General features: G+C 42.7%; 3 protein-coding genes across 3 annotated transcripts; 2 read left to right on the top strand and 1 right to left on the bottom strand.

The window, feature by feature from the left end:
• Nucleotides 1–36998: 36998 nt before the first annotated feature.
• Nucleotides 36999–46174, top strand: T265_03289 (hypothetical protein; the record flags this gene model as incomplete). The annotated part of the gene is made up of 5 exons (XM_009167735.1): nt 36999–37406; nt 43606–43707; nt 43783–43893; nt 45230–45324; nt 45937–46174. The coding sequence occupies 5 exons, from the start codon at nt 36999–37001 to the stop codon at nt 46172–46174; spliced, it is 954 nt and encodes a 317-aa protein (XP_009165999.1).
• A 1686-nt stretch (nt 46175–47860) lies between these two features.
• Nucleotides 47861–53478, top strand: T265_03288 (hypothetical protein; the record flags this gene model as incomplete). The annotated part of the gene is made up of 2 exons (XM_009167734.1): nt 47861–47930; nt 53225–53478. 2 exons carry the CDS (start codon nt 47861–47863, stop codon nt 53476–53478), a joined length of 324 nt encoding a protein of 107 aa, XP_009165998.1.
• Nucleotides 47994–67767, bottom strand: T265_13210 (hypothetical protein; the record flags this gene model as incomplete). The annotated part of the gene is made up of 8 exons (XM_009167767.1): nt 47994–49176; nt 51660–51953; nt 57768–57931; nt 60692–61000; nt 64395–64559; nt 66887–67287; nt 67371–67417; nt 67567–67767. The coding sequence occupies 8 exons, from the start codon at nt 67750–67752 to the stop codon at nt 48961–48963; spliced, it is 1782 nt and encodes a 593-aa protein (XP_009166031.1).
• Between the last annotated feature and the right edge of the window lie 1965 nt (nt 67768–69732).

Raw genomic sequence — 69732 nt, 5'->3', positions numbered from 1 at the left:
CGGGACGACTGTTTAGTTAGGTTTCAGTGGGAACCTTGGAGCGTACTTGCGTAAGCATTCCCTGCGACTGCTTAATTCCTCTATATGTTGATCAACCGTTCTTATCCGCACCCCGTAGTCTTGAATAACAATCCGGGAGATTGTGCGCTCGACTCTCTCCAGAGCTGGGTGAGATACCGGCGCCTGAAGATTCCAGATAGATACGGAAAAACTGCACACTGCTTCTCAGTATTTCGGCAGAGATCAACTTTACTTAAGGGATAAGACATTGACTGCATAATTAGCAATGTATCCAGAGAATTTATCATCCTTCAGTCATACTCACTTGCAGTTATGCTCTCCGGTGTCCTCATATACTGTAATTCATTATTCTCTCATAGTTACCTGAGAGTCAGAATAATGTTTCCTTATTCGTGTATTTTTCTCTCTCAATGGGAATGTGCCACAAATTTTGCCAACCTGGAGGAAAGAATCTCTCTCAAGACAGTGTAAAACTCCACTGGGCAGTCAAAATCAAGGGAAACTGGTGGAGTGATTCATGGCATGCCTTGGAAGAAATCATCCATTGAAAGTCAAAAGTTCGAACACTGATCCAAAATATCTTTTCTACGTAGGAAATGTCTGCATGGTATTGCCACGACTACACTGTCTAATAATAAAATTCTGTTATTATCATCATCTTGCAGTTCGTACTGGCGTATACACTGGTGACTGACCACTAAATATCAGTTAGTTCATTGCATGAGACTTAGTGATTGTCCTCTCTTATGTTGCTCCGAGAACCTCTTAATTTATTCAGTTTGAGCCATTACCGTCCAGTAACTTCAGACACGTGTTGAGCAAAAAACGGCGAGGATGTATTATGGTTTTTATGGATGGAAACGCTACCGTCCAAACAATGGCCTTTGTGTTTTTATCACAAAATAAGATGCATGGAATTAGGCAAAAGAGGAAAAACTGGAAGATCACCGGACTTGTGGCCAGCAAAGCCGTAGATTTTTAACCAACACTTATTGTTTTCCCTATGGAAATCGTATACTTAGTTGGAAATCGACTGGAAGTGACAGCGATTAGACTGTTGGAAGAAATCTATCATTCATTACTTTGTTTAGGCTTCCAGTAAATCCATGGCTGTTTAGCGCCAGCTCGGTTATTCCATTTCTCACGGGTTACAAGACACGTTTTGCAAGGAGACACGATTCATGTCACCATATTAATCGTGCAAAAAACATACCCAACTATACTAATAAGATTACCGTAGATGATAAATTCGGCTGACATTTGGTTTGTGAATGAATAAACGACTTTATTTCCAAATAGGAAGATGATTGCACTAACAAACTACGTTCACCTGCTGAGCCTTAAGAAAGGTAAAACAGATAATGGTCTCCCGGAGTAACTCCAGCCATTTTATGAGAACTATTTTGCAAGCGCTTACTGACAGTGTCACATTATTTGATCCATCTATCTTCCCACCGGTGTCCTTATAACGTTCTGCTGCATAGTTTCAGTAGAAGAAGGAGCGCCTGTTGTGTTGTTGGTAATACAGGTCTCCTGAAGTCCGTTTTCGTATACTGAGGCTCTTTCTGTCGTTTCGGAACCCTCATCACTTTAGAGCTGAGCACAAATTGGAATCAGTATGGATACAATGGATGCCTCCAGGGAAGGGGTAGGTCGGTAATGCCATCTAGATGGGGAATAAGCCTGCCGCATCTAGAGTGGCGACTGAAAGTAGGAAAAAGTACCGCAAAGGCCTATTAGTGTGTATAAGCTAGACTGCGCCCTGAAATAGCAAGGAGTTAATTGTGTCTACAAATTCTAACTACTGTACTGACACAACCCTACCCGATTTCAAGAAAAGACAATCGATGTTCAACTGGAGAAATTAGGAAATGGCAATATGTAGCCCATGCAAAATGGTGTGGCGATATATGAATATGAGGAAACTACAGTAGCTAAATGGTGTGCCACTAGGGTAATAACCAGCTGAGAGACACCAGCAATATGCCTTTCTGAAGTTTGATTTCGTTTTTACATAGGACGTGTAGGGGCGCCCGCTTCCCTCTGATTGCATGATTTCTTGACTTGTTGGTGTCTGGACTGGTAGTAACTGACACCGTTTGAGGGTAACGTCACAGCGATAGTAGACTGATACACAGTTGTTGAAAAACACTGGGGCTGGAGTGCCAGACGGCCATAACGTCTCAGATGATGATATGATAAGCGTTCACAGTGAACTCTTGCTAACAGGTTGAATGCATTTGTGTTAGGCTGTTTGGCTCAAACTGCGTAACAGATCTGTGTTTTATTCAGATCGCCAAGGATAAGCTTGAAATCAATAGAGGTACCTGAAGAACCGCCATTGTTATGACTGTGTAACTCACAGGAGACAAAAAGCGACGTACGCGCAAATGACAGTGTTACATCTAGAGCTGTATATCATCGATACAGAATTTAGACATAAGTCGTTCTCTCACTTTTGATTGATTTATAATAAAAAACACAGTTTCTACTTATAAACTGCCAATTTTGGTCAACCAGCAACCGGATAAGAGTCACGACCGTTTTTCTGCTTTCCAGTATATTTGTCAATGATAAATCACGATTATTGCGGACCTATTCCTTTCAGGCAGTAGTGTGTGGAACGTTTTCCACCGTGTATCCTGGGGTAGCAAGAAACCACGTGAGTGTTGGCTTTTTAGAACGCTGAAGCCGGGTAAACTTGTGCTGTTATTGGGGTTTATGAAGAGGCGATATAGGAAAACACATGGAGACTCATTCTGTAGAGTTTCTACGTATTTAATTGTGTGCTCTTCAGTTTTCGGGAAACAGCTGTGCAATTCCAGAAGACAAACGATGTGTTTTACCCCTAGATTCTATCATAAACAAAATTGCCTCAGAAAAACATGTTTTCAATGGAAACATGAAGGACTACTAAAACGCGGTATGTACGCTTATTCAAACATGCTATTTGGTTTGTCCAGAGAACTCACTTAGGTAAATGACAGATATGGAATTTCCCTTTGAGGATATGTTAAAAGAGCATGGCAATTACTTTTCTGCTGAATGAACTAAATATGGATGGAGGATTTACGGCGAAATGAGTGTTTTCATCGTTTATGGTTGCCATGACGACAGTATCCTTATTTAGCTGTATATACGATATATCGAGTTATTCGTTGTGACGTAGGAATGCTGCGTAGTTAAATGAAATGCGAGTTCATCTTAGATTCAAAAGTTCATTCTTTTTCGGCTTATCACATGAATACAACACAAGTGTATTTTCGACATGGACCAGCATAAAATACTAAAATCTACTAATACACGCCAAAATTCCGCTTGTTCTACGACATTGTGAGTCTTTGAACAATGTTTTTCTCTCTGTGCATAAAGGTTGATTTCTGGTACACTCATTCTTGCCAACAATTTCCATGAGACTTCTTCGTTTTGGAAGCTGAAGCGTATGGCTCGAATTTGGCAATTTTTCTGCTGAGCGAAATAGTCAATCTCACATTGATTGTTTTTTCATCTATTTAGACCTTTGGTGGGCTGTCCTCTGTTACAATTTACGGACTGCCATCGCGCAGTTATGCACCTACGGTGACCAGCTAGAGAAGTGTTGAACTGATAAATTTTACAACATACGTGTTCCATAAACAAGCATCTGTGGAAGACAAAAGCTAATTGTGGAAATCACACACGCTCACATTAGTTCATCCTCAAGATTTAGGCGTGATAACATCTCACCAAAAACCACCAATGATGTCGTTACTTTGTTGGCTTGGTTAGCATGCAACTCTTCCGATTAAGTAACGTGTCTNGTATGTATGTCCAACGCTTTTGTTCACCGGAACAATCACGCGTGAAGAAACTAGGGGTTTGAGACCACAACACGTCCAGTCACACAATGTACGTTGCTATTAGCGTTAATGAGCCAAGTCGTTGAGCTGCATTCTTACTACGCACAAGCATTCATTTTGGTTGCGAAAATTTGGTGAAAAACTGAATTGATTTGTCCACTTCAGCCGTATCTCCGCAAATGAAACGAGAAAAAAGCAGCAAAATACACCTATTTGCACACTAATTTGGTTTTTCGAGAGACTCACATGGAACCTAGATAAACCTCTCGTCTGTGATGTTTTCAGGCAACTGAATGTGGAAAAAGCAGTTATTTTCATGCTTACTTCATTGTTACTACAGTTTACGAGCAATTTGTGCATGCCCCGGATTGTCAGTATTCGACATTTTCACTCCAAAAGCACACTCCAAAAGTTAGAACAGTAATATTTTGGTCAACCGTAGTGCCTTGCAAACCCATCTTCCAAGAACTGCAGACCGACGGTTATTACTCTCAAAGTCGGCAGGATAAGAGGCTGTAGGTCGAATTGTCCTGTAAGCGGTTCGCTTCCGGATTTAAACATGGAAGTAGAAAACTCTAAAAAAAAGCCCAACAAAAATATTCTTCCATAAGAAATGGCACTCGGGAGCAACAGATGCTTTAAAAAGACTCCCCAAATGATTTTAAGGTGGAATTCAATTTCCTACACTGTATCTCTTCTCTAAATATTAGCGCTAGGCATACATATTGAAAACAACTACAAAATTGGCGAAATGCGTTCATTTGAAAAATAAATTTCATGCAGCATATAATTTCGCACCAAAATTCGTTGAGAGAAAATTTTCAGAAGTTCCAAATGAGGTGTAACTAGTTTATTAATAATGTATGCAGATAGAGATTTGTTTTGTACGTGAATCTTGTGAGCCTTCGTTACTGAAAAATGAATAATAGTGTCAAATCAAACAAAACAGTTACCAGATATTGAAGAAAAACTCAAATGAGCTCAAGCAATTTTTTACGATATTTTTTAACTTATTGTGTAGAAAAGAGGCAACCCAGGGTGTTACTTAGGCATTTGAGATGTCTTTTTTTATATTTTCCTATTTATATTGTATATATATATTTTAGGCAGAATATACTACTCAGAGGGTTGCCGAAAAAGCCTCCACCCAATAAGACCTGTTTCGTCCTTTTGCAAATGAATGCACTTCTCTAATTATGAACACTTTGGTGCTCAAGTCGGACAGGAGGTTGAAGGAAAAATTGGAGACTACGGTTTCCTGATGGACCCCACAACGGACGAGACCGGTAGTGGACTGTTAAGGTTCTCAGCGACGTTAAATGTGGTGTCCCTGCGATAAAAATTATAAATTGTGAAGAGCGGACTGAAGTTTCGGCACGGCATTAGGTTTCAGCGCCCGCAGCTTGCAAGCCTATAACCACGCACATCTGCCATCTTGCCTTCGCTAATCAAGTGAACGTTACAGGCCTCTGTGGATTTGACGGTGGATCCCTTCAGGTTTGCACTGGGATCCGGAGCTTCCAACCAGAGTAGTATTCAATGAGGTGAAGGCCAACTTTGCCAACTATGTGCAGATGTCCAGCAGTTCGATCAGTGTACACCCATAAGTGTGTTTGCGTTGTCAGCGACTTATCACACATCACATCTCGTCAAGTTCTAAAAAACTGCACGAAAGGGTAATAATCCGGACTGTTTTAGCTGTTGTGTGACGGATGGCACACTGCTGCCATCATGAAGTAGACAACCGCAAAATATGCGATTAGTTTCGAGTGAACAAAATATGATGTTTTTCGAACATCATTTTGGACAGTTTCAGTGAAGCCTTACGGGGAAATCAAACAATAGGCCGCAATAGGCCACATATAGAGAATCGGAAAGTGATATGCTGTATAAAACTACAGCTCTCACCAAGAGCTTGGTGAGGAACAACCTCAAATTCAGAATTAAAAGTGCCTCAAGTCTGTAAGGACATGATTCTAGGAAACGATAAGCAAAAAATGCAAAATATAACAGTGCTGTTAACCAAACAAACCTAGGAAAGTTGGACGTCGACACAATACAAATCAGGAATTGTAACAACCAATCAAGTTGGAAAAAGGCGGATCACAGCACAGCACAAGCGATGTTTGATTCAGTCATAAAAGTGATAAAAAATACCTGAAGGAAACTGTCCAGTGAGCTAGTCGGATACGGCACGCAGGAGGTATAATCTGCACAGGTCATAAACAGACCAGAGAATTCACGAAAAATGTCCCTCAATCAAACGATTCTATCGAGAGATAATACATACTCTTCAAAGGTCAATTAAACGCAAACAATCAAGGGGAAGAATTTATCCAACCAGGCACTGGCGGGGTCTTCTTGTCTGGTGACGAAATGTCTGCAAGCTGAGTTTCAGGCTCGGTGAACAGAACAGCGACCGATCAGCTACCAATGTGACTTCAAGTATACTTTAAAGCTTCCCATCCATTCCAATAAATTTACAACGGTCAATTTCGTGGCTGAAACAGAGCCGTAGTGTGAACATCCGAATTCACATCTATAACACAACGGGAAATATCATTTCTGAGTAGCACTCAGAATCAAAAGAAAGACCAAAATCTCTGAGGTGTATGGGCATCAGCGCACAATAACACTTGTACAGTATTTACGTGAAATCTACTCGATACCCTTCCTAGTCCATCAGGGTTCAATCTTTGGGTGCTGTAACTTTTGAGGAATCGACGCTTTACTATAAAATCGGAGTGGTCAGAATATGATCGAGTAGGAAGACTATGTAAATCATCTGAAAACACCAGGCTTTACTGATCGTCTCCTGTTTGTTGACAGTCAGTGGATAAAGGTCAGTCTGACATTAAAAGTGGCGAGAGATTGGACTGTTCAGAAATTGCCTATGCTTATCATGACTAAATTAAAGGAGATAACGACCAAACGGTTGAACTTCTTGGATCATAGAAGATGTTTAGATGGCTGGAAGCCGCTCACCACCGTGGACAGACCATTGAGCCAGCAAGGTTATATTTATCCAAAAATACGAATTTTTCCCTTAGCAGTGTCTTTGAATTTGTAAGCAAGCAAACATTTATACAACTGGCAAGGATTACTAAGTATAAAGCTCCTTCCCTACATTATCCTCATCAAAGAGAGAACTCCCTTGATTATGGAGCTATCTTGTTTCCTTCCTTGGTCCTGACCACCAGACCTAGCACTAAGGCTCCCAAAAGGTCCCGTAATCATTTGGATATTTTGTCCTCAACAAAAACCAGGCGGAAGTACATTACGTAACACAATAAGGAGATGTGAATCTCCCAAAATTCATCAATACATATTGCTTCTTGTTCGGAGTGCCCCCCAGGGGCTAGTCAGTACATAACACATGATGAAAATCCCGTGATCGAAGAATGAATGGTGCTATATTATCCTGCCTAAGTGCGAGTTACCCACACTGCAGATCGGATGCTCATAGACAGCTAGGTGTGGTTGGATTCGTGAGACGCTCACTGCTAATTATTTTTAACGAAGATCAGAAAGAGGTGCAGTACTTCTAAGCTATTTGGCATGGAGTGTTTTCACTTGCGAAAAAACGTTTCGGTTCACAGTACTAGCATGACATTTGGAGCTTGACAATTAAAGTTTCTTGAACGAATAAAATAGCAAGACTAGCACGCTTCTTCTCAAACCATGAGACAATCTGATGGGTGGGTTCGTTGAAGGTTATCTTGGTTGTTCTTATCTGAAGAAGGATTCAAATCTAATCCATATTAGGCTAGCTTCACAGGCGGTTGGTATTGTGGTTGTTATTTCTGTGATACCGCAAATATTGAGGGAAGAATGGAAGAAACAAATCGTCTGAAAAGGTTGTCCAGAGATGGACACTGAAATCCATGATGACTAGCGGGGCTGTTGAGGAGATTACGATATAATCAGAGAACAACCAGGCATCTTACAGGCTCTTGTTTCACCGAACTGGGTCGGAGTCTCAAAACGGGGGCACTCGATTAGCTGCTTGCTGATGTGATGAAATTTTGTACACGTTTCGTCAATAAAAATACTTACTTTAGGAAAAGGAGATTTCGGAATTAGTAAAAACGAATTTATCTAAAGGTGTGGGTCAACTGCACATAAGTTATGAGTGCTTCTCAATCAACTATCTTTCCTAATTTCGTCTTGGCTAGACAAGCCTTAATTCTCGGTGCAATCCAGAGACTGCACTTTGAAGTTAGGTGTATTCAAGCCGTTTTCATATTGCAATAACAGTGTATGAACACCACATCGGCGACAAATTCCAATAATTCAAACGCAAAGAGTCCAACCGGGAAAAATTCTGGCTGGTTCCAGCACCACGCAGCAGTACAGCATCCATAAATACACCCTAGATATATAAGGTGTCACATATGTATAATTTTACATTATAATATATGATATAAGGTATATGCTCTCACCTAAGTAACTGAACCACAATCCACCTCTGTTGTGACATGGTACGTGCGTCTTACAATGGACCGTAAGCGATGTTTTGTGGTAGTTAAATTTAACTGGATATTTGGGAAATGATGAGTTTGCCAGTGGCTGGTGCCAAGATCAGGAAATACGTCCGTTTGCAAACTCAGTAGTTGTTTGCATTAAGATCGTAACGGACATCAGAACAACTACAAATCGGGAGGATGCATTGGAAACGGTCTCGACCAGAAAGGAGAATCATATACCACTTATGAAGTCAGATGACACAAAAAGCATCGTACTGTCACGTGAAACTAGGGCATCGGTTAATCCTGTCCAAAATGCACCAAACTGGTCTATTAACATAGACTGTCTTTGCTTGGGAAGTCCACTGTGGCTATCTGCAAGAACACTAACGACTTAGCGGTCCGATTTTAGTAGATGTGCAAGAATAACTATTTGTTTTGTATAGCCTGTTTCACTTTGATATCCCAACATTTTCAAACAACGATTAGCAGGCTTGTAATTGTGTTCCATCCACTAAAATTATGGAATTCAGTTCACAAAATATCCGATGGAAATAAGAACCTTTTGAACGTTTGAAATGGCAGTTAGAAACTGGAATACCATCGGGCTGGATGATGCAATATAAGCTGAACAATGCATTTCTATATTTTTCCTTTAAATATTATGTATATTCAACAATGATGTTAAACTACCGCATATGGTTAATGAGTTTTTTCAGCACAAAACTCATTTCGGACAATACAACAATAGGTGAGGTATATGCCACGCACTGAACTATGATCACGACTGAGAGATCCTACTGAGATGGCTAGTAAAGGTAGGTCGGTTTTACAAACCACAAGACCAAGCTAAACGCCTGAACACAAACCTGGTGAGTGACTGTGGAACTCCGCCTTTCCTCGCCCCTGCGGGACGAAGTAACTTTTGGTTGGGAAGATAAACAGACCTAGTGGTCTTGTTAACGTCAGGCTGGTGTCCACTGTCCAAAAACGCGTACCAAAAACAAAACAGTTCCTAGACCTTATTACATTATTTTCCTACAAGGAAGGTATGCTTTCAGGCAGAGCTTTGAAGGCACACTTGTCGCTCTGTACACTGCTTTCCAAAGTACCATGCGAGCGAACTGATAAATACTTATCGAAATGATTTGACCAAGAAGGCGTTTGGTAAGCGCCTGTCTAACAAGTGGTTAATCCATAAATCTTATGTGCACTTGAATAGCCATCACACTCCTGTGTTGAACTGTTGCCCAAGCAATTCACTGGCCTCATCAATTAATCCACCTTGATTGCACAACTGCATTGCGGTCCCTCACTCGTAAGCACGTAAAATACGGAAGGAGATCCTCTAACTAGGAAGAGGAATGTACATGATTGTTTGACGTATTACCTCAGTCTAGTAAAAATGTATTGAAACATGGCTTCCCGAGCCCAGCTATCATCTGATTTTTAAAAATATGAATACTGATTAAAAAAATCAACTGCTGTCAATTTGTTGATACCCTTCTAATTAGGTGTCCACAAAAAGGAGATCCTCCTTGTTGTTAGACTGTCTTCTAAGGTAAGGTGTAGGATCTCACATCACTCTACTAGGCCTTGAAGACATGCAAGAACTTGTGAGAGACCACAGAAATTATTTTTGAAACAAATCATTCAGTTTTCATCTCCCTGATGTAATTAAACTAAATCTTACAGCAAACAGTCCTGTGGTCAATTCACTTGAACTAAGCGGTAGACCAAATGTAGCTTCTTATCGTCACGTTTCAGCGCCTAATTTTACAGTTTTTTTGGAGCAACCTGAACACAAAAGCGATGCTTCTAGCTCAGGTCGATAAGGTCCTATAATGAATCTTCCGACATCCAAATTGACTATCCAGAATCACTATAAAACAGTCTCTAGACGGGAGTACGCCTTCGTCTTAGGTCTATATGGAACACAGGCATATTTTAGATATTCTTCATGGAAGTCTTACTCCACTTCCCAAGATCTCTGCCGTCGATAGATTTTAATCACAGAATGCCGGAAAGCAGGCGCCTCAGAAGCTCACAATGATTGGCAGGTGACCGTCAGCCACAGATGCTCTTCAACCATCAAGAATTAGATGAATGTAGCTAGTCCATGATAGAATTGTGCGGAATTTCGTATTTGGCAATGGTTTAGAGGGACAGGTAAAGCTTATCATGTCGAGTATGGGACATGAACCACCGTAAAAGCATTTTTTGCGTAAATAGGAATTGTGCGGAATTTCGTATTTCGCAATGGTTTAGAGGGACAGGTAGAGCTTATCATGTCAAGTATGGGACATGGACCACCGTAAAAGCATTTTTTGCGTAAATATTGTGCTGTTGAAAACCTTGCAGGAAACAGACTACGATTTGGTAACGCGGGATGACAGACAGACAAGGTGTTTTGAGATTTCTACATCATCCTGGCTACCGCGTTAGCAAAATCCTTTGCAAGTAGTTGAAAGACCTTACGTGGCACGCAGCGGTTCGTAGTGGAGCTTTCAACGTGATGTTCGTTTGTAGTTGTTTGCTGGAATCTTGTTGGGTGGGTTCACAATAGGTGCTAGGTCAAGTCCGTTGAGGGCGTTTTGATCCATCACAGAGCTGATGTATGTTTACCACGTTTCCGTACGTATTTGTGGTCAGCTTCCTCCGGGTCACTTTCCGTAAGGACGTTCAACGCTCTGCAATGAGTCTTTCTTGCTTCTTTTTGAAGTCTGCTCTAGGATATTCTTTCTGCAGTATAAGCCAGGAATTTTGTACTGTCGGATGAAGACAGAAAACTACAAAAATGGAAGACACACCATCAAACAATCAAACAACTGGAAGCTGGACCACGAAGCAATACGGATGAAGAACGGACCTACAGGAAGAGGAAATAAAGGAGGACAATTACAACGTATGATGGAACCACTGAACGCAAAAAATACGGACCACAAAGCAGCACAGGATGCAATCTGACCAGCCAGACTTAAAGCGGATGATTATCTATAGCCAGTCGGGTTGCAGGTTGACGCTTCCCTTTTCAAACTTTGTAAGCGTAAGCCATCCATCCAACAGCGCACTCGTGCTGCCTCCTCGAATGGTAACGAAACGTCTGCAAGTCGAATGCAAGGCTCATCGAAAAGAAACACAGCTACCTGATCAATTACCAGTGAATGCACCCGAGCCCCAATATTCTAACACATTAAAATACACCTTTCTTGAAAAGTGGTAAGTAATGCATGAGTGCACTGCAGTAATCAGCAGTTGAAATCCATTAACAAAATAATTAACACTAGGTTAAATTGTGTCTTATTGCGATGTTAGGATGTGTTAAAGCTTGAGTAATAATGAGGTCTTTGAGTCCCTAACCAGGTAAACCACGTTTCGAGCTGCGTAGAAGGCACATATGCGCCGGACCCGTCCCAGACTTACTACTTCTAAACTTCAATCTTCTGTAATTTATTGCAGATCATGAAGATTTGGCTTCTCGTCAAGAGGTAAATCGCTCCTTGCAGATCCATCTGGAAAAATCTGTATTATCCACATCTAAAATGATCCTAACGGGATCTGGTGTGATCTGGTAAGATGACCTTCCTGGAAGGATCTCTCTTAAGGAATCTTCAACCAGATGAAGGCCTACCAAATTTTCTTTCGGTTGTGCAATTTATCGGTCGTTCTATAAAATAGTTGGATGAATTTGAAAGACTGATTCAGCAATCTACTGAGAAAATAATCAACAAATACCAACCGCAAAACGTCCTCCGAGGGAACAAAAGATACTTCTATGAAAGTAAAATCACAGCGCTTCTGATTTTGGATGCTTATGGTGAGAACAAAAACACCTGTTCGGTACCATTTGATGTGAAGTTTTCCCGTCCTTTTTTTTACAAACCCAGCTTAAGTTGAATCTTTTCTGCCTAGAATTTTTGCATCAAACAGCTGATCCTCTCTGATTTATAGAAAAGATGAAAGCAACATAAACCTCTGAAAGTTCCTACAAATGAGTCCAATAGACTGCGAATGATTTGTTCGCTCTTGAAGCATGGAATGCGTTCACCGAATCGGAAGAAACACCAGTGCCAAAACTTATTTGTTTCATTGTAGAAACCAAACTTTAGGAACACGGTTGCTTTTGCGCAAGTGACGTATAGAGTCCGAGTATTTCTTTTGCAGATAAAAAGAAAAAATGGTAGAGTCTAATTGTAATCATGTTGCATGCAGAGTCGTAGTGAGCTTCACATTCAAACCGGTAACAACTTACTTCCTGGATAGGGCACGTGCACTAGTATTGTTGTAGTTTGATGTCAAAGCAAACTTCACTCAATATTTTTCCAAAACAATTTTCCCAATTTGGAACCGGCTACACAGGGATTTCTTCTTATCATACCCGTGTCCAATCCCAAATGTATGTCTATCACCAAAATTCTGAGTGAGATCCAGTCACGCAGGTCGTCTGGTCTTTTCAATGATAAGTAACAATAGGATATCGAGGAATTCAGGATTTTGGTTCGCAACTTGTTCTGTGAAGAAGGATAGAAAACTTCTCTTATCATTCACGGAAACAAGAGAACAATATATTGCCAGTTGCCCGTTGAAAATTGCCTGCGTATTGCCAAAACACCTTATCTGTGCTTAGTGTGGTTGCCCAATTTTTACTAGTATATTCAGGTTTACCTGGCTCATGCCGTCAAAAACACAACGCACACAGTCTGGTTTTATTTTATCCCGCTGGTTATCATTAGGTAAAAATAAAGTGGTCTTGCAGGAGCTACTGTAAGCGATGAGAATTCCCATCACTTAGCATGTGGTAGGAAAACCGATGGTCACGCGCTGGCAGTGCTTTTCAATTTCTACTTTATGTGGATATGTACATTTTGTTGTATACGAATTCCCCAGGTATAGGCGGATGATTTGGTCACCCTTTTGAAAATATCATTGAGGCATGTGAAGGAGGTACTTTGCCGAAGCGTTTTATCTTGAGAAGGGATAATGTTCATAGCGTCTTTTCAGATTTCTGGTTTACTCGGGTAGCTTAAAAATCTTCCTAGGATAATGATGGAATAACTGGGCTCATTTCGAGACATAATTACTCTCACAGGGCCTTTCAAGGTAAAATAACATGTAAGTTGATTCCATTACGACCATTTAAGGAAACGGCTCCGGGAAACCAGTTTTCAAAACGAACATGTCAATTTTTGTGCATCATCGGAATCAAACTGGAGCGCACCACTTTGATAACCTGTTTACAAACGTCTGATCACCAGTCGGGAAATCGTCAGTACGCGCAGTGATGGAGATGAAAATGGCCAGCTCAGCAACTGCTAATCAGCGCACCCCAGCCATCAAGATTTCCACGCGTTGCCATAGGTATCATATACATATTCTAGAAGCTAGGGTTAAACGAGGCGAACCTAACGAAATACACTCATCTGCATCCCCGTCTGGTTTTGACGGGAGACTCACCTGGAACTCAGCTGAATACCTCATTTGTGATGCTTCAGGCAAACCAGTACAAATGAGTATACTTGAGTAAGTTCGTGCAATTTGGATTCAAGTAGAATATGAGGTTGACGGAAACTTGGGGACTGTGACTACCTGATGAGCGCCCCCAAAAAAGCGAAACCGTTATTGGGCTGCCAGAGAGTTTTCAGCAACTTGATGCGTCTATACTCAAAGGTGAAACATCAGATCAGTGTTTTGGGTGTGAACTAAACCGTGTATGAGCGCTGTTGACTTCCATAACCAGTTACACTAGAGTGAAAAAACATTCTTCAGGTTTGCAAACAAGATATAATGAAACGTAAATCCAATGAACTCGACTTCGTCATTACTGTCATCAGAATCATTATGCTGAAAACCTCACTGCACAAGCATCTTTCCATATCAGTAAAAATGCAACAACTTATTGATCTACTGCAGAAAATGTTTTTGTTCAGTACAATAAGTTGCACACCTATTCGGTCGTAGAGCGAGACTCAACTGAATATCAGCTAAGTCTCTAGTTTATGCTGTTCTCCAGCTGAGTGTACTATACAAAGGTTGTTCCATTTTTCTGTTGAAACGACATAGCAGTAGGCTTTTTAAGGACGCTGCACACAAGTTTATTCGCAACTGGTTTCGCTCTTCTTCGGGCTACTCAGTGATTCATTTGACTCTCTCGTTAAGGCGAAATCGGTGTGAAAGTGAGTGTACTACGTGAAGTGAATTCAATACGGGTTCAAGTAGAACAATTTTGACGGAAACTCAGAAACTGAGCCTACCAAATGCATCCCAAGAATGGCTAAACAGTCGTGGGCTGCTAAAGAGTTTTCAGCAGCTAAATGAGTAGTTTTCTCCGAAAGTTTTCTGATTTTGTGGTGAGTTAGACAAGAATACCACGTAGCCTCTAAAGGAGCCAGCTACTGGGCATGACATAAAAATAAACAATTTCCGTTGCTTATCTCATCTTGGTTATATACAAATGCTGTCCATTTTCATCAGTCCGGTACAAACCGAAATCGCGCATGTCTAGATCAGCGGAGACGCACATCATGGCAACTAGATGCGATTGTGCCTTATTGCACCGACTAGTGGTTCAGGGGGCGATGGCTCTCCGCTTCAGAAGAACCTGCATAAACAACATCAAACAAAACAAACGAAAACGACGAATGACGTGCCGTTACTGGTCCTTCTTTTGTTTGTAGGTCTCATGGACGTTCCTAAGCAATTGTTTGGTTGTACAACGATGTGATGCGACAACCGAGACATGGTTGGTACTGTGCTGCGGGACCACAAGGTTCAGGGCTTAAGAAATTGGCTCAGCAACATAAAGCAGTTTTTACTACATCGGTTCATTTAGCTTTGGATGCCTGCGCTCAGAAGCCTCTTCCTGTTCTGAGCTTTCCGGTCACCACTTGCATTCATTGGCCCAGTTTAACGGATAAATACCACAATCGGATATGACCAAATTTGGTCGCAGCAATCCATTGCAAATACAAACGGATAAATAAATACATGCGCAATTTCATCCACAATATAAAGTCAGATCTGGAAGAAAATCTATTATGGTTCATATGTAGCACCTGCATTGATTTCGCACATACGTTTTTAGAGAAAGATTTTGGCCACATTGGAAGAGGCATTCGTTCCAGTATAAACAGAAGGCAATAAGCACGAAAATAGGTTGTCGGCTTGTTACCTGGTCTATTTTACAATCGTTCATTTGTTACCATCTTGTTAAATTCAAATGTCAGCCGTAAAACTACATTATTCTCTTTGTCACTACAGCTATGATCATCATAGTTATCGTGGATAATATTGAAGTGCGTGAAAGTTGGTTTGTTTTGCGAATTGGTTCCTTCCGAGATAGAACTCAGTATATTATGATGCGTCAAGACGCCGACAAAATGTTACTCCTTTTGAGGAGTCATCCCCTCTGGCTCTGGTATCTGAGATGAATGATTGTGTAAAAAGCTCACGGTGCTTTATCAAACTCTGGCTTTGGTATCTAAGGCGAACGGTTGTGTAAAAAGCTCACGGTGCTTTATCAACGAGGGAAACCTCTGGGTCTAAACAGTAGTTTGCCATTTGGACAGCCCTACGAAACTTTCGTCTGATTGATCATACATGACAGTGAACTTGGAATTTATCTGCATACTAAACGAAGTGGGGTTAGATCCAAAAAAGCTCAGGGATAAAATTTGACCCAAAGATATCTCTGAGGCTCAGTTTCTCCCTGAAGCTCTATCGAAGAATTGGACGATGAAGTTGTGTATACTTGAGCGTTTCGTGTACCGCTCATCAGACCGCATTATTCTGACTCGAAGAGCAAGAACCAAGTGAATTCAGCTGATCTTTGATAAAACGGACCACGGGAAATATAGTAAAGAGGCTTTGTGACTTAAATGGTACAGTCAGAGGTTAATCCTTGATGGAGTTTACTGCGGAGTTTACTCCGTAATTGCAGACCTCCTTCCCACAAAGCTGAACTTCGTACTTCAGTCACGCGCGTCCAATTACCCCAGAGTAGCTAATGGGTGTGGCATGTTTAGCATAAATTTTGCCCTATTGAATATGAAGACCGTCAATAAAATCTCAGTGTCCGTTGAAATCGTTTTTTAGGTGAGATGGGAAATTTGATCAGCGATCTACATTTTACCATTTTTGTTTGGAATGCTGCGGATTCGAATAACGAAAGCCCAGTCCACTGATGGTGTTCAACAATGTCAAAGCAGACAGTCGATTTTTAAAGCATAAGTTGAATGAGTTTTTCAAGTTGCGTGACAAAGATCGGGAACAAAACACTTATTGACATCCGAAGAAACAGGTAAATCTGACAGATGGTTTCTTATTGAAAACGGACAAGGGGACACATGCTTAACGTATGATGTGTATAATGGTAGACTGATAGCAGAAGTCCTAGGTTGTGACAGCTCATACCATAGAATCAAAACATGCTCATAACAGTGTCAAAATCGGTCAAGTTTCTTTGTTCATAATCATATTGTCCGTGATTAACGACAAGGTTTCTGACCGTTTTTAATCTGTGCCTCTTCAGTCTCGCTCAAAATTAAATAAACCGACACCTATTTCATTGAGAGTGCTATATATGGGAACTGCATGTTCGAAATCATAGAGAAGTTAGCTTTGCTGAGTCACTTGGTCGACTGTGGGAAACAAGACAAGTCAATTAGCAGAATATTTCCGTTCTGTAGCTCAACATCCGGCCCTGGTTTACCAACATTTTCGTCTAACATGGTGAATTCAACAACTGTGCCAGAGGAAATGAACAGATTGAAAAGAAGATTTGAGTGTTGGGTCAGGTAGTCAGCTAGAATATTATTGGCACCGCAAATTAAGACTATGCAGCTATGACCTGTGAACGAAATCACTGTGGTCAACAAAAACTACCATTGATATAGAAACGAATAATTCCGTTTCAGGTTATCGAATCGCCTGCTGTGGACCAGCCCCTATCTGTTTTGTTTTGATGAACTGATGCCGAGTAAAGTTTGCTACTTTTGTCAGAGCCGGACAGCTACAGCAGGATATCGGGTAAGGGAGAAAGGCAGGAGCTTGACTGATGACAAGACGGTCATGAGAGTGAAAATACATGTATAAACGTTCATATACGGAATTCTTGTCAGCTGTTTGGCGCTACCGGTTTACCGAATTTCAATGTATATTACATAATGAAGTATCAAGTATCGAAACCTCTTGTGATCCTGAAAAATAGCATTTCAACCCGTTGTCCGGGGACGCCATTTCAATGTGAATCAGTCATCTACTGGACTTATCCAATACCAACCTTCGTGCGAGTTTGTTGTTCTGGAGGAATGCACAAGAGCTTGAAATAAAGCCTCACTCCGTTTTACATTCGCTGCCGAAAGACCAGCAGACTGTCCAATGTGTTGTTGTGGCACCTACATAAAATATAATCCGACTATTACTTACTCGTTTCATTCAGAAGAACAAGCTACTGTGAGGAAACTTTATAGGAAGGATTTAAAATAAGTGACTCACAAGAAGTCTGTGAGCTATTTCGGTAACAGAAAGCATTCAATCATTCAAAAACACTACAATGTGGTTTCGTGAATTTTAAAAGTAGTTGCGAAGTTTCTATCTTATCCAGCTTCTTGCGATGAATCTTTTGCGTTCTGCCATTCAGCTACTCGCATCCTCAGAAATTTTATTTTCCAGGAAATTAAGTGCCTGCTTTATAAGACAGGACTACAAGAAGGACGAAATTGGACTAATTAACATGCCTTGTAACATCCAATCCGATTCTTTCAGTACACGCCATTTTGCAGGAAAAGCCTTTCACATAATCATACTACAAGGAAAATCTCGGTAACCTTGCCATGCCGTTCTCAGATTTCACAAACGACTGCCTTCTCGTAATATTCCAATAGGATTGCTGCCCATAAGCGTTATAAGGCAAGGAGGTTTTCGCCATTTAATCAAATTAGGACCCGAAATATCTTTCTGATATCTTTTCTTAGATATGTATGACCTTTACTGATAGTCTCTTTCATGACTCCACCCTTTGGATACCTGGAATAGCGGAACAGTTAAAGTGGAATTATGCTGGCAATCGCCGCATTGATATTCAAATCTGAAGAAGAGCTGGGCATCAGTACCACCACCATATCACTTGGTGGTATGCAGCGGTCCTACAGAACTCGGTGCTTTGTTTTGTGTGTTGCCTTAGAGAAGGTTCCTGTGGATGATAACAAGAAACTTCTGTAAGCTCATTTACTTTGTGTAAGCTCTTAAGGAGGAATACTGCAATAACACGTAAGTATCTTCACTGTTTTGTTGTATTATCATTTGTTCAGACAAATGGCTCAACTCGGTTCGGGGAAACTTTCTCCAGGAATGACTATCTTCCAACTAATATTATACCGATTGCTTCCCTTAGGAAAAGGTTGGTCTAGATTAGGATAAAAGCATTAGAATGTCAAAACTGAAGTCCCATACTACACTTCAGGTTTCTAGAGCAAGAGGCCATGGTGCTACTAACGCTGTGTACTGGATTTTGGGTCAAAAATCAGTAGATAGTTCCCAAACGTCGAAGAACAGTGATTAAGCATAACGTCAGCCGTACTACAGAGTCGTGAATTGGTAAACAAAAGGCAGGCTGCATAATGTAGGCAATTGAGTAAGCCGTACCAGTTTGGAACTTCGCCCAGTTGTTGCGTCACTTCCTTTAGTTACGGTAATATTCTCAGCTTAGTTCTCGGTCCAAACCTCCCAAGCTAGGGTTCACGTCAAAACAACCATCTAGGGTGCACAAGGCATATTATCGCCCAAAACAAAGTCAGGAACACTTGTACAGCGCCTCATATATGGCTTAAGCAGCAATAACTTTCCGGAAATTCCGACGCGTTCTGGATGCGCCACTGGCAACCGGCATTCAGCCAATACTGTGTCATGATTGGCTTCCGACCAATCAGATCTCGTCTTGATGCCGGACCGGGAAGCGTCTCGAATTCTTGGCCAAACTTGTGTGGGATGGACTTCTCGGCCGTAGCAGCACCTGAGTGCGAGCGGTAAAGAGGGATCTGTGTGGAGTTCTGCCTAACATTTGTGTCCTCTATATTTGCAACGCCAGTTTTTTAAACGCCTTTTTGAATTTGCTAGTGCAAGAGGAAATCTCCGCAAAATTTCCGGGAACTTTAATTCACGGAGAGTAAAAGGAGGCCTTCAGAAGCACTGTGTGAGGAACGCTATTTTGGGTATTTTAATGGCTATGCGTCAGGAATATTCATATAAACCCTTAATTTTACAAAAATCTGACAGAAAAATATGGACTCGTTATTTCTAGTTCTCTGTACGTATTTCTGTTTTGGGTACACAAACATTCAATAATTAAAACAGTGAGGTTCGGGAATTCAGCTTACGAACCTTAATTTAGGCTCCATTGCGCACAAAAATGCACGGTAATTTCATGATCACATCATGTTGAGCAGTGACATTCGATTGATTGACTTTCACACAAACATTCCCCCCTAAATACCTGGCGGCATTTGTTATTGCGCTCTAGTTGGAAAGTTTTGCTTTCAAATTTATTTGCAGGGGATTTCGATCCATCTCTATCGGTGACGATTCTCATAGACATGATAGATTCATTCTGTTGTCAGGCATTCACAGAGGGGGGTGCTTATCCTTGTCTTCAGGTCTACATTGAGCTATAAACTTACTTCGCTATACTCGGTCAGCTTTTTAATCCACACATTATTCTTTACTCCGCATCACGCACCCGGAGTGACCATTTTGTCTGCCTCTGTGATGGTAAGCGTAATACGAGCAGGTAAGAAGGAAATTTTCATAACATATGCCCGTTTTTAGCACTTGAATGTTAACTTTAAGTAATATTAGAACATTTTCATCATTTTGATTTGGTTTTAAATTAGTTGATTCGTGAGGACCACAAAAGAGTTTGTATTAATAAATTTCTAGTGCACTAGGGATATTACCATTTGCGGCAGAAACATGAGCACAAAGGTGGGGTTTATTATGCTGCAATTACAGTCTTTTGGGTTACACTCAGAACAAGCTTTCCTGTTGAAGAGTATAAGAAGTTTGATGTTCAGAGAAGTTTACAATTGTTTAACTTATCTATGAACTGGTCAAACAGCTATAGAGATCGACGAACTCTCTATAAGTAGGTCTTCTAGATACTCCTTGAGAACTGCTTATAGACAAAGCAAAGAGAAACCTACAGAGACTATCAAGTGGTACAGAGGCTTGTCGCCAACACGAGGAACAGAATAACTCTCTCTCTCTAGTCAGTCAAACAAAATCGTAAACTGGACTGCAGATGCTCGAGGCAGCTTCGCAGTTCAATGCAACTGCGTTTGCATTGTCAACATTGTCATCACACAAAAACAAACGGAATTCATGGAGAGATTAAACAAAACAATAAGTCAGAAATATACCTCTGTCCTGATTGTTGAAATTTCCAGCAGTCATTCAGGAATAGGTTTGCTTAGAAGGTCGGAAGAGGGTAGAGCTCACCATGCATAGTTTCGCTGCGATTCCCATGTGTGAAGCACCTTCTATTTTCGTTCATCCGTAGCTTGTCTACATGGGAAAAACGCGCAGTTACCTCATCATCAAACAATAAAGTTCATTTCGATAGTTCTTCTATGAAGAATCCAGTCGTACATAGTGCGGACGGTAATGCAAGAAAAAAGTTTGCGAAAAATCCCACGACCCTCCGGTTATCTGCCTGAAATTCTGCCAGCTTTAATACTATCAGACTACCGTAGGGACCACATACTGCAATTTTCCCCTCTAATCAACTCTTAAAATCGCAAGGCTTGAGTACGGCGACCGAACCAGCTTCGGTTTTTACCCTGGCTCATCCACCTATCAAGCTAGTAGCCCATCCGAAATCCATGTGTATATCTCAGCGTAATAACTGGTGGCCCTCTTTCGACACACCCGAGCCCCCCGAGCTACGAATATTTCAACAGGTTTGAAGTGATGCACAGATGGGCAACCACTGCAGTATCCGTTAAATTGAGAAACTTCATTTTGGCTACCTGGTTACAATGTGTATTTGGTGGCCACTTTCTACCCCAAAGAGTTTCAGAAATTACTCTTATCATGTAGAAAAGCTCAGAAAAGTTCCGTCATTGTTCGACGGGTTTCCCCTGTCACCACCTGGCGGACTCATGTAGGAAATACTTGGGCAACTTTCGAAACAAACAAACAATTTATCAAAAGTTACTTCTGTAGATCTAACGACTGTTGCCCCGAGTACTGCACTTTATTTTCTTGGCAATCTGTTGGAAATCAAACACGGAAGTGGGAAGTAGTAATAGTGAAGAAAGAAGTATATTCCTGTAGAAGGATGCAAACAACTAGTCTCCGTTTACTCCAAATGCAATCTTGTGAGTTCGTGGTGCGTGAGTGCGGCAGAGTGTCAATTCTCGGTACGTTAGCCTACAGACCACCCGTGAACGATCAGACTGCCTTTTCGCTCATACTATGGGTGCTTATTCTTGGTGAACTTCGGACCAAAATGAAGCTGCATCAGATGTCGTCAAAATATAGCGAAAAACTGGTAGAAGTTGACGTGTGCCATTACTGAACTACTCCACTCGTTGATGATATTGTTCACGTGCGTGACCATCTTGTTGCTACCGATTCATCCGCTGCAGTCGTAATTCATGTCATAGCAGACAGAATTATCACGAAAGTGTGACCACACATCACAGAACCATAGAACCAATGCCACTTGTCATAAGTGAAACTTTGGTATTCCCGACTTCCTTACAAATCTATAGAAGGCTGGGTTATGCTACGCCAATCCAGTATTCTATAGCCTCTTATTGTTAAAGTAACAAAGGATGCTGTCATTGAAAAGTCCAGTTGTATTTTTCTAGTTTGAGCACAAATAGGTTGGTGGTAAAAGGCCTGGACTCGAAACAATGGGCTCGCGCTACGCAGCTCATCGGAGCAGCATTTAGACGCTGTTTGCAACTTTTGGCATACAGGTCAAATTCTTTAATCACAGACATTTAAATATTTGGAACTTTTGGCACACACGTCAAATTCTTTAATCACAGACATTTAAATTTATATGTTGTGAGCAGGATAAAAAAAGACTGAAATTTCATAGTCGCTTTGAAACTTATAACCGAATACGGAATGGGGCCACTTCCAGTGAAGATGGATGGCTTGAATCGGTTCTTCGGGAGTGATCAAAATCGCAACGACCAAACCAGGCAGTTTTAGGTTCCAGTCGTGTATCAGAGCCACAAACTCCTGTAAACTACTGAAAACACTGTAAACCATGGAGTCTGTTTCGCCGACATGTCGAGCCATCGACGGCACAAGGTCGTGAATTGCCGTGACTTGCCGGCTGCGTGGCGGACTATCTTTCAGGTAAACCACCAGCATGCCCCATCCACTTGTTATTCACAGCAAATACCCGGTAACATTTACGGTGATTTCTTTGGATATGTTTTCCGCCCTGTGAGATGACACTTTTTAAGCTTCGTTTGTACTTTGTAGGCAAGGAATTATGAATAATATTCATGAAATTTTTCTCCACTCGGATGATGAATCTGCACAATGTCTGGTACCATAGAATCACCAATTGATCCAACCTCGGCGAGCAATTACGGAATGGGGCGAATGTTAAAAAGATCCCAATTCAAACTAAATTTATAGTAATGAGGAAAAATCCAAATAACAACCTATGGTGTGCAAAGAAACAAAACGCTTGAGATTTTGTCATCGGAGAGCATTATAAAATTAGCAGCCATGTCCGGGGATAAGTGACTGCGATAGTTGCATCCTTTCCCGCACGGTGATGACTTCCCATTGTATGAAGCTATGCGTTTTCTGTCAGATCTATTCGGTTATTTTTAGCGACGCCAGATTTGCAACTCTGTAAATTAGCAGTGGTAATGAACTTACCTGATCTAGGTCTGAATTAGGACAAGGCTAATTGCTTGAATCACACAAGAGAGAAGAGACCAAAGTGGAAACAGGAGCTAGTGCTTGTCCATTAAATACTACTGGTTTGAGGGGAATACTTGAGCAACGAAGGACAAACTGTAGCACTGTGAGGTGTCAGACAGCCGACTTTACTTTGCGAGGAGTCACAAGAAGCTATTTGACTAGGTGCATGTGGACAGCGTGAACGGAGTGAACGAATTTGCGCATGGGTCTACGTCTGACAAACAATGTACACAAAAGCATGGGCTCAGAAGTTGGAGGGGCACCGCGGCGCGAAAAAAGACAGAACTGTCACATTTGGCTTGCCGTGGATTTCCCATGTATACTTTGTAAACTGGAGTTCCTGGCGTGCGGTTACTTCAGTTTATTGGAAGTAGATAGCCTGACATGACCTAAGTCCACTTCAACAAATTAAAGCACTGCTATCGGAAACCTTTTGAGTATCAGGAACACCAGAAAGCACTATTCACATGTCGGTTATCAATCCGGGCTTTTTCGATGGAAAATACTACCATTCATTTTCAAGTGGCTTTCAAGAAGTCGTACCGAAAATTCTTCGTTAGGTTTAAAGTTCAGAATTCCAACAGAAATATCAGATAGAACACTAATGCAGGTCAGTTCTGAGGACCTACGCGACCTACGGCAGGGTTGTCATCTATAGTTGGAGAGGGAGCCGATTAATCTGGATAGTTTGCGGTCTATCCTTAATGAATGGGATGTTGGCTACCAAGGCTTATCCAGAGAACAGTATAAGCCTATGAATTGAAGTAAACATTTAGTCTCATTTGGCTGTTCCTAAGAAGGTCATTTGTTTGTAGTGAGTTTAAGCAGTACCACCAAAAAACAACATCGGTTACGCGTTGAACTACGCCCAAAACCACACTTTTTGAGTTGCGCATTTGCACCTGGCGCCTGCAAACAGAGGAACAGTGTTCCTGGAAAGTATTTCGTTGTAAGGGAGGACAGTTATGCAGTGTACGTATCTATGCCACCCGCAACATAATTGTAACTGAAGGAAGGAAGGATTTACTGGTACACATTTTAGTAGACATCCAAACATTTTCCGAAAAACTTACAACAAGAAGTATACAATGCAGCTTACAATGTACAGCTTACAAACCGGCGCGCAACTATGAAGAATTTCGTAGGATTGGAAATTCTCGGACAGTTCCAAATCTGCCATGCAAACAAATCAAAACTTACAGGCATTTTTCAAAACAATGATATTCAGGATGCGCAGCAATCTGTCCCTCTACGAAGTGGCCAGATTTCACCTTTGGTTATAATATTTAGTGTGAATATAATGCTCTTTACGTATATGAAAAAGTGCTGGGACCGAATAAACTAATTAAACTGTCAACAACTGGAAACCTAGATTTTCTTGCAGTTCCGTTGAATTTTCACTTGAGATTTCAATTCAGTGTTATGGACACAGGTCACTTCGCCGTGATTTCGATTCTGTTGGAAGCTGTATCTTCCATAGCTTGATCTTGAAATATCTTTCTACTTATTTGGGATTTCTCGAAGAGCAACAGATATCTCTATTTCTAGTTAGTAGCCAAAAGGCGATTATACTCTCTTCGATTACTGACGTGTGCTGTCAGCATTCGACTACTGGAAAGTTTGTAAGTAGCATGGATAATAGCGACAAACATTGTTTCCCCCACTCTTACTCATTCCATGGGAAGTAAGCCAGATTGAATTTAGCATCTCAGTCGATCTTGTTTACGAGGCTTATGTTTGGAATAAGCTATGTAGCCTCTAAGGACTTTTTGTCTGGGAAATTTGTTCGTCGAGTGGAAGAGGAGCGAACTATTACACCACACAGCATATTTGTTCCAGAGGTAAAGCGTGTTGTGGTATGTGCCTTGGCACTGGTCCTCATCAGGATATGGAGATTCTTCCAGGAGGAAATTTTGGGTATTCGGGGCGGATGGAATCCTGCGATAAATGGGAACCAGACTGTCCGTCAAACCTATCTGCATTCTCAATCCTTGGTTACCTGGTTCCCATTAGGTAGCTTTATTGGGTTTCACTGGTGAAGAACGCATGCCATGGTGGATGTTCCAATTATACCGGATACTTCACTATTTTTGATGCATTTAATTTCACTGGTTAAGGTGTTACAAGAACAACCGGCTTAAACTGGGGTACTTGTAACAATAGCTGGATCCTTCCTGGGTTTCGATGAGTCACTGAGAATATTCGGCCATTGCTCCGAGACTTCCAAACAACCGTCATCCGGAACACACCTTCTTCGAGGAGCTGAGAACAACGTTTTTCAATGACTTTTTCAGGCTCAAACTGTTTGCTGTATGAAAGCGTCACACGACGTTGACACAGGTCAGCATAGTCACAGCTAGACAGAACATCGTAACAGAGATGCCGGAAGTGATCAATAATCTCCGTACAAGCAAAGGTCTTTGATTCATATCTGGGTTCCATTTTCTAATGTACTCTAGTAGGTTGAACACTAAACCGTTCGTATACCAGTGGCTGATCGCCTGTTTGAGTGGGACATCCATGTGAGATGTCGTTAGTCAACGAGCCAATCAAAATTGTGACCATCTGGTGTGGATCCCGTGACTGAAGGGTGACTGACACCATATTCTAAGTCTGAGCTAACCACACCACTGTTCCACCGCTTTTGGCCAAACGAATAAGTGTCCAGACTACTATCAGGGAGGTCAAGGGTTCAAGATTGTCTGGAGTTTCGTAAGATGCACACTACTGATTATTAGGAAACCCAGCTCCGGACATAATGGGACTGCATAACTGCCAATGGAATAAGTATTTTTCGTTGAGACAGATTTCATTGGTTGTTCTTCACTCGTCCTTGACAGGTGAGTTGTATTCTTGGTATCGCTTTTGATCGCTTGTACACGACTGTGATCAATGGAGCAGCTGGCTTGCACGTTCGTTGACTTTTTTGATTTGGTCCAGTGCCCCAGGCAATGAGGTGGCTATCCAGACCGGAGTTCATGGGGTAATAAGGAGGCATTAGGCAACTGTGGTCCACAACTCTGATGGTCACCAATACATGATTACCAATCACGTACACAACGAAATCTTTGTTAAAAATTCCCAAGTCTACTCAAACTACTGAGTCTTCACAGGGGAATACCTTAAAAATAGTATGGTTTACAAAACAGTCTGCACGATTTTGAACCAAATTTCAGTTTTTTCATCTCAACAACCCTGTCGGTGTTTTCTGTTGATAATAATACTGCACACACCTTTTAATCTTTTGTTATGTGATTTTAGTTCAGAAATGCCCTTCTTAAGACTGCTTTGCAGTGGTCACGCTTCAAAATTCTTCACATGAAAATTCATTGTTTTTGGTAGCCATGGATACACTATTGAACCGCAAGTTACTATGCGTCCAAGCAAGGTCACGTAAGATACAGCAAAAGACCAAATTCCACTGCGTAATCCGAGACCCTCTAACTTAGTGGCAGCACTCTGAACTTATGTTTATTCGTGAAATTAGTTGCTCAAACAGGGGCCACTGTGATGATGAAAGTAAGGAAGAGGTGATGAAAAAATTCCAGATGCAGTGTCCTTGAATGTTTCGTCAATAGTTTGACTACCTGGACTTCTGATTACAACTAGATCTCTTGTGCTATCTGACAGCTCTGCTCACAGGACAATGTCACATTATTCTGTTTGCCACCCCACATTAATTTTTTTATTTGGACCGATTCTGATAGTTTCCAGCCAAAATACAGACCAAGGATATACAAATTTTTATTTCGAGCAGATTCTTGAAAGGCATTTTCTCAGTGATTTATTTCAGTGTAACATAGTACTGTTGTCTGGACAGCAAACGAAGAGTGTATGAAAATCACCCACGTCTCGGTCATGCCCGAACCATGGAAGGCTATGACAAAATTAGGCCAGTATTACGAGAGAGAAACTGTTCACTTGGTGATCAATTCTAAATATAGAAGTCACAGTCATCTTTACGGCTCGCTTATATAACGCACGTGACTACTTGCCTGCTTCTTCGGTCCTATTAAGCGATAGATCACGTGTCGCATTTTCCCAAAGACGACCTATGCAAAAGTCTGCTTAAATGACGAAACAGAAGGTTCCGCATTTCAAACTCTAGATTAATTGAAGGCCAAGCCGATAGGTTAGGTGAGGGGAAACTGACGTTTTCTGTTCACTAACAGTGTTGACCTCAAGCTAGACCTCACTTGAGAATCCTCTTGACATGCTTTTCTGGTTTGTAGGGAACGGATATTGATCACTATAACCGATATTCCCGAAAGTGTGGAGCCAGTTTCAACATGCGGTGACATAACAATCGGACTCCTTCATCGGAGTCTAAACGAATAGAACTTATTTCACGTAGACTTTTTAAGTACCGGTGCTGGTTCTATATTTGCCAAGCCTCTAATCCTTCAAGGAAAAGGTTGCGGATAAGCGCTTACTAGACACGGGCTTGCTCACTGGTGGTGAACCCCAGCCTACGTCTAAGGTTTCATGCAGGCCATATCCTAACCACCACTAGGAACCATCAATCCATGACTTGCTTAGCAACTCAGTGAGACGTTTGAACCGAACCGGTTTGATATTCAAGTCACCTGAGTTAATTAGTGGTACGGAAGACACTCGTGGGAACATTTCTTGCTGGGTAACAAGCTCCGGGATGGACACGGAGCATGTTAGAAGCATCAGTCAAATGGTTATTTTGTGATGAACCGGCTTCCACGTGAAAAGTCCATATAGAATCTTTCACCCGCAACCTCAATGTACATGGGAATCTAACCTCATTTTTGGCACGCCATCAGTAACCGTCTCTCTCAAAACGAAGGTGCACTAAGTAATGTTAAGTAATTAGATAGTTGAGTGGAATACGGAATCTCTGAGAGATTTTGATTGCCCAGTCGTAGAAACTTCGGAATAGTACCATTTACACAAAATATTCTCAACCAATACTTGGTGTAGAGTTACCGTATCTTGCGAAAAAAACGATAAAAATGGCCTCAAAACTGCAGCTTAGTTCTCGATTGAATTCGGCGTTTTCACAAGTCGATCGTCTTTCTTGGGTAGAAACGGAAGACAAGTTGCTGATGGTCATCAAATCACTTGCAACTAAGGAAGAAGCGTGAACTGGGTATGAGAAGGAATTCGATCTGACCGGGAATCCATAGACATGCTAATAGGTTATTCCGATTCATGGATAAGCAGCCAGCGGAAGGGAGAGGATAGTAAGAGATTTCTGTGGGTTGCCATAGCAAAATTAATGGGCATAATTTTTGATTAACCAAGTCATGAAACATTCAAAGTAAGAATGAATTTGCCCAGAAAATTAATGTGCCCCAGTTAAAAGGACAAAAATTTTAGGAATCAACGTATAAAATTCATTAGGCAGCCGACTGGAGGCCAAACGCTTTTTCATGTGGTTGGCTTAAACTAGTAAGCAAATCACCCCTATCGTACCTCGAACAAGTAAAAATGAACAGGGTTTGCGATATTAGGTGGATATTTGGTGAATGACTACCCCTACCAGTGCTAACAGAATGGAAACATTATTGCTGGTCATTCCACTGAGACGGTGTCAATCATGTGATACCACTGTACCATTACATTCCGGTGAAAATAATCAATAATGATAGCCCAAAGTACTTCTCCTGTGATTTTAACTCGAAGTCCTGTGGGTTTTTTTGACTGGGCCTGATCAGAATTATGATTATTCTATAGACCATAGGTGTAACGGTGGATGCTACTGATGAAGCATGCGAGTAGTATGTGGTTTTCTCATAAATGCGCTTTGCGTCTACTGAAAAGTGGGATTTATTACGGAGTTTGCGGAATCGCTTTGTAGCATTTGTTTACGTTTGAGTGATAGTCAATGAGCATCTATGAACTTTCAGGAAGACGCGGTCAAGAAGAAGATGGATAGACAGTTTTATAAACAAGATGCATATGAAACTTTTGCTTCCCTGTCCAATAGTCTGAAATTGTTCAGTTTGTGTTTGTCCAATAGATAACTCCGTAGCGAAAGTATTCCTTTCATAGGTAGTCTGTCCTACGGGGAAAACCACCAGCAAGTTTCTTGGGACTTCCTTATGCAAAAGTCAAATGGATGAGGAAATTGGTATCAGCTCATGTGATATGAGCTGTGATACAAGGATGGGTTAGGTTATATCCTGTAGGTGTGCCTTGCAAAGACTCGTGGCCGAATTATGTCTTTTTCAGGAGCTTATCAGAAACTGGCATTCTGCGGTTTTTTAAAGGTTCGTGATATATACACTAGAGATAGGAAGATACAGCAGTCCAAACACGATTCTTGGCCTCACCTGTAGCTTATATTGCATATTAAAGTCTCACAATATCCCGACTCTGAAAAACTACCGCAGTACTGTTAAAAATTTTACTGTTACCTCGATTTTCCAGCCAAAACTTTAAACTATTGCTCTGTTATTTCTATTTCACGTAAAAATGGACGCCCAATTTTCCATCCACCCTCCTTTCTCCTCTCTCTTCTGTAGATATGCTTTTCATGGCTTTTCTGGGGAAACCAGAAAATGTAAGTAGATTCTGTAATGCTTGAGAAGTGAAAATAGTGGGGAGAGACAAATGGCCTATCTTTATCAAATGATATACTAGAGGGTGAGTGGGTATAGAGTTCCTCGGCTGGCGGAACGAGTACTCCTTCCACGTGTATCATCCTTTAACTCAAAAAGTATAGGCTCGTCGAAATGGAATGCCAGAATAAAGCGTACTTTGAAAAAATCCCGGACTGTTCACAAGTAATTTCGAAACGCTTCGAAGTGTTACTGTAACCCAGAATAAAAAGGCAATTTCAAAAAGGCGAAAATCCTCATGCTTTTGTACAATTAAATAAACATATTTCGCCAACTGCACACCGTTTGGTGTTTAAGTAGAACACAAGGATGACGGAAACTCGAAAACTGTGCCTACCTAATGAGCCCCAAAAGAGGGGCGAAACCCGTCGTGGGCTGTCGAATAGCTTTCAGCAACCTTATGAGTAATCATCACCATCATCACTGACAGCACGACATCAGTGTTCAACATCGATGCTTCGCTGCCGTACAAACAACTTTCAGCATCCACGTGAGTAACATGTCCCGTCATGAAAATCCTTACAACCTAGTTTTCAGTGTTGCCTGAGAGAAAATCAATCAGACAGGGAGCTGAGTGACGGTTTACTGCTGCATGTGCTCATGTGATCAACCAGTTAAAATATGTGGATGAGGGCGTATTTAATTAAGGTAAATTCACTAGTCCATGTCATGTAATAAAAGGTAAAAATTTGAGCCGCTCATGTTACATCAATAAATTCATTCAGCACACTTAGATGCAATCCGAATGTATCCGCAAATGGGAAACTTAATGACATTTGGGTGATTTCATAAATGAGGTCAGTTTAACGGTTCATAGTATTGGACATCTCGGTGTGTTCGGTGGAACGTAGTTACCTTTGGTCGCACGTCGGCCGATTTCTGACATGAACAGAAGAAGATGTTCTCGCTGGGGCTTCACTGATTTGCGCACTAAAAGAAACCCCTCTTGTATTCCGTGCTGCTGCTGGGTAATGGCCAAAAATAAAGAATGGGTTCCAATGCATCGTTCTACCATACCAGGATTAGAAATTCGCTATCACAAACAAAACTAATCTACTCAGGAAAAAAAAGCATCAAATCAGTGTGTGAAAATCCACCCAGTCAAGAACACATAAATTTCTAGTAGACGGGTTTCCTTGCGCATGGGAAGTAGTTTGAAGCAACGGGTGTCAGCCATACACGGAGTTGTCCAAAAGTGCAGGAAATTTCATTCGTATTCCAAACTTTGGTAACCGAAATCGTAAAGAAGAAGTGAAGAACATGCTCTTCGGGGAGTTTAATTTTTATGGCCTTTCAGAACCGCTTATTTGTTTTTACCCGTTTTTCATTCAGCGCAGTCTTACTTCGAGTGCAATTATGTGACGGCTAAGGCGAATTTTCCCAGTCTGTCGAGGTAATCACTTGCAACATTCTTGTAGTATAAGATACTATATGTTCGGAACGTGATCCACTGTCTCGTTGCTTAATACTTCTCCTGGACCAGATGACCTCTTCATTAGTGTTTTGAAGAGATTTTGGGATTTTGAATGCAACCTTCGTCTAGTAAGTGAGACAAATCTTAATAAAGAAAAGTTGAGAAGCACTACGCAGCAGTTTCATAGTTTTATTGGGAATCATGAGCACATCGTATCGTAAGATTGGCCAGAAAATGACGTTCACCTAGTAAATACCGTTGACAGTCTGCTAAATCTATTTTCGCCCCCTTTAAAAAAATGGAGTCGCGGATGTCACAAAACCAGGTCACGCGCAATATGGGTCTTACTGAATATTGACTCTGGGTGTTCCTTTGATGATGTGAATTCTGTTGCCGAAGACTATGGAAATGAACTGTTCCAGTGGATGGAATATAGAAATTTCAGGGCGGAGAGAAGCAAAGTGATCCAACAGAATCCCGATGCATACTTTGTGTTGCACATTCGATTAAAAAAACAAATTAACCGAGAGATTTATTTCATTCGCACGCCAAAACCGTTTTTATTTACCAATGAATGCTTCATTGAATATAGTGTTATCATTTTCATCAAATCTTTTGGGCACATTCAATAGTATGTGAACATCATTTCTAAATCTGAATGTTCACTTGACCGATGGGTCGTCGCGGAATACAGATGGTCACAAATTGGTCTATTCTGCAAAAATGGGAATATTTAGTCGGTAGGTCACCCGTTCTACATCTCTCAAAAACTTCGATAGATCAGCAAGGAAGTTATCTTAATTTCTATGTCAACCGAAGTCGGCGTTGACCAGTCAGAAAACTGGAGGCCACGCACACAAAAGCTAATTAAGTTCGTATTTAAGGAGACTTTAGTGTAGATGTACAGGTTAGACACGGGTGATGGTCCTCCTCAAAAGAGATCGTCCCATTTCGAGCTCCGCGATAACATTTGTGTAATGCCGCGAACCAATTCCACGGGGACCCAAGTACGCATTTCAATGGTCTATATCTCCTATGGTGTGTTGATGTAGTTTGACCTGTTAACTACCCGGACAATTCTCAAGGGTGGTTGTTGTGCTTACTGGCTAACATCCATGGAATCCAATAAATATGGACCACCACCTTTTATAGTGGGCAATAAAAATTATACAACGAATTATTAAATTATGCAACGAATTATTACGGTATTCAACGAATCCCCCAACCATCTGTTTCACAAACTGTTGATTCCAATGTATACCGTAGTTCTTTTCCGGGAACAAACAAACACACATCTGATCGTCTTAGGACACGGTAGTAAGCTAACGAAAATTCCGCTTATAAGACGTCATGACCTCACTCAAGTTATCGACTACAGTAGTCCCATTGATCGTGCGCGACCATACGTTCGTCTACGCGGCAACTAAAGCAGTCAGAGCAAGTGCAAACTTATAACTTAGGGAGAAGGTTCGGAAATATTTTCCTTTATGACATTTTCCATTATGACACAACACAATCAATAATAGAGAGTTCATCCTTTTGTGGAAGACAGTATATGCTGAAAAACCTAGAAGCACTGCGTAGAGAAATATTTTCCTCACTTTCCATTGTGACATAACACAATCAATAATAGAGAGCTCATTCTTTTGTGGGAGACAGTGTATGCTGAAAAACCTAGAAGCACTGCGTAGCTGTTACATCAGTTATCAGCACGGATCACCTCCACAAACTCAGACAATTTCGAACCCGAGACCCACCAACCAGTGGCAGAACACTTAGCCGTTAGGCGTCGAGCAGACAAACAACAGTGTGAATCAGTTTAACCTACACAGGACACGTCACTCATTCTTCAATGACAGACACAACAACCTACACAGGACACAACGTCACTCATTCTTCAATGACAGACACAACATGAGGTGGTCACTTATTGCGTGAATCCTCGAGTTTCGACTTCATAGAAGGAAGTTTCACTGATCTCGTGGAATTATTTATCCTCCGATCCACTCAACGACTGATGGTGATGCGAGGAGGTTTGGCAATGTCCACTAGAGATTTCGTCCTGTTAGTAAAGTCATCGCTCGGGAAGCTGCCCAATACTTGAACACGTGACGTGGTTCCTGTCACTGAGGGGTGATTTGCGCTATTTTCTAAGTGAACACAAGTCATGTTGTTGATCAGACGCTTATGGTCATATTGTTATGTGTTCAACTGTTGGTCGGAAGTTCACGGGTTTGAAACTCAGTGTTTGTTGAGATACTCATTGCTGGTGACTCCCAACAAGGATGAAACAACTATATAGTGCTTCTCGGAACAGACTGACTTCACTGACAGGATGCAGTCTATAATAAAAATTACCGAATTTCCTCATATCACCGACCGACGTCTATCGGGATGCCCAGAAACGGTAACCATTCCAAACCTCTTCCACGCTATGCAACAATATTGCGCGGATGCCACAGCACATTTGTCCTCCAAAAAGTGCATTTTGTAGTAGCTTTCTGGTGAAACCAGTATTCACATGAATTAAATGTTTGTGCATAACAACTGATTACAAAACCTGTGAAAACCCATGTGCATGTGTAGCACTGTCATTTACAAATGCCATAGTTGATGCTGCTAAATGGCACAGCTTTGTGGCATGTGACGAACTGCGTTTTGCATCGTGTTGCCTTCAAACCTGCACGTTTGTCATCGTTGTGTCTTTGAGCGTTTTTTTTTTACTCTGGTTCGTGGTTCAGGCTGCACAGGTTGGTCATTTGACAAGCATAGACAACTGATTAGGACAGCCTATTTGAGGCCACCACCTGAACGCGCTAATCTCAGTGATGTACATGACTGCATGGCTGACATGAAATAGTAACCTTGATGGACGTCATGGATGAAATGTCGAAAAGAAATCTTCGGATAGTTGTAGCATTCTGCATATGGGATACTCATGGATAGCCAAAATTCGTAAAGTTTAAACAGACTGAAGCTTCTTCTATCTAGAAAATCATCAACAGGAAGTAATAGAGCACGGTCTTGTTAGTTGAAAGAAATAAAATTCCTTGATTAAATTAGATCACAACTTGCCAACTTCATGGTAATCTGACTCATCTTGGCTGATCTTTAAACTTCAAAATGTATAACGCACTGAATAGTTGTTTTCTAATATCTAAAAGGTCCTAAATAACGACAATATAGAAAGACCGTAACCTGCTTGCCAAGTTCGGTGGTTGGGAAGCCTCGTTGAATGGCCCAGAGATGTGGGCCGGTATGATCACTTGGTAGGCCATCTGCTTCCCACCAGCAACGTGTTTTATGCACATGCATACAGCACAACAGTGTTGCTTGACGGTTTGCAATCGGGATCCAAATTCAGCGACTTGTTGCTCTGGAAGTCTAGATGCCTTTCTAAGCTTATCTTTTCAATCAAGCCACATGTATCTAGACTTTACATGTCAAGATCTACCAGACAGTCTTATACTTTCTGACGGTTCACACTGGAACCCTTTGTATATCTAGACGGTATGAATGTGAAGGCCTTATCGGGAGCACACAGAGATACTACTAGTTAATCCACTAAAGTGAATCAATTGTCGAGCTCGTATGCATAAGCGTGACAGTGAGCAGGCATCTCAGGGCAGTCAGTCGACAGCTTTTGGATTATCTTGGTTGTTGTTCATCCGCTGGCATGTCTTTCCGTCCATCTTGCATGCAAGTAAACTTCACATTTCAACCCTAGACTTGCCGACATAAAATGACGGATTAGTGAAGCGATATAGTGAAGCACAGTTTAAACAAATTTCGCTGACTGCTGCTATTGTACTCGAAATAGAAACATCGGTGTATCACGTTGGATATTCCTCAATCACGGTGCCTATATAAAACCTTTTGACTAACATACACGAATCGATGGGTGAACCCCACGTGTTTAGGTGCTCGCAGTGTTTATATAGAAAGTCATGTACTACGGCTTCCATTTGACGCAATATGTCTGTCTGAGTTTACTGAGTCTGACACAAAACGTTATAAGTATTGGCTTCCACAAAGTACTAGCGAGAATTCGACAAATTCTCTCGTTTGTACACGAACTTGGTTCGTACCAACCAACGCAAACAATATCTATACCGCATCATTGACGTGAGCTGCGTTCAGTCTGCCGTTTACCGCCATACATTTGCGCACGCCCTCATTATGAACCCAGGCCATTTTTGGAGCCACAGTTTGGCTACTTACAAGCCCCTAAACAAGCCAAGTACATCAGCTATACATATCTCTTGGAAGGAGCCAGCTCGTTCGATCCAGCAGTGTGAACGCTACTAAACAGCAGTATAACATCTGAATCAAAGCAATATCAATATTACTTACTTTCACTCAGTTTTCGGAGTTAAATACCAATCAACATATGTACGGCCTTGAACGTGGTTGTGACCGGCAACAAGAATCTCCGCAACTCAGACCTGGTAACCTGCCTATTCGGAAACAGAACATACGGGCACCAATTCCTGCCCTCTCCCGAGACCTTCCCCCAGTGAGATTGTATTAGGAAGTCAGTGTAAAAATTTTCTTCAGGTTCGTGGGATTGTCTGGAGCATAAATAAGATGAAGACGGAAGAACTGCTGATAATCCGTTTACTTTCACTGACTAATTCTTCACTTCTCGATATTTTCGTTTTCCGTTAAACTTGGTAAATAATTGTTAGATGTCATATAAAAATGTTTGATTTTCCGCTAAAAGATGTAACTCTGTCTCACGGATTGTCTTAGTAGAATTGTGCTGTATAGAAGCATCAGAACAACTGCGTTTTTGGAAGGGGCGTCAAGAAATAGGTAGTAATTGCGTTATTCCTAAAGGCTGCTTCGTTCTAACGCACTGCAGACCGTTTTCTTGAGAAAAATCATTACAAATACGCAGTCTCCCTGGCCACGGTGATTTAGGTATGCAATTTTCTAGGATAAACTTTATGACTATGGCTATTCACCTACTATTTACGGTGCCCCGTGGAAATGAAAATTCTTCCCACTGAAGATAAGACTGGAGTTACTTCAGCATTCACTTAATAGTCATAAGATTCGACTGCCGCTTGAAGGCCGAACTTGCGTTGTCCACTCTGTTCGGTAAATTTGGGTTCGCATGTCTAAAGCGTGACAAAATCTTTGACTGTCGGGAAAGGCATAGAAATTCCCTAAAATTTCATCTTTGTTTAATCCTCACAATTTACCAAACCAGGTATTATTGGTCTCATAGGAACTTGTCAAAATGCCCATAAAGGTGACAACAAACTTTCCTTACGTGTACAGATGTTCCGTTCATATGGCATGAATAACACCTCTGTAACAAAAGTGACCTTGTGTTGCCGTTCCACGCTTTGATCCGTTTCACGTGAGTCCAGAAATTATGAGGAAGTTCTTCTGTCGAGCAAGACATATAACAGGGACTAGTATAGCTTCGCAGTCTGAGAGAAATACAAATTCACCAGAGAGCTTCCCTATAGTGGCCTCAGCAAATGGCCATTCGATTACGGAGGGTTCTGATGCGCTCAACGTCACGTAGGATTAGGTGTACTGATCAGGATCGGAGAAAACTTCAGGATTCACAATCTTCAAGATACTGCTCGACTTGAGATGAAAACACAACACTGAGTCACAAAGTCGGCTTCTAGTCAATCATGCAAAGTTCATGATCTCATACTGATACAGTCGGCTTTAGAATTGAGAGCTGTAATTCTCAATGAGCTATGAGCCTACCATGACCGGCTTGTTCCAATTCTCAACAGTAGGAGATCTGGAGAATAGTGTCACCAAGTCGTCTTACATGGCGCAGCGTTTCGTAGACGGAAGGGTTCGTGGTGCACCAGTGTTGAATCAGATTTTCCGGGTTTCCCCTGAAACTGGAGAGGTGAAGACTTATCAGATGATTTATATCAGAGGACACGCATCTCACAGGGAGATGAAGTGTACTGACTATAAATCAATAAAAATAATAAGTAATAATCGTCCACCTGTAACAACTTTTCGATGCCTAGCTGTCATGCCACCCAGAGGTAGCATGAGGGTTGGGATACTGCCAGGTCACCCAAGCCTAGACAGGAGAAGGCGAAAGGTGGAAGTCGGGGTAGAACCACGGACCTTTAGTTCAGTAAATACGCGTTCTAACAAATGAGCCACCTGGCCCCCTGACTCTGGTTCGAAAAAAGTAAGTTGACTCTAAATTCCTGTTTCAAACGCCTAACCGCAGTCGTGAAATACCAAGCCAGAGTCTTTGAACTGTCTCGTTGGAAGATTTACGTATCAATGGTTGCAATCCTCTTTCAGTGGATGCCCTCACAAAGAATTTTCCACATTAGTATAAACGCAGTCGTGAAATACCAAGCCAGCGTCTTTGAACTGTCTCGTTGGAAGATTCACGTATCAATGGTTGCAATCCTTTTTCAAGGGATGTCCTCACAAAGAATTTTCCACATTAGTATAAATAAACAAATAGGGAAAAAGTTGCTGCATTTGTGTCTGACTTACTCGTTTCCAAAGTTAACATTGCTTATGTTAAACCTGGTCACAAATTAATTCGTGTTGATCGGATGTTCGAAAGGTGCCAACTGATTGATGTTGTGAAGAAACCAGTCATAGCAAACATGGGAATATCGTCAACAAAATTTGTTTGCAAAGTTTCGGGCTTTAATCTGAATAGAATGATTTCACAATGGCACAAGAAAACGCACTTGATGGAGAGTTTTGAGAATGCAGTGGACTTATGTTTTTTTTGTTTTTTATCTCCGCACTGGATTAACTGCTGTGCCCAAAACACTGAAATTGACACTTTCACACAAAATGATACATTCCAAAGAGTTATTATAGAGGTAGTGGCATCAGAGCGAAAAACCAGTTACTCTGTTTTGCACCCACAACTAGCATGAATTTTTTCGGTTCGATGGAATTACCACTGAACTTAGCATCAATGTTCTGGTTTACTAAACACTTTTGAGTGAAATCCGTTATTAAAACTGTCTTGGTTGGAGCTGACGCCAAAGTAGTGTCGAACTTTACGGATACGATCAACATATACGAGATAGAGCTATTAGCCATCCTTTTCCACATTCATCAAACTTTCTTGTTCTTAACTAACTCGTTTATATTCATAAGAACCTAAACTAGATTCATGTATTTCAGGCGGAGTTTTGGAACTTTCCTTAAGAAACACAACACAAGAAATACAATAAGGCAAACAGGTTCTTCCAAAAATCTAACAGCCCCCCTCCCTGTTCGGGAACACTTCCCTGATATGACGTCATCGAGTTTCAGTATACTGTTGCTCGTTTGCGAACATTCATGGCGCCATCGTTTGTAAATCGAGTTGGGTTTGGCTTATCCAAGAATGGACTAATATCCAAATAACTATATTACTTAATTTCAGTGAAATATATTGCGTCACGTTACCAACAGGTTTAATTCTAAATATCTGATTCAGCCTACATAATTAAGACGGTTTAAAACGAGCGTTCTGAAGGTCATACCGAGTGGGCGAATCAAGCATAACGATTATATTTTCCAAGTCCACCTTGGTGGAACTAGTGCTGTTGTTCAACTTATGTATTTCCTTCTTCCTATTGTTTATCATATCGATCCGCCTGCAGAAGATAAGCTAAAATCATTGGGCCTGCACATCCCCATTGGCTGATACATTCGTTGTAGCCTGTTATATGTGACTAACACAAGTTATTTCAAACCATTAGTGTAGGTGGGTCCGAAATTAACGTATTGATCAATGGCTATGCTGATGCAGGTCACGATACTTACTCTGTTAAACGCTCTGAATCTGACCAGTAGCACGACCATACTGTGAACGATGTATCATAATGAGTACATGGCGAGAACAAATAGCGCTTGCGTCCTGTGACGAGCCGATCTGCTATGTTAGGTGTATGGAAGGTTGAACCAGTCGATAGGTGATGGCGTTTTAACTCTTCAGATAACAAATTCGTGTTTTTTTCAACATTTTTTGAAGTTTTAACTCCTACAGATCCTCCAGAACTCAATGCGATAAGCTAATCTAGATAAGAACATTTCGAACTGGATATTGTCAAAAGAATACACCAAAACTTTCTGATGGTTGGGTAACTTGGAGATGGTTCCTTGGCTAACTTGCTATTGAGGTGAGAAATTCAAAGAGTGGGGAATAATCATATATTTTCTAAGACCAGTTTTCAAACCGTAAGTGTAACCTGGCACCAACCAGTCCAAGAGCTTATAATTTAACGAAAAGCTTTGGGTATGAGTCTTATTATGGACTTGTGATCCCGGAGTCATTTGCTTGGCACTGCTGGCCAAAGAAACACGTGACTCACTTACACCCACTTGATGATCTAGAATAAATGCTGTTCAGGAACTGTACTTTTATCTGGTTGGCCTTAGTATAGACACTCCATTTGGAGGTAGATAAGTCGCTAAAAATAAGATTCGTTGAAGTGCTTCTTTTAATCAGGTACTATGATGACTGCACTTGAAATGAAGTGCACCATGCGCAGGTTCTTGAAAGAACATGGCACACTAGCTGCACACAGCTTGGAGTCAAATTGGCTGGGTGAGTCAGCAGTGGTCTCTAAAAGTGATCCACTCTGATGATTAAGGGATGCTGACGAATCACTGATACAGTGGTACTAGAGATGTAGATCGACTGTTCCAGCCGGTTAGCAACACAAGCTTGGCTTCCATAGATGAGTCATTCGATCTCCTTTTACGCGAGAATTCTGTTGTTGTGGCCAGAACACTTTACCTTACAACATTAAGCAGATTAAATAAATTGTTACTTTCTGCATCCTGGCTGATTGCGGGATGAGTCAAATCTGATGCAGAGTAATGACTTGAAGTGAACAATGAATTTGCATAATCACTTCTGCAAGCTTAGTATTTTTGAATTCATGATGGAAAATAGTACTCGCTGTTTCATTCACAAAATGCCCGTTTTTTCGATAGTCGACAGAAGATCACCCGTGGATTTAGTTTGTCCTGTGTAATTAGTAGATGAGTTTCACGACGTTGATGGTGTCCACTCAGGGAATCAGCACGTATTCACCAGGTTAGTTAACCTGCTTTTGTAAGCGCTATGCTTCCTGTTGAATATTGGTGGATGGACTAAAGTAATTGCACAAGAATGAGGGTGTATCTGAATGTCCTCGTTACCATGAGCCAACGAAGTGAATTTTGCGTTTATCAGCTCAAACAATAGTTCAGGAGGATTAAGTAGAAAGTGAGCAGTGCAGATGAGTTTTGGGGAATCAAGTTTGCAAATAGGTACGTTCCTCAATAATGCTTTGCAGGACTTTTCCGCTTTTAGAGTGGTTCTCCACTGCTAATAAAATAATCTTACAGTGTGTACAATGGGATGACAATCTTCACAACAGTATCACTATTCAGAGAAAGATCGGATCAGTACCACAGGGTGTTATCCCATCCATCTAATTCAGCAATGTCCACGGTTAGACTGACCACTATCGATCCAAGTACTCCAATATTCTGGGACACGTGAATGTGTAACCAGTGGTTAATCACAAAACTGACCAATCGCAAAAATGGATTTATCTAAAAAGCACACCTCTTATCGGAAAATTTAACAGATGAATCTGGCAAAGCGGCTCATTTCAATGGGGTCACTCACGTCTACCCATACGTTTGTGACACTTTGGAGTAACAAGTCCAATAAAGGCGAGCTTCAGGTTCTTACTCGGAGTTTGGACATTCTCCAAAAATCCATCAGTGTAACTCTGCAGACTGGAAGCTTAAGCGTTGTATGGAGAGAATCAGGTCTTTTGGGACAAAAGGACACTGTGTCACCACTCATGGCATCAAAATGTATTGGCATCAAGATGCAACGGAATTAGTCCTAATTGAAGGTTTAACGAAAAAAGTAGAAAATGGCAACAAACGAATGGAATATCATATCTCGTCAGTACTCGCAGTAACACAGGTCATGGCCTTTTGAAATAAAGCTGATCGAGAAATTGATTCCTCAGTGGATGGAACTTTTGATTTTTAGGGACAGCACAGTGAATCAATTGTGTGATATTTAAGGGGAAGCTAATTCTTAATATTCATTCCCAGTCTAGGTTTAAATAACCTGAAAATGGAAAATGCACAGGTTGTTTGAGATGGTGAACGAAAATAGTTCTCTTCAGAATCATGATTCCGTCCCATTGTGACTAGTTTTACTGTCACCAAGCAAAGACCTAGAATAGGTGCTTGTGGGCCAATTCCTCCCTCATTTGCATGCGACCTATTACAAGCTGTCTTAACCAAGCGAAATTCATTGCTTTATTTTCCAAAGCTTTTCCTGCCTTCATATCAGTGACCTTCAGTACGAAATATGCAAAAAAACGAATGCTGTTCGTCTTACCAGCATTTGTGTGTGAATGACAACGATGAGTTCATTACCGACAAATAACTGCTGAACTCATGAATCAATACTCACAGACGACAAGGGAGTGACGAGGACAACGGAACGTAAATGATATAAGCGGACTTTGTTGATATACGAGTGTGAAAGTCCCCCACAACATGAAAATTTACAGGTATACAAATAGACAACCTTGGGTGAGCTAGAAGATGGCCGGCGTTACTGAGCTGACAAATAGATAGTAGGAGCACGACCATACGTTCTGACATTATGATCTGTTGACTACTGTTTGGAAAGCATCTCGCCATTCGCAGGTTTCCTTTTTTTAGGGCCAAGCACCACAGCCGTACAAAGGCAGGTGGATCATCATATTAATTGGATATTTTAACCTAAATACCAGTTGGCCTAAAAGCGAGTTGCTTAAACGGACCTATAAAGCAGGTGTTTTTCAGTTCAGGATTTGTTTTCGTTTTCTTTTCTAATACGCTAATCAACAGAGAATTGACAGGGCCATCAGAGAGACAGAGACTGAACATCAGTATTGACACCGATACCTCGGTGCTGTACGACCAGAATGTGCACTCAATTTTATATATAAAGCCTTCAAATGACGTTAGGACCTGATACCGGGCCACATCAAGCATTTATTTCCAGGGGGAATCAGAAAGCCGCTAGTTGTACACAGTTCTTTTGTACGACTGTGAAATGGGGGGCACCACAAAGCGCCAGGGAATTATCACCATCTGCAAATTAAAAAATCTATACGGTGCCTTATCGGTGGCCTCATAATTTTTCGGTCGTGACCAGCCAGGATTTATATAGTTAAACATTCCGAGACAGCAAGCGCAAAGCACTCAGACGGAAAGTTCGGTTTCAAGCCTACTTACTTGCGAGAATATGTTCCTTCACACATAATTCGACTGAGCGGTTGTTGGACCACAGCTCAAATGAAACATTTTGATAGATAGGAAGGTGTGTTAGAAGTTGTGGAAGGGGCGGCGTCCCGAAATGTGCAGGGGAGATTTTTGGCTGGCCTACAAATCTGAAGGAAGCACATTTTCTATTTGGATATTCGAATATGATAATGAAACTGTACTGTGCCTCATATAGCCAATTAGATAGCATTATACTAGATCAAAAATGTACTCTAAAGAGTTGGAATAGTTTTTGAGTTAACCTTCAATGCACTGCCTCCTATTGCATCTTTTATTCGACCAGGACTTGTGGCTTATAATTTCACTCCCTTCTGTGCCCCGAAATGCCACATGGATTCACACTGGGCTGAGAATTCTTCACTGCTATTAATATACGCCCCAAAGTCATCTAATTATTCTAGAACTGACTGCTTATACTTATTTTTCGAGCGGACAAATTTCGAGGGTTCACTGAATTCAAATCATGGAAGTATCTTGAGTCAATGTTTGAGCTATGAAGTTATAAATATTAAAATATTGCTCATGATTTGGTGATGGGTTCACTGACTTCAGAGCCATGACTTATGCAGCAGGACAAACTTCACCTGAACAAGTAATGTCTGGGTGAAGTCTCAGCACGACGAACAGTACATTGGACTTCCACGGTTGCACCATCGTGACAGCCTCCAAAAATACTCTCTTTGACAGCTCCACAGTAAGTGACACAAAACAGTCCATAATGCGTGACACTGCGTGGGTGGTGTTCTCAAGAGAAAAAAATTGTTTAAGGAAGAGAACTGCCACGTGCTAAGTGCGCAATGTCGCATTTCGTCTATGCGGGTCAGCTAAACGGAAGTTTGTCGGATATGTCACGAATTGATTGACTAGTAATCGGCGAGTCTTCGGAAAGGGTTAAACTGACGGAAATCAGTGGAGAGTCAAACATGTATGAAGAGTCACCGAAATTGAATTGAGAATGGTGAACAGGTTGCAATCTATGACATGTATCTTGGATGTTTAATGCTTAACTATTGAAGGCTCGGCTCATGTTTGTTAACTTGAGACATCTGTGGCGTCAAAGTGGCATTTCCCTGAATTTCAAGGGGTGTGCATCACGCTACAACATGGACTGTTTTGCTGTACGGCTGTGAGGCGTGGCTTGGGCGAGCAGTAGAACTGAGATATGTTCAGGCCCTTGATTACCCCTATCTCAGAACCATAGCTTGTGTGTGTCGGCGTCTACAAATCCAGAACTAGGCAGTCAGAAAAAAATGTGCATCGGGGACCTTAGTCAAGGATTGTGTCCACCATCGAAAGCTCCGGAGGTTACGCCATAGAGTGCGCACGCCGATTCGTTGTTTCATGAAAGGAGTATTGTTTTCCGTGCCCAATTTAGAGTGGTGCAAGTAGAGTGCTGGACACCCTTTGATCTGATAGAGGCATGAAAGGGATTATGAAAAGCCTGGGCGCTACCGGTGCGACTCGCCTTACAGGATGAGGCTCTAGTGATCTTCAATGTGCTTGGTTGGAGTCACTTCATGAGATAGCTGCTGAGTGATGTCAGCTGTCGGTTTCAATCCAGGTTACCTGAATGAGCGTCTTCAGGAGTAGGCACCCCATAATCTTTGTGACAGGCTAGCAGTGGGTTCAGAATCCACCCAATTTTATTCTCTGCAAAAAGGCTATAAAATGAACTATGACTGTACGGTAGCAAATCATCAGTGTTGAACACTGATGTTATGTACTTTTTGTTTTTATCGACAGAGCGTCATTCTTCTGTCTGATTAGGTTACGCTCGCTGGAATTGGTAATAAAAAAATAGGGGTAAACATAGTTTCAAGTGATGCTTAATTTCGGTGCCATATTTGTCGTTCATCACAACTTGTCATCAGGACGATGCCGTCCAATTGTGAAATCGAGCTAAAAATAAACGTCACGTGTTTTACTGACAGTCGTAACAACCTAAAAATAAGTGGTGATGGAATCAAGTGAGGAATTTTCAAGGTCACTCTGGGGACATCACGCATATGGTAGCCGTTCGGTGGAAACCTTGTTACACATAAGTTGTTTGGTGATCGTTGTCACCAGCAGGGCAGGATCTTTGTGATGGAGACGTGAAAAGTTTGCTGGAATCCACGACTGCATGCTCACTTCTGAATGGCGAGCTTCAACTAAACAATTCTCCTTCACTGGTTAAATGGCTTGTTGTTTATTATTTTTTCCTTTCCCCGCATACCTGTTGGAATACACATGATAACGTGTTCCGGTCTCCTGTCTCTTTGCCTCTCCGCAATATACTTTTCTCCTCATTGTCACGGTATGTAGCTGTATCTCATTCCTGAAAAAACGGGCAACAACGAGGTTTTCTGGGTGACTTTAAAGTGCTGACTTGTGGAGTGGCAAACGTCAATAGCTTCGTGTGGTATCCTTGTACTCACACTGAAAATTAGACGGTGTTTGACAGTGTTCAACGATCCAAGCTCGTGATGTTTTTAAACGTTCTTGGCAAAACTCAATGGCATACCGATAACTCAGGACGTGTAGTAGTGGACTGGATACACGGAACGACAAGTCACCCGGGTTTGTCAGGTATTCCTCAGAAAGTCTCAAATTCTAGATGATGCGCTTTTTTTGGCTTAAGCATGTTGTTCCTCTAAACAGGTTATCATTGCTTTAAGTCCGACAACCCTTTCGCAAGTTCCTGAAGAAAACCGACTGCCATCTCCACCGGATGATCTATCTCATACCTCAATGAGGTGAGCGCATTCAGGTTAAGAACCACTATTCCAAATGATCCAACTAGCACAGGCAAAGTGCTTGGTCTTGTGTGGTCACTTTTGTATTTGGCGCTTGCAGGAACACGCACGCACAACCTGCGTCTGATGAGACCCAGTGAAACCGATGTTCTGTTTTAACATTCGGTTAGCTCCTGACACTCCCAGCTTTTGTTTTAAAGGGATTGTGGATACAGATAACAGATTACTTCTAGCATTTCCGTAGCGGGGTACCGCGGCTACCTTACAACCCTTTGACCGCATGTCGTTGTTGGGACTATGATCATCAGGTGTAAAAAACAAGTCTAATCGGTAAAACAATCACGCAATGTAACGGTGCTCTTTTTATGGCGGAGCGGATTCAGAAAGGTTGAGGAACCCATTGAGGGAAAGGGTGAGTAGTCGTACTATGTACTGCAACACGGAAGTAAACAATGGTAAATTCAGTATCAAACAGGACGTGACTGAAATCGCTGAGGCTCTTTTGAAGCGAAGAATAACTTTTGTTAGTTAAATTAGTCACAGAGGTTAACACTTGTGTTGAAAATATCTTCTTACCAATTGAGCTTACGTCCCTATTGGGTAGTGATGTAGCGGTGTATGGGTATTTGTCTGCAAAAGCTTTTGCATTGTTGAAGTGGGCGAGACGGCTCAGTGGTCGGAGCGCGAATTTACTGACCGGAAGGCCCGTGGTTCGAACCCGACCTTTGCCTCTCAACTCCCCCTGTCGTGGTTTAGGAAAACTGGCAGTATTCCAGCCGTCGTTTTTCCTTCTGGTAGCATGACAGCTAGGCACCGAAAGGGTGCTACAGTTGAACGATTTTTTTGTTGAAGTCATCCATGGCACGAAGCACACATTTGCGTATGCTCGTATTTTTCATCCGTTTGGTTGAGCCTAACGTCAGATTAGCTCAATTCTAGATACGTTACCAAGTGAGGTGGATAAGTACAGACCAAATGCACAAAGCAGTGGCCAGCCTGTTCAGGTGCAGTGCTCAGCGTTACCATTTGAGGTACTGTTAACGCCTCTTCACTTCATCTCTTGCCCTGAGCGATCCTCCTTCTTTGAAACTTGGTAGAGCTTCGCGTACTTCGACCATCACCGGTTCTACTTACCCTCACACAGCCACCAGGAAAACACCAATATAAAATATTTCAAGGACCAAGACCCCTTTAAGGTCGCCGATAAACGAAATTTCTGTTCAGTAAGACACCAGGTAAAAATGCCTTCTCCGCAAGTGAATTCTTAAAGGAAACGTCACAAGGTTATCGGAAAACCCTTCGACAACATGCTCTCCCACTTCGGGCATATCCCATTGAGCATGATGGTTTGAGAATTTTGAGGATTCGTGGTCTTGCGTAGAAGTATCAGTCCATTCCCGCAGTGGATTGCCCGGCGTATTAATGCCTTTCCACAGACGTCAAGAAAGTTGACCGAGTTCCCCCTTCCTATACATTTCACAATTTCATCTGGGAGAACGACGATGCCGACCGGAGTAGAGCCGTGTCCTCAAACAGCTGTCGAAATTAGCAAGCGTGAACACCAATACACTTTAGCGCTTGAATTAGAACCGTTCGGGAATGAAGAATGGCGGAGGACGACATGATTCTAGCGCGGCCGACGTGGAATAGCTAATCCCATAAAAACACGCACTGCTCTCTGTAACTGAAGACTCCCAAACAGGAGAACTATGTATTCAAACAATTGCATGATTTAGCCACCTGTTAGCTTGACAACCCTGTTTGAAGGTTTAACTAGGGCTCAATGATGGGACATTCATTGGACAACGTGCTGAAGCAAATTCTTTCCTCCGAGGAATTTCGTGGGTCCACAGAAAATGTGGGCCTTGAATTGTGAAGATATTGACCGTTGATGTGCTTACTGGTCCGATTATTGTAGGGCTGGTATCACTTGATAATCGTGCTCTCCACTCTCTCTAATCAGTGTTTAACTATCCATTAGGCATCTAACCCCATACCGTTGATTGCAGATATATGGCCTGGACGTGTATATCGACACTATAAAGCGAATCTCAACTAATGAAGTCTTACACAGGCAAAAAAGGTAATGTGATACGGTGCCAACCGTTTGCAAAGGTAACCTGACCCCTGTCCCCACTATGCTCGTCCCAGAGTTGCAAAGGTGCCATAACATTCCTTTGGTCCAAGACGGCCAGTCAAAACGCTTGAGGTGGCGACGAGTCCGTTGGTCGTGGCCTTCGTACCCCATGCGTGGTAGGCCTGATAATAATTTAACGGAGAGTAAGCTGATAGACGGTCCGATAAACGGTCTACTCAGGTTTGGTCTATAATGCGAGGGGTGCATAACCCGACAGGTGCTTCTGATTTTGATCTTGGCACACTATGCCGGTTTGTTCACATCACGATAGTTTGTGAGTTATTTATTCGACATATTATCTTACTGTTGATTACTCTGTACGATGAAGATACCAAAGAACTACAATGTCACATCCAGTATTCATGGTCACATTATCCATGTATTATTCACTCAAAAAGGATGGCTAATCCCTCGTTCACTCGTCCCGATGCGGGTCACACGAGTCAGTTGGAACAACGGCAAATCATAGGTGCGTAACTAGCTTCCGTCTCATGTCACTTATTGGAAATCCATCACACCTGTAAAGTATATCTGTCTTTTGGGGGAAAACATGATGAATAACGAAGATATTACAACGGACAAGACGCACTGATGGGACCGGCTGAAGGTCATTCTGAACGGCCAGAAGCTGTCGAGGAGTTGGATATATTTCATCAGCTGTATTATGCAAATCCCTTGAGGTGAAGTCTGTTTGATGGCCACATGGACGAACGATTTACTCCAAGAATGTGAACATCGAGAACTGTTCTTGGTCCAAAGAGGACTAGACATGTGCCATTGACGGCAGCCAATACCACAGTCTAGTGTTGCTTTCTTAAATCAATGAGTAGCTGGAACATCTCGCTGGTGGCGCCGCGTACGGATATTTGTTGGCATCACCACGAGTACACAAATTCGTGGACTTTGTTATGCAAACAGAGCAAAATGCTGTTTGTTCTTTGGAACCATTCACATGCCGGATCGATGCGTTAGGTGATTAGATGTGCAACACGTCAGTAGTCGTTCACGGGAGGTAGTATAATCTATCAAGTTGTTTTGATCAGTGTTCCAAAGGGACACAAATTAGAAACCTTATTAAAATTTTACAGTTGTGATCTGAGCCGAATTAGGTTACCACTGACAAGAAATGAGAGAGACCCAGGGAATAGGCAAAAGAGGTTTGTTTAGAAAGCACTAGTTCATTCATCGGGTGTTAAAAATGCATTTATCGGGAAGAGTAGAAATGACGAACCTCAGTTAACCGTAGGGTCATCTCGTGAAATCATTTCAGGACTAAGGGCGACAGGGATTGTCAAAATACACAATGTCGGTCTTTTAGATAATCTGAAAAGGGCAGAGAATGATGTTAGGGAGGCGAATCTGAACAAAACGACGGAACGTTAGTCACTCCGTGTATGCAGAAGCGTCAGTCGCGGTTGGCAAGACGCAGCTCTTTAGGATAAACAGACATGTGCCAGGAGAGGAAAGAATCCAAGTACTGGAATGCATAAGGACTGAATTCAAGCAGGCGAATTCCAGAGAGAAGAAAGGGATTCTAGACTGTTCGCCGAATCTGACTGTGGTTTATGCTGTTTGTGCTGTGAATCATCCGAATCGCTGTCTGTCGATGCAGATCCCGATCGTAAAAGGTTTTCTTTAGACGAGTCCCTATACGGTGCACGCTTTCGGAGAAAATCGAAGTTGAATGAAGGATTCCTTCCATGTCCATTCATGTTCTAGTCGAAAATAAACGAAGATAAACAGACTAGATTTGCATAGGTACAAAGTTCGCGGAGCTTTAACTAGGTAACTGAACATCGTAGTTATACCGGAGGCCCTGGAAAGAGTGCTAATCGAGATCTCTCGTTTTCAGTGGGACTCGTTAGATGGTTGTAAACTGGATTGGTCATATCTTGATGATTAGATGTCGCGTCATCTTAGCAACCAACACAGACGATTGGTAACGTTCACACTGACTGTTAAAGAAGCAAACGACTGAATACCGGTCCCCACATGCTGAGCAGTTATCATCTAATCAACTTTATCTGGCTATCAAAAATTAACTAACACCTTTAATAGGCATGGTGAGGTCATGGCCTGTCTTACGTACAAAGCCCATCAGAAACCAAGGTGGAGTGTTCCAACTACCCCGTGTTGCATGGCGTTACCAAGAGCCCAATACTGGATACAGGATACGGTCGAGATGTCAAATGTGGGCCCACTATATTTATTAGGTCAACTGAATGATAAATGGAATCTGAACATACAAGTCAATTTTAACGTAACTGAACTGGCAACTTCGAACCGTAACACACACACACACACAAAATGAAATGAGAAACGTGAACCAACCGAACTTAATGAACTTATCTCGCAATAAAAAGAAGCGTGACCTCTGGAGATAAATCAACCAACAAATCGATTAGCATGAGACATGGAACCTACCAAACGACAACAGGCATACGATCTTCATTCATTTTAACCTATTGGGCGTCACCAACACAGCATGAGTCTATACATGTTTCACGTAACCAACTAAAACTGATGACGTCCTAAGGTAACCGAAATCAGCCTCTTATTTTTCTGCTGAGCAGAAGTTCGGGAATGATTTAGTCGTCGATCAAGGCTTGGAGCTATGCTGGGCAATGCGCCGTGATTGGCTCGAATCACGGAATCCACCCAAGGAATGTATTTACTTCTGCGAGTTGAGATGGCTATGGGGTGTCGTTTTACCGTCTTCTCAGAAGATCGTTGTTTGTCGCACCCACTTCGGAGTGGTGGGAACCTAAAACTGGACAAAATATGACAAGATGAGGAGTGGAACGAAAAGTCTGAATGCTGTTTGTCTTCCACAATGAGGTTCACGTGACACGCCCTGTATGCGGCTGGAGATACCGGAAGATTAACCGATGTCAGCGGCGGTTATGCTGTTAGTCCCTGTCCAGGTTATCTGACTGAGAGCAGGAGGTGTACACTTCTCGAATGTTTGTGGAGGGCTAGGTCCCCCTTCCTGTCCCATTTGTTCGTCCTTCTATTATGGTGCTTTTACCAGATGAATTGAAATGGCCACACGGCACCGAAGCACCAGTATTCTTCGCTGGCGTTGAATAAGGGAGGGACTGTCACTCACCAGAAGCGATGGATGAACTAATTCTGGATCGTCATAACTCTCCGATACAGCGAAAGTTACACCGAACTCGAAACGATAATTCAGATGTACGAACGCAATTAAGTGCTTGATTAGACGTGTGTCAGAATCACAAATCCTCGTGTAGTTTGTCCACTGACTTTAGTGTTTCATGTAACCGTTTGATAGTTTATACCGTTCAAGGGATTGGTTGGAAAGGGTCTCGTTGCTCAGACAACCTTCTGATACAAAAATCACACAGAGTACCCAGCTTGACCTACTAAGTTAAATTAATCGCGGAAAATCGTTCTATAGCGAACTGACGTAGCTCAACATTTTCGGCCGGTTTTTCCACCAGATTTATCATATGCTTTCAGAGACGTCAACGACCAAGGGCTCAGGGTTTTTGTGCGTGTCCGAAGCGTGGCACTATTATCTCATAAAGTAGAATGTACTGTAATACGGCAATATATGTTTTTCTATTTTTGAGCAGGTGGGTGTCACGGTGTCAACAAAAGTGTTGGAAGGTGACATACACACTCTTACCCTCTCCGACGAGAAGTCTACAAAAGTGTTTTTTTTTGGCGTGGCTTAAAAGTATTCCATGGCTGCTAATTTTGTCAGTGATCCTACTGGCCTAATCCAACAAGCCTCAGAACATCTGAACAACCAACGGAAAGCAAACTAGCAGCATGCAAAGTCAAAGGACATGGTAGCAAATAAGGGCAAATGATCCAATTCGGTAACCACCTAACCCGATGCGGCCAATCTGAAAATCCCAATCGAGAAGTTAAGAATATTAGCGACCTCTTACAAGTTCAGCGAACAAACTACGTTAACGCATAATACGAGTGTAACACCCGTCACCCGGCTACGGCCAGGAACGGTGCGGGTGGCATGAGAGGTCACAGTAATGGGAGAAGTTAGTAACTGAGTCAAACAATGGAGAGGATTTGTAAAAGATAGACAAATATGTTCCGGGTCCGTGGATATTCCTGTTGTTAGATCCGGAACACATGCACGATACAGTAACTCGAACCCCAGAAGACCACGGAGTATGTAAGGCCTGTTGCTCTATTGTTTTTCACTTACCTTCAGCACGGTCATCATGAGTACACCAGTCATTATCATTAACATGCCGCAGATGAGTTCGAAGTAGTCCACTGCTTTCAGTGTGACCCATTCGTGAAAGAGAATAGCCGAGGCGACGAGGACAAACACGGTGAAGAACACGTACAGCAACGCGGTAACTAGTCCAGTGTTGAATATGTCAAGCGCACGATTCAAAAAGTAGAGCTGAATCGATATTCCGAAGGCCAAAAGGATGACCAGTAGCCAGAAAAACCAGTACGTTAAAAGTCCCCACAAACCGAGAAGTTGTATCTCCTATGAGGTAAGTTAACAAGGCAACTCAGTAGGAAAGAGAAAACGAGGGTGCGAAATTTATTCTGTTGAAATATAACAATGGATACAGGGAGCCATTGTTGTGCACCAACAGTTGGTGAATTTTCTGTCAAACATCTTCTTGTGGAAATCAGGCAGTCCAGGTAGTGTAAATAGCAGATTATAGACGCGCATCTCTACAGCTCCTCTGAAAACAAGAAACAATGTGATGCACCCTCTCCGGGCTCCGCTCGATAGCGGACTACGTTTACCCAACCTTTGCCACGGCTGCCACCCACGGGAGAATGACCCAGCTCAATGACTTTCATGCAACATACGATTCAGACAGTTCTCCTTAAAATGCGACAGAAAACGGGTCGCCTGATAGATCAGTGCAGAAGTTTATTATGCACCAATGGTCTGTGAGTAAAACTAAATGAAGATACAGTGACCCTTCTCTCGGCTTTGGGGGAGCAACGCAACCTAAACACTGTTTCCCACTCAGCAACCGTTTCCTGAAATTACTTCAGTTCCAATTCTCATTTGTAAGTGGGATGCTAATTTAGTTTTGATTTCTTCGGGGACGCTGTCAAGATGAAAGCCACTGAAAGCAGCGGGTGCAAACTTTCAGATTCCATTTAGGACTTCAGGTCGGAAAGCGGTTAGCAGGCGGACACACCCCATACCAATCATGTAACTCTTCAAACATGTGATCGGTCGAAACATCGGAATTCCGTCCAGCCCCTTCTGCTCCAGGTAAAAGCTAATAGAGATGAAGAGGTTGTCGGACCGATTTAGGTCATCGTTAGAAATACGGAAAGAGCTATCCCAATGAGTGGTGACTGTTGTCCGTCACTGGCAAGTTTGCTGCCAAAGTGTTTGGAATAAGTTAACGTGCATACCCATTCGGTCAAGTGAAAGATGCCATTACAGAATGAACCATCAGATGGTGGGAACGCTGTGTCGAGGAAACATCTGTTCGTCATAGACAAATATGAAAAATGGCCAAATAGATACAGTGATACCCTCTAGTGGAGACTACAACCGTACTTATCACAATCTACTGTTGCTGAGAGACTTTTCAGATGTGATCAGACTTGACTTAGGCGAATAGGCTCAAAGCGTTTTTGTCTACGTCAGTGCACTGATAGCCTTTGCATTGACTTTGCGTTAGTGCTTTCCAAAATAAATTGGGTTGTAACACTCAGACTTCATAAGTAACACGCAACCTCTCAATCAGGTAGTTCCGGCCGATCCATCCTATCTCTTAGCAGGCGTCCACAATGCTCGAAGTTTTTATGCTGCAGACTTTCTAAGCTGTCAAGGATTGTCCCAGCTTGTCCCAGCGAGATGGCTCAAGTGGTTAGAGCGCGAATTTGTTGACCGGAAGGCGCTTGGTTCGAACCCAACCTCTGCCTCTCGACTTCCCCTGTCTAGGTTTGGGCAACCTGGCAGTATCCTAACACTCGTGCTTCCCTCGGATGGCATGGCAGCTAGGCACCGAAAGGGTGTTAGAGCTGAACAGTAGTGTCCCAAATTTCATTTCCAGGACCCTAGATGGAGTGCAGGGTACTACGACAGTGCGACAGAGTGGCACAATATACTAGAAAATGCAAAAGGTTCACGATCGGCATGCTCGTAAACATGGTTTGTATGTTCATACGGAGATTTCATAGTTTGTTTGGCCCTAATTCAGAGACCTTGTCATACCTTGAGACACCGTGTGTCTCGATCGATCGTTTGGGCTCAAGTTGCTGCGCAACTTCTTGCCGTCTAGCTGCACTTTAACATCTAAGGTCAAGGCACAACTAGACACCAAACCAATAAAGCGTGAACCGAAATGCAGCCACCTGCACTATCGAGCGTCAGAACACCGACAGTCGATCCGTCGTTCGAGCGTTCTATCGGGAGCTGAAATCAATCGATGATGGCTGTGTGCATTGGCTATATAACTGCCACAGATAGTGAGTCGATGGGCTTAGTGAAGGAGGCTCTAAAATGCTGCACAGAGTCGTTTAAGCAGCGTAACAAGCCAACGCAAACACATATCCGAGCTCAGTTCGCACCATTGCTCGGACGAGCAAGAAATGTGGTTTTTGCACTTACCTTAAACTGTGTCCGTCATGTATCTGGCTTAGATAAGTTCTCAAGTGGAAAAGAGCAATTGAGAGGCACGGCAACAAATTGTGTATTAGCCTGAGTTGGAATGATAGACTAAAGTAAATGACAGACACAGTACAGCATACTTGAAGACCACAATCAAAACGCTCAAGCTGTTTGGCCTTAAGTGGTCTAAAAAATGCTTCGATTAAGTGGTCAGATGGAGTGACCGATCGGAAATGTACCCAGATCACCATGCATACCGATGGCGAACAGACTGTGTGCATTTTCTTGGTGGATGGCGTGGACCAAATACCGAAGTTTGCTTCACATAAAGCTGGTTGCTGTGTGCGACATTCCAACAACTGAGTTTCTCTCTATCTCTTCGCCAAATTGAAAAGTATAGATGCACCGAAGTATTTAAGATGAGCATACTGCTTGTGGTCGGGTAGCAAACCCTTGGCACGCACCATTAGTCCATTTTTAGTTCGACATTCTTTCGTGTGGGCCATTCTCTTCTTGGAAGAATTATTGTACTTGCCCAACAATCAGTCTACATATTGGCTGTTAAGCTCAGCATGCCAAATTAGTGTACTTTTTGGAACGACTCTGAAATTCACGGATAGCTTTTTCATCATTATCACAAGACAAATTCAAGGTGGGAAGCCGAGTGTATCAGTTAGAGAGTATCACAAAACTGGGGAACGGTTGTCCAACTAGTCCTTCATATATTTAGCCAGGTAGGTTCGCTGTTGTGTACTAGACAGACCTCGAATACTTCTGCACGACGGTGAGAACGCGTACGTATACAACCTGATAATATGACAGCACAGCTCATAACGGGTGATTAGCGGGTGACCGAACAAGGTCTCAATGATTCAATCTCAAGTGATGAATGAGATAAGCTACGCAAGACTCAGGTAGACTATGACTGATGGAATGAATGATAAAACGCAATATGTATGTGATACATTCCCCAGAACTTAGTGGAATCCAGCACTGTCTGAAAAAGCGGGTCCCTGGTGCTAACGTTGCGCGATACTGATTGTTCTGAAAAAGTCATCGAACAGGACATGTTGTCTAGGTCTGGGAGTGAGGAGCAATCGCAGGGAACAATCCATCAGCGAACCAGCGATACCCACAGATGCAGCATAAGGTCACTAAAAATCACACGGTTTCCAGTCATCAATAAATTTGAAAAAGAAATGGGATGGAGCACACATGCTGAACGAGTGAACGGCACCCAATGAACCTTGAAGCACAATGTCGAACGTTCCTTATCTTAATATGTTTATTTGATAGGTGCGTCGTAGGTGAAGCCTCTGGCCGGTGACTGAACGCTCCACAAACTATAATCCTAGTTTAGTGCCCTTTCGACGTGCTCCTACCGTACGATACACAGGTAGCACGAGATGCTAAAAGTCAACTAGGAGAATTATAGAGTTAAAAGAGGAAAAATGTTGTTCACCTGTGAAACATTTTCGGCGGGTGACTGCTATTCAATCCAAGTGATTTCTAAATATCGACTTTCTCACCGGAGACCAATACTCAAATCAGTGTTGATAGAATGAAGATATGGTATCTACAGAGGTGGAGTCGTTCACTCACATAGGCCCACGATACATGTCTACTCAACATTCTTGATGATAGACCGGACTGAAGACGTACCATAAGCACACATAAAGAACCTCTATTTCGGAGGAGAGTATGATTGTGTTCGAGACAGAATCGGGACAATCAATAAATCGGGGATGCATTCGAATCACCAGTCGCTGCTTCTAGTTTGTATCTAGACCTTTGTGCTAGCTTAGACAGTATCAGCTTACGCCTAAAGTCAACTTGGTCTGAAAAAATAAAATGCTCCAGGGGATCACCATGATTTTCTGGGAGATGAGAACCTACACTTTGGATAAGGATCTGAACACCATATCATCCGCCTAAGGATAGCTAACCAAGAGGATGATTGGCTTACACTAAGGCAGGATATAGAGGCACCCATACTCTGGTCGAACGGTTCACATTAAGTGATCCGGAGTTGGTTGGATCATCAAGCTACGAGTCTGAATGTGATGGTTCAGTCAACCTGGAGGTATTTTTTTCTAAGGATTATAGCCTATTTTGTAGGAATATCTGACGGGAAAGGCAAAAATAAGTCACAAGCCACAGGGGCCTGCTACCAAGGAAAGCGTCGCCCAAGGAGTCAATAAACACCAGATAATTGGACGTGATTGTGGTCCCTGAATGGTAACTAGCACTGTGCGCTGTCTGAGTGCACGTTAGTCCCACTGATGTTCAACGAACTGTAGCTAAAGAGTAGGGCGTTCAAGAACCTATCCTAGGGTTTTCGCAGTCGAATTACCCTGGAAATTTGTGACGCACGCTGCTGAGTTCCGACAAGAACGAAGCAGTTGTAATGCTCCGCGGCTTTTCCGAATAGAGTGATCACATTTACAAAGCAAAACAGAGTTTGAAACTTCAAGTGTCTAACGTAGAGCGGAAATAAGAAGCTGAGGTAGCCAACAGTGGGCTGCCGAGCTACACGGGATCTACGGGTAAGCATATTATTTTGCTGTAGAAGATAAGGTTGTCCCAACCATTTTTGTGAGACATCTAATCAAGTGGAAAGGGAATTTTGTGGTTTTACGCACCTCGAGCCCCTCCCCCCGGAATAAGAAGAGAATAGGAATAGGGAGAAGGCTTGAACAGAAATACAATCCTGACTACCCAAACCCTAAATTGGTCTTGATCGCTCACTCAACCAGACTAATTTCCGGGTAATTACTGCAGAGCCGTGATGGTTGCCATCACCATTCTATCTCATCTGTCGAACAGGTGTGCAGCGAACAACAACCTGGATATACAGATAATCGGCTATTAGTTGAGAAACAAGATTAAATTTGTATCAAAGCACCCAGAAAGGCTACTCGATCTTCTGTCTTGAACCGTATTAAGAGGGTAATGCAAAAGTTTAGTGTGCAGTTCCCACCACACGTCTTGTTTTCTGTGTGTATTCACGGACCATGTCAACTGAGCTCTTAAATCCATGCCTGATGTACCATTGGTTTGACATGTTTTTCAGTTCCATCAACACGTGTTCGTACAATCACTTCTTACCTAATTTGGCCCGTCTCAATTGTTTGGTCAACCAGCATCGCAGTAAACAAACCAGAAAAGAAACAATTCGAGGACTCTAAGCTCTCAGAAAGAAAAACCGGCACTCGTATGAAGACGAATCCGGTGGACTAAGGAGACTTGCGGCTACTGACCACGATAATTGCCACACTGGACGAGTCGTTGCACTCCTATCTGACATGTCACAATCGGATATAGTACACAATCGAGTAGACGTAAAATGGTGATAGGAATGTGAGTAGTGGTAGACCCCATTTAATCCCAGTCATCCACTTAGCCGTATCAGAAGGAAAGTTGACTGGACCTGATAGCACCTTCAGGTATGTCACTCAACAACATCCATCTAACAGACTAACCGGTTGACAAACTATCAAGCTGAGATTGGTAAAAAAAATTCACAGCGAGATGTTTCTCGGACTGAATTGGTGCAATGGAGCCAGCGGGGGGATCGAACTTATATCCCGACGTTGATACGCCCAAAGTGAAGCCGCCGTTTGAGTGAAAAGTGCAAAAAGGAGATAGGCTGACGTAAAAAAAACACAAGTGTTCCTTTTCAGTGTTAAATTGACTATGCATTAGACTTACTCGAAGTGCTAGTCCAAGTCCCTTACAGGCCATCACTGAAATGGAACCCAAACTGGCACTAATGACAACGTACACCAGTGGATTGGACTTTCCGATTCGAGGACCAGCGACGAAAATTAGTAAGACATTTAAGATGGCCACGGATGATGCATAGATCAGGAAAGCTGAGAGGGTGGAAAGAATGAAGAGAGATTTTTGCTAACAAGTAATGAGAGCGAAGCTTCTACATGTCGTTAGCACGGGACAAACCAGCGCATACAAAAATGAGAGGAAACCAAGACATAGATTGGTGTTAAAAGGAGATCCAACTGAACCCAAATGAACATATTTGTTGCAATATCATCCAACTGAAGGTGTCGCACAAAGGCTGCTTGATGTTTCATTTGGTACGATAATAAGGATATCGCAGTACATTTTCTTGATGGAACACGAGACTCATAAGGTTGATTCTCGAAGAGTTTTCAGCAATCTTATGAATAGCGTTCCGAAAAAGTATGACTGTTAAAACAGCACTCGCAGGATTAATTTGCAAACAAACGGTAATATATTTTGGTTGTTCGTGTAACTGATAACCATCGAAAAACCAATGATGTCATCCACCCAAGTAATATAGCACGCATTAGAGTATGAACAACGGGTCATGCCAGATCATCGCCGTGGCGTCAGATGAAATAGGCAGGTAAAACAGTCTATTGTCAGAGTATACTGCATAAATACGTTTAGATATTCATTCACGAGCACGCCAGTGTAGTTCGGGTTTGGTTGGGAGGCCTGCGCCAGTTAGTCCACCACGTCGATTAGGAGTGCTAAGATGGCGTAGGAAGGTTGTTCAAAGGGCGAGGTGTTCAAATTTTTATTGTTACCCAAGTGGTATGTATTGCGTTCGAAAAGAGAGTGCGGAAAGGTGCGTATTTTGCGATCATTTCAACAAAATGCAGTGAGGTGCAGAAATAGATCCCAGATTGTGGATTGTTTGGATCGGGCTTCAGCAAGTAAACGTCCAATCCAATGTCATAGGGGATGGGCAGGACTGTTTGTTTATCACGGTACCGAGTGAATGCAGCTAGCTTGCACCGCGTAAGCTGTGGCAGAAATAATTCAACAGACGGAAGTTGTATAAAAGTGCCCCGAAAAGGCTCTGCTGACGCCTACTCCACCCAATACAACACATTTTTCCAGATGACTGCTTTGTTTTTCCTTGTTTGTTCTTGAATTTGACTGCACATCAGTGCAATCCTGCATGCATGTGATAATACCGCCATTATTCACTGTCTACCTTCTACACTTACCTGGGTACCTAACCTACATCTCTCTACGAAGTCCCATGTGAAGTTATGTCGGTGAAAACTGACTGTGCCTATAGTTATGTATCATACTACAAGGAATATAGACACAGAACGATGTTCAACGATGCAAAAAAGGACTGGTAAGGAATTACACATCCCGCCAATACACGCGCCTCTGGTCAGACATCAACATAAAATTGCGTCACGTTACATGATGACTGATCCTTTTTCTCCGGCGAACTGCAGTCTCATGTTGGTGGTCTTGTTTGAGGTCACGCACCGTTGTTAGACTGATTGCCACATTCATCCAAGTCAACACACAGTCGTTCTTTTTGCTAATACTACATGTCCAGTAGAGTATGCACAATCTGTGGCCCACCTTAATAATAGTAATAATAATAATAGATCGTTCGACTGAAGGGCCCTTTCGGTGCCTAGCTTCATTCTATTCAAAGGAAAAACGAAGGCTGAAATACTGTCAGGTTGCCCAAGCCTAGAAAGGGGCAATCGAGATACTAGAGTTGCATCCTCAAACGACGGACCTCCTGGCCAGTAAATTCGTATCTTAACCACTGAGATATCTCGAAAGCACCATCTCGACCAATCACAGAGGCTTATCGTTTGGCGATGGGAATGTAGTGCTATTTAAAAAGCCCAGTACCTAATTGTTTTCCACACGCTGTAGCACAGTGACTGGTAGACCACTGCCTTTGGACTGCTAATGTGTCAGAGAATGAAAGCCGGATTCGTTAGGCTTCTATACAAGAAAGCTGTAACACGACAGATGGAGGGTGGAAAGAAAAACACTGGAAAACTGTGCACAATTATACATTGGCATTGACATCGCTCATCTTTTGTCAGGTGTGGCGATAAGATACATCATTACTTCCATGAACTTCAAGTGGTCTTCATAGTATTCAATGTCCATCTCCAACAAAAGCGACAAAATGGAATTAGTTTATTCATGAACAATCTGCTCGGAGCGTGGACTCGAAGGAATTTAATGTGGTGCGGTCAGCTGAACGGAACCTGGAATTTCGTACGGAGAACTCCTTACGATCTTCCATCCCAACAATATGACTGCGTACAACATACAGCCAAACTACTGTTCAAATCGGAAGTCGATCGCTTACAATTCCGGGGATTGTATAATCTGACGAGCCACAAATGGGATGAAATCGGCAGTCGAACATCCATGGATCTTGATCCATATCCCCGTAATATTCATTCGAAGTCGAATAAGGTCTATTTTCCACTTACGTTACCCAATCACAGCATGATAACCGCATTATCGTAGCACCTTTATTGGTTTCCTCTCTCCAAAAGTCACAGTTACGACGTTAGCTGTAGCATATTCACCCATGATACTCTAATTGCTTGAGATAGACTTGATATTTTACTCTGCTCCTATACCACCTAAAAATCAAAAGGGCGTGATGGCTGAGTAAACTGTGCAGATTTAATTGATCCTCTCAACTGGCATTGTATTACACTTTAAACTTCTCTCATCAATGCATATATTTCTGTAAGTCTGTAAAGTTAATTTCTGCTGAAGCGGCACGTCCTCAGTCCACTTATTTAGATACATAAAAAGAATGGTAGTTTGTAGTATCAAAAATATAAAAAAATATCACTTACCGGGTTCGGTAAAATTCATGCGCATTTGCAGAAGCGTTTCAACTGGTTGTTCTTTGGGTGCGTGGAGCACGATTAGAGTGGATCCCAAAAGGCAAACGACACAGCCCAGTTTACCGGCCAAATTCAAGTGCTCGTTCAAAAATCTAGCGCTTAGTACGGCACACACCAGAACAGAGAGGCCCCCAAGTGGCGTAACCAGGGCAGCTGGCGCCAAGGCATAGGCCACAAAGTTCGCACCCTCGCCCAAGCCTAATAAGATCAGACCAATCCACCATACCCAGTCCCGTAGATACAGCAGTCCACCATCGCCTAGCAAGGAGAAAGAAAAGGAAGTGTTAGTATTATTAGCAAAGTTTGACATACAATGTTTGGTCACTGTAATTTATAAGCAATTGGGAGATAATCATGGCGACTACAGAATTAGCTACTGTGTTTAAGCCTAATTTCTAATCTGAGTACGCATATTACACACAAGTAGAATGAGAAATGTACTGGAAAAGTAAGGTAAACGACGCTAAAAACCGATACCATACTTATGATTTGAAATCATTGTCAATCATATTTGGGTGCGGTTCACTGGGAAGATTCCACTTCCACTTCATTAGAAGTATGTTGTCTGGAATAACCGCGCATCACCATTCTACTCACTTGTTGTGTCTAAAATCTGCTATTGCGTCTGCTATGGTTGCGTCTTCAAGCGAAACAAAAACAATGGTGAGAAAAAGCAATCTATATGAAGAAATTTCTCTGGTAAAGACGATAAATCCATGGAGTTCTAATCCAGTTTTAGATTGAACCTGCGCTTTCAAGCCTCGCAATCATATGCTTCACGCACAAAGTGGGATGTGGTAGATGTGTCGACCTACGGCCAGATAATTAACTGACAATCTTTCGGGTTGGTCTAAAATAGACTGGCACCCCCTAATATAACGTTTGAACCTACGACAGTATTTTACGCATCTTCCCGTCAAGTCAAATGATGTTAAATGGAAGAAACAACACTCCAGTGAGAAGGCAAACTTAATCGAAGAGCAGACAGAACGACGGCCCAAAGACGCTCACTTAGAGTTTCACGCAATAGCCAAAATGGAAAGAAATGCCACGGGTGGCACTGAGGTTAATGTGAGATGTGCTCGATAATTACTTGAGAGTGAATAAAATTCTGAAAATGCCGAGCGTGAAATGACAAGCGCCAGAGATAAAAGAAAAAAAAGATCTCAATCACCTAAACCACGTGTAACACAACACTACCGCATTGATGGACAAAATGGTGAATTTGGGGTCGTTCGAACACCGATGAACTCTCATCGACGAGGCGAAAAGTAAGTTTCCACAAAATGTCACCCGCATGACATCCATACGGTTTAAACTGCGTGGAAACTTATTGGGGGCGCCACGCTTTTATATAGTGCTGAAAGTGGCAGATAATTCCAGAGGCTGTTCTCCGATGTTAATTAGGTAACATGGATCCTCAAATATAACACGCCAGCCGGGGCAGAATACAGAAACATTTACTGACGTATGACAATTAAGTTGCAGCGATGAGTTCATATAGCCGGCTCGTCCCTACTGAGTATTATTGCTGCAAACCAGTTCACAGGTCATTGACTTGTCTAGTAAAGTTCAGAGCATTGCGATATGACTCAAGTGGTTAGAGCGCGAATTTATTGACCGGAAGGTCCGTGGTTCGAACTCAACCTCTGCCTCTCGACTTCCCCTGTCTAGGCCTGGGCAACCTGGGAGTATCTCAGCCCTCGTGCTTCCTTCGGGTAGCATGGTAGATAGGCACCGGAAGTATGTTACAGCCCATTTTTTAGAACATTGCCCTTATCTAATTTGATCTGAGGAGTCACCATAGCCTCCGACTGATCCCGTTAATAGATCATAAGTCATACCAAGAAAAGACGTTAGATCGATGAACTGTAATCCTGAATGAACAGCCACTACAGAAGCTTTGGAGTTCCTTATGGTGTTTTCAAACTTCACGATAAAAGGCTTGAGATTGTTGATTGGCAACTTCAATAGTAGCAATTTTACACGGACATAGACGGCCAGAGCATCAGTAAAACTCGGCCAACACCTAAACACTTGTGTCAGCTATGGCATCAAAAAAGAATTCTACTGAATCAGAAGGGCGGTGTATCCATACCAAGGTCATGGCCACGAAATCCAGTCTCTCTGATCTTAAGAACTTATATGTTTCCAAATCTTTAATCGCGGGTAACTTCGCAGCAGAGCACTAATCAGCTGGCTGCATTAGGTGATGCATTAAGGTGATGCACAGGTGAGTACTTGGTAATAAAAAAGAATCCATTGAGCAGCAAATAGACCTTGTCAGCCTAAGGGTGGTTTGGACGTGCACTACAAATTCCAAACCACAATCTGCCAAAAAGACTGTTTTCCAAAATGAGCCCATTTTGACAAAACGTGCGAGGAACAGAGACCATGACATCACTGTGCGAAACCAAAGTGACTACATGGTACTATGGGGTTTTCAAGTCTTTCTAGTTGGGGTTCATGAGGTTCTTCCTGCATGAAGTGAGAAACCCTACACGACATTTAAGAGATTCTAGTGGCGGACGTGTCACCACTTCCTAGCTAAGTTGCCTAAACAAAGTTCGTTTGTTGTTTTATGTGTGAGTGGGCTGAGGTTCACAAAGGAAGTCGGGTTGGTCTCACAGATGACGTCAGTCCGATATGGCGCCATGATTTTTCCCCGTTGCTCTTTATGGGTGAAGGTAGGCGTAGGTCGCTTTCCCTAGGGATATGATGCATTTTCACCAGTCAATAACTCAACTGTCCAGATTCAAACCGTGTAATAAGGTACAAAGTTCTTCACTAAGTTCTCATCTTTTGGCCTTTAAACCGTAACTAATGCATTATTCTCTTGTTATTTACTGCTAGTGTATTGAAGTCAAAGGTAAAGACGATTTGAAGTTGGACTCCCTATCAGTTTCACCCATCCGTCCATGTAAGTTTCGCTGGTTTTCAGATGAAAAGTTTTCGAACCAGTTTCCATAAGGTGACTAGGAGCATTCCGTTCAAGTACATAAACCTAGCGTACCACTGAATGGTGTGTTCAACTAGGCTTATAGAAAGCATAGCTTGTCACACAATCCAGGAAGGGACGTTGTGCTCTTCTTCCATTAAAACCAGTTATGGGACCCCGACGAACCTTAAAATACATGAACTTTTACTTGACTAATGGGCAATGGCAGCATAACATAGTGTACGCCACACGTTAGACAACGCTAAGAACGAACTGTGTGCACCGCTGGTGTGCTGAGGTGATTCGTTCTACGGCAGCGTACCCAAGCGTTTAAATAATGGTCCTACATCTAACATCGGCATTCTGAATAAGCGTTAGCAGTACTTTGCCACAGGTACGTACCGCATGCCTTCATTTACAAGGCAGCACACAAACGGGCCATTAGTTGAGGTAAATGCGTGAGCTTCGTATAGTTTGATGCTACTGCTGAAATAACAGACAGACACCTCAACTAACCTCTATGGACATAACTAATAACGGCCTCAATCGATGGAACTGTGTTACGAAGAATTTTTCTATCAACTGGTCAAGAAGATCATAACTACTGCAAACGAAATTGGCGGCTGTTCATCAGGTAAATAAGGCTATAAACAAGTGCCATATAAAAGCGGTCAGTCGATGGCCAGCAGTTATGAGAAACGGAATCAACCGAACCTGCGCGCGTTCCTGCTGCTCCAGCGCGGAGAAGTGCTCTCTTTTTGAAGATGAAACCGGTACCGATCAGCAAAGTGGAGGATATCGCAAGAGATAATCCGCTATAGAAAGCAGTTGCAGAGTTCATACTTGTAGAAGCGGGGTCAACAAATGGACCTCCACGGACTGGACCAATCCGTAGTCAGCACCTGAGAAGCCGAAAAACGAGATCAACGGTTAGATTTAGTTTTGATTTATTTATGCAGCACGTGACCCCGCTGATGACACCACACAATGGTAGCATGAATTTTTTAGCTGTAAAAATCGTGGTTGTATGCTTGGAATGTTCCTAGGGCATTCCAACCTAGCGTTCAGTCGTAGCACCCTTTCGGTACCCAACTTCCACGCCACCTGAAGAAAGCACGAGAGCTAGGATACTGCGAGGTTGCCCAAGCCTGGACAGAAGAAGTCGAAATGAAGAGGCCAGGTTCGAATAATGGACCTTCCGGTCAGCAAATCCGTATAACTACTGAGCCATGTCGCCTCCATTCAAACTTGGACAGGAGGACGGGTAGGGTACTCATCTAAAACTTTTGGCTCAAAAGCCTGACAGCAGGGCAACGGTTTAGCAGAAAATGCCAGGTTTTTCCTACGCCCAACTGAAATGACCAGGGGTATGTGTTAGCCAGGTCTCCAGCCACTGAATATCCTGGTGTAAGACCGTGTGAGTGGGGCACGGAGCGGCCACGTGCGGTTCAATGTATAACAGAAGCACACAAACGGCCACACCATTGTAAGATCCAGCATGCCTTGCGAGGTATATATCCGTGTGGCTGTATTAGGGACGTCTCATAACGAGACCTGCATTTTTATAAGGTTATGGTCCGAATCCGAGGGACCTTTTCACCGGCATAATCATCAGTGGATTAGAAAGACCGAGTGTTTCCGAAGACGCTCGTTTCCGTATCACGCTTTGCAGTACCTTAGCTATTCATGATGCTCGAATCACTGATGAAACTTCCTTCAAGACAGCGGGTCTGAGGTAGAAGGAATGCTGCTTGGCAGCAACAGATATTCATTCCTAAGGTGGATCAGTGACTTCTGAAGTGGACCATTCAAGGGACTGAAGCATCCGTCGAAGTGTATTGAAGTCGGTATTCTAAGGATTTTGAACCAGTGCAATGTCAAAATGATGGACTAGCGGAATAGTATTCGCATATCAATCACTGCATGATGACTAGCTCTCATCAGAGGTATGAGGTGAACACTATTCACCAGCCCTGGTATCTTTAGGAAAAATCCAACCCGGCGCTCGTTGCTGGCTGCCTCGGTGCGTGTGTTTGCCGATGACTAGGATGATCCTTCTGCTTACAGAGATGTCTGCGACCAGCCTTTATGGCATAGGAAGCGGATGTTGATGATACGTGGCAAGTTGACAATTAAAATATGCATAGGTTTGTCTGTCAGGTTTCAGAAATGTCATACCTAATTTGTTGGTACTAAGTGCGCTCCGGTAGATAATAGCAACGTATATCGTACATCCACTGGACGACGCGTGTCTAATACTTGACAGCTCTGTGAGACCGTTGTGAGAGCAGGTGAGTGGGATGGACAATATTACCAACGTAGATCGCAAATCCCGTGTTTGGATTCGGCCACATCAATTCTGAGTATTTGATAGCTACTGATGAAGATTCCCCTTGCTGTTAATTCTTGTCCACACTCCGGTGATGACAGTGGTGTGCAGTCTGAGGTTTTCTGCTGGTACTATGAGCCTATCTGATATTCGGACGATGCTCCTGACACTGGTACCTGTGATTTTAGTGCACCTCGTGGCTTAATGGAAGCGTTCAACGAACCCTCCTGTGCCTTCAGGTTGCCCCAAAAGTTTCTCCTGACGAGGCTGGGTCCAGAGCACTACAGCATTCTTCGACATGAGTCACGGTTTTTCTGGTCTTATGGCCCTTGTGGACCTGGCCGGTCGGAGCAAATACGGTTCTCCGCTCAACGAGTAAGATTATTTTGATGGGCCCTCGGTCGTCACAACCTGGACCACCAGGAAAGTCGGTTTACTTCTTGGTACACCCTAATTTTGAGTGCTCTCAATCTTATATTCCGCTCAACGGGACATAGTTTTACTGATGGTTTCGCAGAAGAATTTCACACCATCGACCGGTCTGTCAAATGGAGGCTATTTGCTTGGTTCGGTTGAAGTTAAACAGCACTGGACAATGTTACCAGTGCACTCCTGTCTATGGCATGATTGGTGGTTACCGCATACGTATGCGGTTGCAGGGCTTGCTAGTTAATCGCTCAATGCGCGTAAGCATGATGGTGATTGCGTAGCACCAAAAGAAGAAAGCGTTCAGCTGTAGCTGAACGCTGTCATACCACCCGAAGGAAGCACGAATGCTGGGATACTGCCAGGTTGCCCAAGCCTAGACAGGGGAAGACGAGAGGCGGAGGTCGGACTCGAACCACGAACCTTCCGGTCAGTAAATTCGCGTTCTCACCACTTGGGCCATCTCGCCCCGTGTAGCACCAAGGCTCTTGTCTTTCGTCAGCCCCAGTCGGCCTTGCTACCATGTCCCCAAGCCGCTTCTGTATGCGACAGGATTGGTCCGATGGTGTGATGAAACCATCTACTTCGTTTTTCTCCAGACTGAGGTCTTTTGGTGCTTGTGAACGCCACGACCGTGTCTGAATTCGAAGCCGGCGGTTCGATGCCCGTGCGTCGTCGACGCGTGCGCCGTCAAAGCTTGTCACTAGCGGTAAGCTTCTGAACGGATTCGGAGGTTTCCACTGGAGCGAATAGAAACGGCTGGGTACGAACGGCACCTTGGAAGCCCGAGTTCCGAACCAAAAATTGATTACCACAAGGTTTGATCGTTTCGAAGCACCAAGAAGCACGCACCTGTTATACACTGAGAGCGTGCGGTTGGAAGCGGCAATTCAGTGACGATAACCTGGGCGTCCTCCAACGATGGCTACACTCACTTCATAAATTTGCGGCGCGACGGGTGCTGTTCATGAACTACGGCTTCCTATATGCGAGTAATATGCCATCCATCGTGTTGACAGTACTCATCCGGAATGAGATTCCACACACGAGTTCCCTACCACTGGGTACTGCAGTCGCCTTCACAATGCGCGCCTGTGGATCAAATAAACTCTCATGTTTGCGGAGACTTACGATACACAACGCGAAGGAGAAGGCCGAAACCAGCATCCGACACAACGTATATACTGAAACCTCATTGGTTAACGGGTTCGTTAGGTTTGAATGATGACAAGGTTCAATGTGCTCAATAGGTTTGCGTGCAGCTAGAAACCCAAAAGCTCCTAGATTCGGTTCTGCGGATAGTCGATTACTGTCCATGATTCGGACACTTATCTGAAATGGAAGGGAAAGCAATGGGCTTCAGCATTTATGGTGATGGGCCTCGAAACTTTGGTAGTGTGGCGTTTTGTACATTCATTTTACTTCCATTATAATATAACGTATGTTATCAATTGCATAATCGGTTTTTGTTTAACTACGAAAAACTATAAAAACGCACACTGGTACAATTTCACCAAATACAAGCGTGGTCACGTGCTTCGACTCTCTCTTCTGATTTCGCTCGCGCTTGTAGCGCTCATTCGCGAGCCTCATGTGCTAACTCTGTTATCAAAACATTTCAGACTATCTTCGGAATCTATTGTATGTGAGAACTGTTCAGGAGAAGACCCCTGGACCACCATAATTGGATTATTGTTTATTCGCTGACCTGGGCCAACGACGAACTATTTTAAAGAGAACAATTGTTAGTGAGTCTGATCCATCGGATCTCTTTATTTTTGTATACCCAACCTAGCGTAATTATTTTTATCTCTTTGCCACACATTCCTGGTAGACTAACAAATTTGGTGAGCCCGAGTATTTCCAGATATTTTTTGAAAGCTTTTTCTTTCAAGTCGTCGTAATTTTGTTTCTCTTGCACGATAATTATGGAAGCACACTTTGATTCAGCGGATTTAGTCGAGAATGCAATCAGCATACGTTTGCCAGGCTACAATCCACGCAACCACAGGGTATGGTTTCACCAGGTTGAGGCCGGTTTTGCTACCCGACGCATCACTTCCCAAGTCACCCGGTTTTCCTATGTTGTCCAGCATCTTCCTTCTGATGCAGCAACAGAAGTTGAAAATCTGTTGGAAGACGTTCCTCAGGAAAATCCGTATGACGCCCTTCTAGTGGCCGTCATAAGTAGGACAGGGAAATCAGAAAACAAGATGCTACCGGATCTATTCACCACTGTCGAACTTGGGGACGGTTCGCCAGCACAACTGCTTCGCCACATGCGCAGTCTCCTCTGCGGCCGAAGCTAGCGGTGGAAACCCTGGCCCGACTACGGATCGACAAACTCCCACCCTCCATTTCCCACGTTATCAGCGCTTTCATCGATGAACACAGCTTGGAGCAGCTAGGCTAAATGCGGATAAGATACACGAAACATACCCCAGTAACCCCGTAAACTCCGTCTCCCGCCCTGCGCCCACAGATTTCGACCCGCCTCTTGCTTCCATATCGCGCCTACAAGCCAAGTTTGATGCCTAGACGGTGGAGCAGCTAAAATGCGGATAAGATACACGAAACATACCCCAGTAACCCCGTAAACTCCGTCTCCCGCCCTGCGCCCACAGATTTCGACCGACCCCTTGCTTCTATATCGCACCTACAAGCCAAGTTTAATGCTTTGACCGATCGCCTGCAACGGTTAGACATCAACAGGCATCGACCACGTTCACGATCCAGATCGTTATCTCGTGCCCGTCCCTCTTGGTGCTGGTATCACCAATCTTATGGCCCAAAAGCACGCAAGTGTCAACCGCCTTGTTCCTTCAAGCCGCGTTCCAACACCCCTTTAAACACCCCTTTAAACACCCCTGCCAGTCAGTAGCGGCGACGATTGTCTGTGGCCCTCCTTGCACGAGTCGCCTGTTCCACATCACCGATCATAACAAAGGATTCGCTGAATCCCCTCCAGACGACATATGGACGCACTTTTCATCATTCAGAGGAAGGTGCAAGACCAACGACCACTGCTTGGCAGCGTCTACATCCTTTGAAGGGAAATGGCATTGGAACTCCAGGATTTCAAGTCGTCCGCAAAAAGTAGACATGGACTCGCAAGAACGTCTGGGGGGTCGTTGACGTAGATTAGAAATAGGGGTGTTTCCAAGACGGAGCCTTGAGGAACTCCAATTAAGACCGGCGCTGGAGAGGAATAGGTCGAGCCTATTATCACTCGGAATGATCTGTCTGATAGGAACGCCTTGATCCAGCGAAGGATTTTCCCTTGAATCCCGTAAGACT

Source organism: Opisthorchis viverrini (genome assembly GCF_000715545.1).
Source record: "Opisthorchis viverrini unplaced genomic scaffold opera_v5_47, whole genome shotgun sequence".
NCBI classification, from domain to species: domain Eukaryota; kingdom Metazoa; phylum Platyhelminthes; class Trematoda; order Opisthorchiida; family Opisthorchiidae; genus Opisthorchis; species Opisthorchis viverrini.
Note: the sequence above shows the minus strand (reverse complement) of the source record. Positions and strands in the feature narration are given on the sequence as shown.